The 59,900-nt window shown below is 37.1% G+C and overlaps 1 protein-coding gene across 4 annotated transcripts; it reads left to right on the top strand.

Annotated features, from left to right (window-relative positions):
• Window positions 1–297: 297 nt before the first annotated feature.
• Window positions 298–57,246, top strand: LOC130597500 (histone-arginine methyltransferase CARM1-like). 4 transcript variants are annotated; one of them, XM_057406075.1, is made up of 13 exons: window positions 298–650; window positions 17,452–17,577; window positions 29,876–29,982; window positions 30,171–30,275; window positions 34,963–35,073; window positions 42,360–42,537; window positions 44,832–44,922; window positions 48,199–48,280; window positions 50,197–50,282; window positions 51,692–51,781; window positions 53,319–53,456; window positions 55,284–55,373; window positions 57,029–57,246. In XM_057406075.1, exons 1-13 carry the CDS (start codon window positions 482–484, stop codon window positions 57,036–57,038), a joined length of 1,383 nt encoding a protein of 460 aa, XP_057262058.1. In that variant the 5' UTR covers window positions 298–481; the 3' UTR covers window positions 57,039–57,246. The 4 variants fall into 4 exon arrangements, with proteins under 4 accessions (XP_057262058.1, XP_057262060.1, XP_057262061.1 ...); XM_057406077.1 differs by having other exon boundaries at window positions 30,198–30,275; XM_057406078.1 differs by lacking the exon at window positions 30,171–30,275.
• The last annotated feature ends 2,654 nt before the right edge of the window (window positions 57,247–59,900 follow it).

A 59,900-nucleotide genomic window follows, 5' to 3' on the forward strand; every position in this document is an offset into this window, starting at 1 on the left:
AAGCAGCGCAAGGGAGGGAAAAGCCGAATTATCAGAGCTTTAGTGAGCCTTATCCTTTAACCACCACTGCTAACGCCCGGCCCCGATGCCAGGCGACCTCCGCGCACAGCCCTTCCCACCAGCGCTGCCCGGGGTCCGCACTTGGTGCCACCGCGCCATCCCGCTGCCTCCGTGCAGGGCACAGGGATGGGAGGAAGGGGGTGGGCGTGAGCACGGCGGGGGTGATGCACGGCCGCGGAGGAGGCGCCCGGGCAGCCGGGAGGTGTCGCTGCCCGCCGCCACGCTCGGTGCGGGGCTGAGCAGCTGTGGCGGTGGGGGGTGAGGTTGCCGTGCCGATGCCCTGGGAGGTGCTTGAGCCGTGGAAACGGGCTGTGGGTGAAACCTCCTCCGCGGGTCTCCTCCCGCGGCAGACGCCTTCCCCTGAGCTGGCAGGAGGAGGAGGCAGGCCCTGTCGGCAGAGCGAGGCGGCGGCGGTGTGATCATGGCCGCTCAGTCTTCGTCCACACAGCAGCTGCTGCGCTACAGCGTGAAGTTGATCTTCGCCGAGGAGGAGCTGTCGGCAGGGCTGACGCTCAACAGCCCCAGCCAGACAGCCCTGCAGCTGGAGGTGCAGCTGGGAGACGAGGACGCGGACGTGACCGTGACAGACGGTTAAGTACCGAGCCCTGCCGCGCCGCTGCCGGCCGCCCGCCTCGGCTGCATCCTCGCGGGGGGACAGCGGCTTCGCCACCAGGGCGGCTCTTCTTCCCCGCTGCGCGGAGCAGCGGCTGGCCCTGGAGGGAATGGCACTTCTTGCCTGGAGGGCTCGGGAGCGGGGAAGAGGCCCTGTGGCCCGCCGGGCTCTCAGAGCTGAGAGGTGCGGTGCGGAGCGCTGCCGCTGCCTTCCTTCGGCGCCGCGGCGCCCTCGCCGTTAACGGACGAGGTGCGACGCTGCCTCGTCTCCCCAGGTGTGGGTCGGCGGGGGGCAGCGGCAGCGCAGGCCCGTGCAGTTGGTTCACCTGTCGGAGCAGGTGTCTGTGCTTCGCGCTTTCCTCGGGCTCTGGGGCGGGGAACTTGGGATTGGAACAGTAATAAACTGGAAACCCTGAAGTAATTCCCTCCGACTTTGCTGCTGGTAGGTAGGCTGTGGTAAGGCGATGTCTGCATGCACGCACGCTGCCTCGGAAGTTAATTCTTGTTTTGTGCCTTTACAGGGCAGTAGCGGAGCTGACGCTTTAAAACAAACTTCTTGACTCTGGGTAGTCTGGGAAAAACCTGAAGTTGTTGTATGTATAGGAAGTAGTTAGAAATGCTCTCTTTGAGGTGGGTGAATATGACACCAATCCTGAGCGGGTCTGGACAGGCAATACCTGTTGTGGCTTTAATTTTTCTTACGTGGTCTCAGTAGCTTCTAGAAGGATTGGTGGAATAGATGAATTATGGTCGTGGGTTTTGGTCAGCAGTGTAAACAGATCAGTTCATATGCCAGTTGCTACTGGATTTTTGCTTGTGCTGTCAGTCATTTAACATGTCATCTAGGAAAGCATGAGTGACAAAAACTGACCACTAATCACAGTTAAGACATGATTCTGGCTTGCATCGTGTTAATTTGAAGACTAGCCTCTAGTTACTGTTCTCCTGGTGTTTCATTCATCCACACTCATTCTCGCATGCATGCAAATGAAAGACATGCTGGAAACAGTGAAATTCAAAGTTGCTAGATTTGTGGGGGGTTGGATATATTGTGTTTGGAGGTTGTTTGTTCATTAATATTATTACGATCGTCATTATCATCATCATCATCATTTGGAAGGGTTCACATGGGACACAGCTGAAAACTGAAAATACAGAGGGGAGATGTTTGAGGTTTTTTAATGCACAACAGTGCTGGATTATTGTTTATTAAAGGCTTGTTTGATAAGGTTTGGATGAAGGGGCATCAGTGCATTGTGGTTGCTAAGAGAGGGGAAATTTGCAAATCTGTTTTGAGGCGTGAGCTGTCTTTTTTCGTCTTTTTCCTTTCATACAAAGATGTTTGAGCTTACCCTATCAGACTCCATGCAGAACATGAATCCTAGTCATATCTGGGAGTTCAGTAACTTGTTGATTGAATACATTGTGTATTAGGTGAGAAAACCAGTCTGCAAACAGCTTGATGACATAGCCTATTATGAGACTGACAGTATAATGTAGCTTTTCTATTAATATCTGCTCATTAGAATGATCTTACTATTATTTATGTTGTCTCACATAGGATGGACAATTCTGCTGTGAAAATAAAAACTGTTTTCTTACAAATCTTGACCAGAAGTGATCATACTGTGGTGCCTTTTGTTGTTGGTAAGATACAGGTTATTTAAACAATAAAAGAAATCAGCATAATTTGAAGTGTTGACTTTTTTTTTTCCCTCCATACGTCACATTGAAGTGATGAAAATTACTTCCTTTTCAGTCTCTTTACCTGAATATGCCTTCTGAAGCTATGTATTTGGTATGTTTGGAAAAAGATAATTTGAGTGTAGTTACTGCAATTCTTTAAATGTTGAAGGGGGGGGTTGCTGTTTTTTCTGATGATTAAAAACACAGAAAAACAAACAAACCACCGAAACAAAATCCCCCATTTCTAGTTTAGGATACCATTGACCTTCTTCACCAGTAAGAGAATATTCATCAGGAAACATTTTTGTGGGAATGAAGCAGGCACTTCTTATGTCTATTTTAAAGTGACGAAACACCCCTGTCTCATCAGAAATTACTCTGGCTGCAGGTCTGTGATTAGACCGTCCAGACTGCATTTTTTCCCTTGTTACAGCATTCAGTTTATCTGTAGTTTTTATACTTCACCTATTAGTGCTGTATTTGCCTGAACGTGTTCTGTTACTGTCTGTAATGTAATAATGGCAATCGAATATAAAGCTAAGTAAGAATGTAGACTACATTGCATAGCATAGTGTACAGTATACTGCTGGTACTCAGAGTGATGTTAAAGGCAAATGTGTGAGTGGGTTCTGCTGTGGTTGAATGGCTGCTATAGCTCATGCTCCTTAGTAGCAGTGTCAGTAAGAATTCCACCAGCTCAAGCCTTAACATTTTCCTTTCATGTTGATACACATTGTCGCAATACAATGTATAAAATCAACGCAACCACTCTGTTCCTCAGGAAGGAACCTGGAGCAGTAGAATTTCTCCGTAAGTAGAAAAACTGGTTATGATCCAAAGAGATGCAGAGACTGACAAATAAATACAAGATGCTAAAACAAGAAGAATTAAGGATTATGCTGCATCAGGCAATGGATCCGTGTCAACTTTGGGACAGGAGAAAGCAAGAATCTCCACAGTGCAGTGTTAATATATAGAGTGGGAAGAAACAATGGACCTTCTAAAGTACAGGTGCCAAATGGAGCAGGTAAGTATACTTAGAAGTGAGGTGCAGTGAGGCCAGCGCTAAGCTGGAGCTACAGCCATTTGAGAGGAGTATCCATTAGGGAGACAGTGGTTTCTGGTGAGCTGTCAACTCAAGGAGAGCTACAGTTGAATGCCTCTTGTTGGGCAAAGGTATTACCAGTAAGATAAATGATACTGATTTTCTGTGATAGTTCTTCACTGCTGATTTGGAAATGAAGATGTAGTGTGCAAAGCTCTTCTTGAAAGGTAGCTGACTGCTGCTGAGAGAACTCTGACCTTGGGTCAAAATATATTTGAGGGTGCTGAACAGAAGAAGAAATCCTGGTGACTGGTATAGTGCATTGCTTTTGGAGGATGTGATATTAAAAATGTAATTTATGTCTGGTTTATGGAATGATCATAGGAGAACTGCAGAAATTCTGATATAAATAGTGAGGACTTCTTGGAAGAAAGCAGAAAGTTGATGTCCAGGAAGTATTCCCAGGAGACTAAGAAAATCTGGGGCTGCAACCTACTTCTGTCAAAGGGAGTTTAATAGAGCATATGGCAGAGTGTCTTAAGATGCAAATATTGTAGTGTGGTGGCTTCTCCAGGGCTGGGAGAACTTTTGGATTCCCTTTCCTGTGATAATTGGTATGTAAACAAGTGAGGCGTTAAATTGAGGCCAGTGAAGTTCTAACTGAAGGCTTCAAAGTTTGGCAGTATGGAGGTTTCTGGAGGTTTCTCCTAGCCACAGCAGCTCTACTTTCTCTACTTTACATTCTTGTTCAATTGCTCTGAGAGGCCATTAGCTGCTCCTTCTCTGAAGTATTTTTTCCCCACTTCAACTGATAGCTCTTCAGGCTATTACAAGAAGCTTCCTTGAACACTCTCAAAATTGTACCATGAAATTCTTGGACTTGAGTACTGATTTCAGTTCCTTTTGTTTGTGTATTATTGTACTTCTTTGTACCTTACAAATATCAAGGATATAAACACAGTCAGGATTCAAGCTTTCAAAAAATAAAGCGCATTTGACTCCCCCTTACCTAGAAGAAGCAGTTAACAGTAAGCTCAGGCATGGTGCTTTTAATATAAAACAAGGTTTAGAGCTATTCAACCTGAGGACATGAACCTGGCTGCTAGCAGATGCAGCATCTATGTATTTTAGCACTGAAGTGCAAATTCTGTAGGAGCACATATTAAACCAGCTTTTCACTCATTATCTTTTGCCTGTGGTTACTAGGAAAAAAAACAAGATCTCCTATATTTTTTTATGAAAGGATTATTGGCTGTACGTCTTCGGAGTGAGGGAGAGACAGAGCAGCTTTGTTGGGTTTTGTTTGTTTGTTTGTTTGTTTTCTGATTGAGCTGATATTTTGACATAATTCAACAGCAGCCTAGAAAAAGATGTAATATTTCTCTCTAGTTATATGCAGAATAGAATCAGCGATACCTAAGTAGGCTGCTTTGCAAACTGTCTTTTTATTAAGAGGACCTGGATAGAAGCTAGGTGAAACCGAGAGAGTAGAGCATCTTCAATTTGAAAAACGAGCAAGCAGTCTTTTTGGAAATTCTGATTATTTTTTACTCCTTACCCTTCATGTTCCAGTGTCTGCAATAAGCTTGCTAGTTGTAAATGACAGACAAATGGTGAGGCTGGCAGATTATTTTCTCTATCTGTTTATAGTAGAAATAAGATTAGGAGGTCTGCAATAAATTTGTGTTTGTTCTTTATACGGGTCAGGTGAAGTTGAAAAACTTGGGTATTACGTATACAGGAGATTTAGAGGGCAAATGCTATCCTTTTTAGATTGATGTTACAGTGTTTCCACTTATGCTTAATTACCTATTTATTTTTTAAAAATACTCTTTAATTATTGCTGGTCCAAAAGTGTGAGCATCTATAGACAGCTATGAATTTTGGAAGAACTGGTACAATAAATGAAAGCCCCAGGAAAGTCTCTTGTATTTTACAACATTTTTACATCATTAATTGTATTTGTTTAAGATCCTTTAGATCTTTCTTAAGAGCTGCCTTTTTGAATTCCAGCTTTTGAACTCGAGTAAAAGATACCCGATTTTTGAACTGATTTTATTAATAACATATATTTTTTGTTTAAAGATGTCACCTACTCTTTCTTCTTCAAGCTAGTTCTGTGCCCCTAGAAGCAGGTGGAAAATTCATATTGACTTCAAGTGTGTTGATCGTGTCCCAGATATGGCAGAACACAAGCTGCAGACAAGCTGAATGGCCGCTTGACTCTCACAGGATATGATAGCTGTTGAGATGCCCTGCTGCCTTTCGTCTTAATAAGTACTGGTATTATAGGCCATATATTTAGCTTTTTTAAAATGACCTAAAAGGGAAAGTATGCAGCACTGCTGGACTCAAGGAGAATGTGTTCTGTTTGTGCTCCAGAACAAGGATGCTGATTAAAACTTTACAGCTTGGAAAGTTCATCACTGCTGGCTCAGTTCCACCAGCTCAGTGATAACAAAACATTCATGGTAGTGAATTTCAGACACGATTGAGATGGACTGTATAGGAATCATTAACCACACTCTTTTACTTGCCCTTGCTTAGTTCCCCTCCCATGCAGTACTTTGTGACTGAATATATTGGATATTTTTTTCCTGTTCCATATTGAAACCAGTTTTATATCCTAAAATATAAGGAGAATAAAAAAATAAATCACTTGCTAGCTGAAATACAAAAGTATCAGGTTTGGATATGGTGGAATATGTATTAATAGTATGAATGTTCTAGTACAGTACATTCACATGCATTGAGCAGACAGTATTAGCATGAGCAGCCTCTGTGTGCTGGTAGAGGGCAGTCACTGCTAGTAGATCTGAACAGCAGAAATGACGTTATTTGCCGTTTGCTTTTCCAACGTGAAAGTATATATTTTCCTGTGGGGCAAAAATCGGTTGCAGGGGAAGTTTGAGCAGACACACAGTTGATATTTTATGCATATAATTTAGGTAACCTCTGAGATGCAGGTGACATGAAGGCTTTAGTTGTCCTTTCCCACTTGTACCTCTTTAGGGCAGCACAAAGGATTTCAGGGAGGAATAAACAAAGTGCTTAAAATTCCTTCTTCTTTTTTTTTATCTCATTCTCAGGGGAAATTGCGGGTCAGACAATTCTTGAAGCAGAATAGGTCATGTGAAGTAATAGTAATGTGGTTGAAGGCAGTATTATGATTAGAAACAGTAATATTGAAATTTTCTGTTAACCCTTTCAGATCTTAGTAGTAAGTATTCCAGTGGTTAGCTGAATGGAAAAATTCCTGAACTTGTTTCATAAGGGTCTTTTTTATTATATCTCAAATGCTAGTTTGCAGATGACGCAGGCTGAGTGGTGCAGTTGGTAAGCTTGAGGGGAGGACCACCATTCAGAGGGACCTCGACAGGTTGGAGAGGTGGGCCCATGCCAACCTCATAAGGTTTACAAGGCCAAGAGCAAGGTTTCTGTGGCTGTTGGGGGTGCGGGAGGTCAGGTGTACTGGGGTTGTGGCAGTGGAGGGATTGAGGGTACCCCTGAGGAGAAGGACTTGGGGGTACTGGTGGGTGAAGGCTTGGACATTACCCTGCAGTGTGCACTTGCAGCCCAGAAATCCAACCATATACTGGACTGCATCACAAGAAGTGTGGCAGCAGGTCAAGGGAGGTGGTCCGGCCTCTCTACTCTGCTCTCCTGAGACCCCTCCTGCAGCGCTGCATTCAGCTCTGGAGTCCTCAGTACAGTAAAGACATGGACCTGCTGGAGCAAGGCCTTGAGGGGAGACATGGTGGGGGCACAGAAGTGATCAGAGGGGTGGAACGCCTCTCCTGTAGGGGAAGGCTGAAAGAGTTGAGCTTGCTCAGCATGGAGAAGAGAAGGCTCCAGGGAGACCTTATTGTGGCCTTTTAGTACTTAAAGGGAGCAAATAAATAAGATGGAGAGAGGCTTTTTACCAGGGCTTATAGTGACAGGACAAGGGGTGATGGTTTTACTAAACTAGACACAAGGAAGATTTTATTTTATTTTTATCTACCGATAAGGGTGGTAAAACACTGACAGGTTACACAGGGAGGGGGTGGATGCACCATCCTGGAGACGTTCCAGGATATGTTAGGTAGGGCTCTGAGCTGAAGATGTCCCTGCTCATTACAGGAGGCTAGGCCTTGAAAGGTCCGTTCCAACTCAAACCATTTTATGATTGTATGATTTGCTTGGCCTTATCAGCCTCTCCCTGTGTTTGTCCTCTTAACCAGTTCCTTCTCTTGCACTAATTAGCTTGCAGTTTTAAGGTGCAGTTTGATGACCCTTACGCTATTACCGGTAATACATTTTTTTAGGAAGATTTTCAGACAGTTTTCTTTGGCTGGTCTGCAAAGGTTTAAAAACTTCTTGAGTAAATTTATAAAACGATTCTAGCTCTTTCTGAACTTAAACTCTGAATAAGGGCCTTTAAGAAGAGTGTAAAAATTCTCAAGCCTAAATATGAGCTCACAAAATGAAACTGCTGAAACTTTTCACAGCAATGAATTAAGAATCCTAAATGAACCAAGAAGATATTAAATGCCTTGCTGCATAACCATACTTTTGGATTTTGTTACTTCTGCTGCAACTTGAGCCAAACTAAATTATGAACATCTGTGTTTATGTCAAGAAGAGATAGTGTGGATGGAAACAGGTGTAATGAAAAACTATGCATGATTTTTTATTTTTGTGTGCTGCTTTTTAAAATTATTTTTCCTTTATTTTCTAGGTAGGCAACATACATCAATGAAAATACCTGTTTAAGCTTGGACTTAAGCTTGTACCTCTTTGCTTCTAAATATTTTGCAGTGCTGCCTAGACATTTTTAATAAAAACGGTTGTTCTTTAAGGAGTTCCCAACGCTCCTAGAGCAAGGAGATGAATGAGAGAAAAAAAGAAATAATTATCTTTGGTTTTTAGCTCCCAAAGTTAAGAAAGAAGACACTACCATGAAGTTTTTTATACCTAGGAGTCATCCAGTAAGTGCCGTAGTAAATATTTAGATTGAGTTTAAAATGTGTTTTTAATTGAAGGAGGAGTAAGTACTGCCCTCTGACATAGGCGTACTTTTCTTGGTTTGTTTTGGGGTAGAAAAGGGAGGTTAGGAGAGGGGAGGTTAGGTTTGTAGGGTCATGGGTCAATGCCAAATTACCTAAATTGCATGCACAGAGATGGTGAGTAGATAGATGCTAAGACAGTTTTATGTAAAGGCCACTGATACTAGTGGAAAGGTTCTTATTGACTTAAAGGAAGCCTGGATCAGCTGCTGCTAGTCCCTTTTTGTGCCCTTTCTCCAACCAAAGCCAGTTAAAGGGATCAGTGTATTGTACAGACAACAAAATGGCAACTGAAAACTGTGATCACTGAGATGATTTTCATAGCTGGCAGAAGTTGATTTCAGCAGCGCATTTAGCACGGTGGACTTCCACACCTGTCTCTTATATCCTAGAAGCCACCTCTCTTGCTCTGTGTACTACAGATGACTGAATTAGGTTTTTAATATATGGAAGGATTTCTATATAATAGTAGTCTCATAGAATAGTTAGGGCTGGAAAGGACCTTAAGATCACCTACTCTTACAGTACACGTGCACATATTTGTGTTAGCATAGCAAAAGTTCCATTGCTAGCTCTGTTGGTTTTATATTTTCCTGTTCTGTATTGAAACTTCTGTGATGAATTTTAATGTATTTAATCTTCAAGGGAAAATGAAGCTGTGTGTAAATACATTTTGATCTCAAGATAAATGAAACATAAATTATTTTTCCTTTAAATAATATTACATGCTATATAGAAATGAATCAAGGTCTCTGCATCTGAAAGTGTAACCTAAAATCTTGTATGTGTTTATGTATGGATGTATAACTGTGAGTCAGGCACAAATGCTTATCCAGCAAAAATGTGTACTAGCAAATTTGTCTCTGTGATTCATTGCCATTGACTTCAGTTGGCAGTGCTCCTGCAAGTAGCATGTGTGGCATTATGTCTGCATGTGTCTGTAAGCATGTTCTTTTTATCCAGAAAACAGATTGCAACTGTTTAATATCAGATATCTGGAAAACAAACCATCTGCACTGAGGTCCTGATGGCCTGATCTTTTCAGGACAGCTGCTTCTATGCCAGGTTCTTCTGGCAGCTAAAGAGCATACAATAGAGAGAGGTTTTCCATTCATTTCACACTGTCACAGGTATGGAATGTTCCAGATAAGCCCTGGACCCTACAGTGGCTTACAAAACTATAGCAGAAATGCTGTGTTAGAAACTTAGTTTTCCTAAAGGCAGGTCTGCTTTTTTTTTTTTTTTCCCCACAGTAGCATGATACAAAACGAGCACAGGCAGGGTGATAACACCTTCAAACATATGCAGGAAATATTTAAGGAAAAGACATTTATTTGGTTGTTTGGTTGGTTGGTTGGTTGTTTTTTGTCCAAATATAGAGTTTTTCAATCTTTACTACTAGTTACTATGTTCTGGTTTTAATATTTTGGCACTCTACCATGTGCAGTAGCTGTGCGTTTCTGAGTAGAAAGAAAGACTCTATTGTCTGGTTTAATGTTTGGCAAATAATATGTTAAAAACATTTGTGAAGCAAAAAAAGCATTCCTGAAGTGGGAAAATTACTTAAACTGTATCAGGCATAAATAAAATTACAGGCTATGGGGCTCACTACAGGGTGCTGTGGTAAGGCAGTAATGATTAGTGATGACTGAGGATTTGTCTGAGCCTTTTTTTAATTTCTTCCCTGCTTTGTCTCACCACTGCTTAAAAAGTTGAAATGCATCTGACTTGTTGATTAAAATGTAACAAACCTTATATACGTACTGGTCATTCACTACAATTTCTGATTTTCCCTATTTTAAGATTTTTACTTGTAAACAGAAGGCTAGTTTCTTTAGAGATCCACAGATAAAGGATTCTTATTTTACTGCTCTCCTTTTCTTTCTCTTTATTAAAAGATTAAGTTTTCAGGAAACACTTTATTTTTTAAACTTACATTTGATGGTGCTTTGCTTTAGCCACTAAATAGATATTGGAATTCAGTCTTTAATGTAGTCCTCAGCCCAAAACGAAAGAAACTTGTATCTCAGAATGATACAGATTAATAGCTGCTGCCATTTTTGCTATGCTGCAGTCAACAATTCTTTAAAAAAATACTTCTACTGATTATATTGTGCTTTTAATCGTTTTATTGTTTAATTATAAATTAAATAGAAATGGTAAAAAGCCATGTACCATCACAACTTTTCCTTGATAGTTTTATGATAACTTAATCTTTATAAGTCTTATTTACATCAAACTATAGTTGAAATGCAATGATGCTCTCAGAAATGTGTGGACATACAAAAGCAAAAATAAGGTAAAAGTAAATATATATTGCAATTAGAAAAGTAAAGGAGTTGCAAATTGAGAATACAAGTATGACCTTCTCTTTCTGCAAATTCAATAAGTTTATACCAGGCCCTTCCCCTCCAAGATTTTGGATAAAGAAGGAAATGCACTGACTCATTAAATGTCAAGCTGAGTAGACACCAGCAGTGTGAAATCAATTTATGACTAGCAGTATGAGGTATTATGAAATGCTATTCTTGATTTTCTTCCTTTAAGTTCTTTAAAAGTACAAGGGAGTAACTTTGTCATAATATTCTTTGTATCCTCTCTTACTTGAAAGACAAGTGCTTTATTGCTGCAGTGTCTAAACTGCAGTGATTTACCACAGTAGTATGAGATTAATAGTTGCTGATTTGAAGTTAGCGAAACTGTGTCTATTTATAGTAGAAACAAAACTCTTTGGTATTTGTAGAGATACTAGTGTATAGCTCAAGAAATAAATTTCTCAAAACACTTCTAATTTAATATCTATCTAGACAAAAATTACTTTTTTGTTTTGTTAAAAAAACGTGTCTGATTTCTCTAAAGGTTGCTGTAGTACTGTTGAAGTAGATCTCCTAGTCTGTGCCTCAAGTCACACTTTGATGGTGGTTATTTCAGACTAGTTACTTGAGTTCTGACTGCCGTATGAGCTACACCCTAGACAGTCAGGATATTGAGAGGGCCCTTGTCCTAAACTGTCACCATTGTGAATCCATGTTACAGAGGTTCTTTACACTTTCTGAATGCCCATTTTAGTCATGTATGGGGCTTTATATGATGCAGTTAATACTCAGTGGAGGTATCACTAAAGAGATTACAGGCAGAGGTGGGTGCTAGGATGAGGTGGCTTGCATATCAGAAAAATATTTTAGAGCCCTAAATAACAACTTCTTCTCCTCCTATTATAAACCAACTTACGCTTTTGAAACTTGGATGTGCATGTTACACCAGTCATTAGAGGACGTAACTTGTTTTAGTCTTTTGTTATTGCAACATTGCAACATGACAATCTCCTTGAGGTTGTCCAAATAAAAAGGAATACTCTTTAAATTGGCACTGATTGTTCTGTATCACAGTATTCTTTTTATACTGCTTGCAGTTGGTGACTCTTGATCTGCTTGTGATTACACGACTTATTTGTTAAGCTGCATGATTGCAGATAAAGGCAGAGCTCTGTTCTGAGGCTGACATGACCCTGAGAGGTGCATGGTGAAAACCACCTATGCCTTCAAAGATCAGGTTATGTATTAACTCTGTGTTGAGTGTAGATAACTTCCAGACTTGAGTCAGTGTCTTTGGAAGATGGCTTTTGCTTTGTGAGCATACCAGCTTATGTTAACTGTTACTGAGAGATATTTACATTGCACTTAGTTGTGGGGGGTAAAAGTTCTTTGCTGTGCTTGGTGTTTTAAAGGTGGTCATGAATCAACTGAAGGAATAGGCAGTAAGAATAGGCGACTGGTAAACAAGCATATTTGAAGACGACTATTGTTGGGGCTGTATTTCTTTCATTTTGTGTTTGCTTCATTGAGAAAAGACAAGATAATGTTGAAGGATGTGAATTGTTTTTTGGCATTAGCCGCCTGCATGCTGTAGGTGCTGATCAGTTTTCAAAATGGGATGCAAGTGTAGGAAACAAAAAAAACTTGAAAAGTTTAAAGGTGATAGCAGTAGATAACTGTGTCAGGTTATCCTTGCTCTAAAGCTGATTCGCAGTAATTAAATTAGTGTAAACATCTTCTTCCTCTGAATCACAAAGGCCAGGAAAATCTTAAAGGGAAAATCTTTAAGGGAAACAGGATGAGAACTGGCAGGGAAACAGGAGCAACTGTTAAATCTCTCATTCCCAGAAAGAGTTCGTATACTTAGGAAAAGTCATTCTGTGAGGCGAATGCCTTTTCTAGTGATTAAATGTTTTAGCAGTTTCAAGAAGTGCGTACCTGGGAAGTATTTAAAACATACTTTGATAGTGTTTAAATAATGTTAAAATGTTAACTATTTAATATTCAAATAACATTAAAATAATCTTAAAAAATGTTTAATAATGTTAGCGCACCTAACATTTTAATCAGAGAAAGAGCAGTGCAGAAGTAAATATTTAGTGCTCAGTTTGGTAGAAGGCATCTATGGATAGGTATAGGTATCTACAAGGTAGATTTATTTTCCAAGTAAACATTCACTGCTTAGACATATTTCCAGCAAGAAGATAAGGGGTTTTCATTAAACACTGCTCTATGAAAGTGAAATTTTGCAGAGTTTGTGCCTTTGTTTTAATCTAGGTTCAGCCCCTCTCCAGGTTCTAGGGCCCCATCACCTTCTGCCCCATTTCCAGCCTTTGACTTATTCCTTTTCAGACTCTCAATCACAGGGTTTTGTGCCAAGGAAAACTTTACCAAGATGTCTTTTGAAGAGGAACAAAGGAGGAAGATTTTGGTACTACTAAAAGGATTATTGCTAACTTTTTCTTTTTTTTTTTTTTGTCATTAATATGCTGAATAAGGAAACAATTTTAAATAAATTATGAGTTATTTTTCTGTCTAGAAATCATTCATCAAGCATTGATTTTAGAGTTATATTAAAATAATATATTTAATTAGATTGGCCTGCTACACTAACGATCAGGCTTGTTTGTGAAGTTGGTAGGAGATAATGCTACGAAATATACAGTTCCTCATGAAATTTGCATTTACGAATTCTTTCTTTTAATTGACTGTAATATGGAGTGGTTTTTTCTTCCCTTTTGCAGGAAATGGATCTCATCTGTTACCTAACAGAGCAGCTGTTTATTCTGAGCTTGAAAGAATCCAGGCCTCCATGTAGTAACACACCTTTGCTTAAATTACACATTACATTATGGAGGTTGCAGCCAATTCATATGCATAAAGCTGACAACAGCTTCATGCTGCTGTCATCAAAACAGTATCTTAGGACTTCCTGTCTGCTGTCACAGTAATGTTAAAGCTCCGAACAAGTGAAGTATTAAGGTGGTATAATGGTTAACTGGGTGAAATTCCAAAACTTAAATCTCAGAAGACTTTCTACTTTTCCCTTACTTGCTTTACGTGAAAGAGCAATTTTTTTAGACATTTTGAGTGTTGTCATTCTTGATATAGATATGACTGTGTATGTAAGAGGAATAAAGTGAGAGGAAAAGGCTAAGAGAAGTCAGATCTTGTAAGGCTGAGTGGAAGTGATGGGCTCTGTCCAGGGGAGTCCTTCTCATTTGTTGGAGCACTGTTTGGGATTTGAGAGAGTTCTGCTCATGTTGCCTTTAACACCATGCAAGTTTTGTGTGTCCTTTAGACATGTACTGTTCTGAAATGCTGTATTTTCTGCTGAAGCTTAACTTAAAGTTACTGTGCTCTTCTATAGATGGGAAATTAGCTGGTTTTTTTTCCAAAGGCTTTTTTTCTCCTGTTTACAAGAAGATTATAGACTCTTTTACAAATGTTTTTTTTTAATATAGTGAAATGAGAGCTAAGAGTATCCTGAATGTATTCTAATGAGAGAATGAACATTTTATTTCAGTGATGCGCAGACATTGGGGATGTGCTCCACCCAAAATGGATATGAAATTATTTTAAAAGTCAGGTTGAGAAAATGGAGGTTATCCCAGAGAATCTCTGGCATCTGCGAGTAGAAAAGCAGTGCTATGAGCAATGTCCTCATCCACCTCAGTACACTAACAACCTACTAGTCCTTTTTAAAGTCTCCTTGACTCCTGTAGTTGTTGACTTGCCAAACCTGTGCAGTGAGCTGTCATATTCAGTGAATGCAAAAGCAACAACAGAGTTTGAAATGTATTATTTTCTTTTTCCATTTTAACTGAGGGGGGAAAAAAGTATTTCCTTCACCTTTCTGAAACTTCTGCAGGGTATGACATTAGCTGCCACCTTTACTGCCTTGAGTCCTGATACCAAAATACAATCTGGTCCTTTCCTGTCTTTTGTTGTTCTGAAATATCAAAGCAGAATGCTGCCTGACTTTCAAGGTTAACGAACATCTGTACAAACCTGGACATGGCAAAGACAGTTCTACTGATGCTGTTGTGCTATATAGTTTATAGGCTGACAGGAGAAAAGATCCCAGCATCTGGCTACTTGCCCTCTGTTCCCTACAGGCCAGAAAATGGGTGAGGAATGTCCACAGGAGCTCCAATGAACATGTAGGCTCTTCCAACTTAGCAGGCAATTGATTTCACTATGCTTATGGCTTAACTATGATGTATTAATTGTAACTGGCAACTGATAAATGGCAGAAGACATAACAAGTGAGAGACTTTGGAACAAACTGTTCACCAAGTTGATTCCAAATGGCCCTTAGCTCAGTGTAAATGTGGGTTATAGGAATACTTAAGTGACATCTGGAAGTGAAAATTCCTAAGTACCGTATTCTACTTTCTTAACATGCACCTAAAACTGGAATAATTTTTTCCCTGATACTGCTATGAGTACTTCAAGATTAATCAATGGTTAAAGTACAGATGTGTTTTTGTAACTACTTTGAGATACACTTGCCTTTGAACTTTAGACCAATACCATTGTAGTCCACACCACAGTCACTTATTAGCCAGGATTGGACTCTCAGCATCTAGTTACACTCATGTTGCTGTATTTGAGAAAAATGTGAACATTTATCCCAAAATTTGATCTGGAAAAATAGTATTTTAAAAAATCTTTTGACAAAGTGTTTGCTCCATAGCTGCTGAATAACAGCTCACAGTAACAAAACCAAATAAACAAAAACCCACAGGTAGTTTTTAAGTGTAGGCCCAGTCTTTCAAATGAAAAAATAGTCTTTATAAGTTGTAATGAACTTATGAGTACATTTCAATGTCTCATGACACCTCCGAGAGGAATGGGTTGCCATAAGTTCACAGGAGCTCTACATTAAAGTACAGCTCAAGAAAGATACAGGCTTGTTAGAGTTGGTCCAGAGGAGGGCCACAAATATGGTCAGGGGATGAGGCATGTCTCCTTATGAAGACAGTCTGAGAGTTGCGTCTGTACAGCCTGGAGAAGAAAAGGCTCTGGGGAGACCTTACAGTGGGATTTCATCACTTAAAGGGGCCTTATGAGGAAGACAGAGAGAGGTGTTTTACTACGGCCTGTAGTGATAGGAAAGGAGGTATTGACTTTAAGCTGAAAGGGGATAGATTTAAATTAGATATTAGGAAGAAATTCTTTACTGTGAAGGTGGTGAGACACTGGCAGGTTGCACCAAAAAGCTGTGGCTGCCCCATCCCTGCAGTGTTCAAGGCCAGGTTGCATATGGCTTTGGCCAACCTGGTCTAGTGGAAGGTGTCCCTGCCTGTGGACACCCAAACCTTTTTATGCTTACGTGAACATCATATAGTGGCTTTTGTCTCTGTTCTGTTTCCTTTTCATCACAGCACGACTTCAGAAAACGTACTGAGTGCCTGTATGGTGTGTGTATTTATGTACCTTCTTAGTCTGGTCCTTCAAATGTTGCTAGCAGAATAACATAGCTCAGCAGTCTATAATTAGCTTTCAGCTAAGCTTTTAATAATAATCAACTTATTATGTCTCTTGCTTTTCAAGATGTGTATTTTTTTTCCCCTTCAATCTTGCTTTCCTTCAGTTGTTTTCTCTTGCATACTTTTCAGTATATTGCAGTGTATCACTTTTCTGTTTTACTGCCAATTTGTGAACTTTTACTTCTCTTTCTGTTTCTGTTTTGCCTTAAACCTTTTACTTTTCCTGGTGATGGTGGGTATTGTGTTTTATTTTAACATTTATCTCCAGAAGAATACAATGTGCATGGGAGAAGCATAATAGACACTTGTTGACAGCAAAGTGAAATAAAATGCATGAAAGAATGTTCTAGGGATGTTAAGTCCTGGAGCTTTGCTTCCTGAGTGATGAAGATATGTATAACACAAACCCCTGATAATTTAAAAGCTTTACCTATTGTACCTCATGTTCATAGCTGCCATTTTCATTAAGTTTCCTTTGAGACAGACCTGTTTCAGGTTTGTGAAAGTGATGATGTGCATCTTGGTGTGCTCACACAATTGCCACCTGACAGCTGTGAGGCTGGTAGTGATACAGTGTGTACTGCATCACCTAAGCCTCTGATACTGGATCCCCCTTCCAGGGGCCACAGGCTTGACCTCTGCTGCTCGTAGCTCTGAAGTACATATGTGTGCTTCATTGCCTGAAAAATTGCATTAGTTTTTCTCGCATCATAGGTTTATTGATAGCTGTAGTAAGTGATGCGGTACGTAATGTGTGTTTGCTAGAAAAAGTTGGTTCATTTCTCCTCATTTAGTCAAACTAATTGATCCCTGATTCTTCACCTTGCCATTTAATTTGACAAAGTAGGAAATCTAGAGGTTATAAGGACATCAGCACATAAGATAATAGAAGCAAAAGTAGTAGAAAAAGTGTTAATTTAAGACTTTTTTTTAGGATCTAGGTAAAAATTAATTTAGTCAGCTCTCTTTCTTTTGAGGACAGGACAACTTCAAGGAACTGTGGATGATAAGTGGGATGGAGGCTGTAGCTCTCTGTAAAATTGTCTTAAGGAACATGTTTAGTGTATTTTTGCCAAGTTCTGTACTTCGAATACATACTTATGTATATTGTTAATCAGAGGCATCTAGTTTTCTATATGGTTTTGGTTTTAACTGCTAAAAGTATTCTAAAGTATTTTTTTTTCCTTCAGCTGATGGAGTCTGTGTGTTTAAATGCCTGGTTAACAGAGAAACTGAATATTGTCGTGTGGGAAAACAGTCTTTGTTAATTACAGTGGGATACAACAGTGCCTTGATTCAGTTCAAATCGCAATCCGGTAAGTACATTTTGAATTTGAGCATCTTCTCCTTCCTGCTGTGCTACTGTATTGCTGAAGTTCACTTCAAAGTATGTTGTCTTCTACCTCTGTTTCATGTTGGCTATTTAAACATTACATATTGTTATGATAATTCCCTCTTCATTTGCCTCTCACCCACTTCATCTGCCTTTTGGGGAGTATGGACCATCCACATAGTGAACATAACATTTTTGCAAAACAACTGCAGATTAGTTTTCTGAAGAAAGCAAATGCAGATAATGCATTCATATAACTTGACTTCACAAACTGTAATAACTGGTAAATGTAATGCTTTGTGTGGGCAAACTGCCACTTGTTGTTCTCCATTTAGAAACATCTTGCAGATCTATTTGCCTGTATAGTTAACTGAGGTAGTTTAACATACACCTGCACTTGTTAGGATATATATTTTGTGGGTGAAAAAGAAACTCAACCTGGTTTTAGAAACATGACTATTGCAGTAGAATTTTAAGATCTGAATTTTTTACTTCCACCTGACTTGTGTTTTTGTAAATCCAACAGCTAAGACTATTTAATATGTGCTATCCTCATGTCCTCGTATCGACTTTTGGGAAAGCAGTCTTAGTTTTTATGCAAGGAAATTTGGAAGGCTGCCTATTTATTCTGAGTAGTGTGCAGCATGGCCACAACTAATTTTGAAATTGTGTAACTACAGTTAGCGTACAACTTCCCCTTTAGCAATAATCAGGAGTTCTTATATAGCAGCCTGTATCAGTAGGTTTGATTATTTCCAGGAGGACATTATTTGTATTATCATTATTTGTATTTTATATTGTGGGGAAAATGAAACATGGAGCAATTAGATTAGATTTTTGGCAGCTTTTTTAAAGATGCTGTTTCAATGGATTGAGATATGAGCAACTGGATGTAGACGGGTTTGTGTAATGAGTTGCTAGCCCTGTGTCATCTAGAAACAAAAATGAAATCATGAGTTTCAGGCAGAAAATGTAGTGTTTAACCTGATTTTTTTCAGTTGCGAGACAAATCTTGGTAGCCTTTGAAGTCCTACCTTGTTATAGTCTTTCATCTGCATCCATCAAGAAAAACTATTCACATTTTCAACCTCTTACTTTACTAAAACAATATAAATGTGAGACAAGAATGACTGCGAGTGTCTGTTGTTTCATTTTGTTGGGTTTTTTTTTTATCTATGTATCTGAGTGTTACAATTCAGGTTTGTGCTTCCATTAAGTTTTTTTCTCTTGAGACTGCAATACAACTGTTTTTACAGACACCCACATCATAAGTGAAGAAATAATTGAGATTAGGTAGTTTAGCAAGTTATTAGCTCACTGCTGAGATAATTAATAACCAACAATTAAGGACTCCGGCAAGCTTTTCAGTACTCTTTGGTCTGCAATCCCTACCATATATTGCCTGCCAAGGAAGGTTCTGATTCCAAAAGGCACTGATTGTTCGAGATCCCAAGGCAAAAGAAGTTTCTCTTAGTGCTCTTCCTCACATTTACAAACAAGTGTTTGGAAAAAAAAATCCATCTAAATTATGTGCAGTTTGGAATTTTTCCTGAGAGGAGTGCCTTGATGATTTAGTGGTAAGTTCATGCTTCTCTTCAGCTATATTCCTTGGTGATTTGTGCTTAGTTTATTTATGTAACTACATTTTGTGAAATAGATAAAAAAAATACAGCTAAGTCTCAATTTATTACTTCTGATTATTTGTTAAAATTACTAAATCGTGTGTTTTCTATATTTTTTCCATCTTTAAAGCTCAGGGGAAAATAAATTGAAATGACCTGTTAGTCCATGAAACAACTCATTGATAAAATGGCAGAAATATAATGGTTGGTCAAAGTCTCTTCAGATTACGTGGCAAACGAAATATGTTGGGGGCTCCATTAAGCTGGAAGATACTTAACAGCACCTAGTCTTGAGAACGTCGTATGTTTTTACAAAGAAATTAAGGCTATAGGAAGAAGTTAATCTTTTTGTTGTTTGCTGTATAGCTGTTACTCTCAAACTACGTTTGCAAATGTTTGTGTGTATAATAAAAAATAATGTTGTGATCAAAAAATGGACTGAAAATTAATTTTCCATCTCTTAAAAATGTTACGAAAATTCACTGTAAAAGTCTTGGGATTTTAAGTCCTCTGTCTTTTATGAAGGTAGAGGAAGATGAGGAGTGAGGAATGAGAGGGAAATTCATGCCCTGCTTATGCGCACACAGAGGATTGTTGTTCTGGTTCCAGCAATTTGACAGTCATAAATCATAGACTGTATATTTCATTTCCTGCTGAACATATGTTAAACATCTGAGTAGGATCGAGCAGGCAATAAAATGAAAGTTAGTAGCCTACAGACTTCTTTCAAAACCAAGTATCATTTATCTGTAACAGACCAACCAACCAGTCTGTAACTCATCTGTGGCAGACTTGGTATGTAGCTCTCTACTCTTCAGTGGAAATGGCCTGCTTAATTTAGCACGGATTTAGTTCATAAGCATAGGATGAATTGCTGTTTTGGTGTCACGATAGAATGGATGTTCCTTTCTTCTCCTTCAAACCTCAACCCTGGTCTTCAGCCACTTTCACAGTGTATCCAGGCACTGGACATGCCAATAGTTGGTGTCTGTAGATGCTGGTTTAGTAGCACAACTCACCTTGAAAGTTGTCTGCCATCTCTAATATCTGTGCCACTTGCACAGAAGCATAATATATGTGGGGAAAAAAGGTGCTATTTACAGTTTTCAGCATATAGTACTTGCAGATCTCCACATACAGAACTGGGCTAGAGACATATGAGTACATGTGTCTGTAGATACATATATGTGAAATACATTAAAAGCATATGTTTTATTTTATATGTGCAAACATACATGCTGTTACTGATATTTAATTTAAGCGAAGGAACATGGTATGTCTTACGGTGATCTTTTTCCCCCAAAATTATTAGTCCATGTAATTGCATATGGATCTAATGACCTATGATTCCATTAGCAAGTCATAGAGAACAGAAGGAACAAGCTTGTAGAACAGAGCAATCCGTGTTGGGGCCTTGGTATGCAAACTGTGCTGATTTGGGAATGAGGCAAGAACGAAGGGTGTGTTTACTTTGAACTATTTTTGTTAAATTTAATTCAGAAGGATTCCGGTTAGTGTGTACTGAGACCACTCAGTCATGAAAATCAAAGCACTGTAAGTGGGGACAACTGACAGATATGCCTCAAGACCCACAGATTGCAAGGAATCTGTTCATCAATTTAAGAATTTGTGTCAAATAATAAATTTTATGAAGTAAAGGACCAAATGACTCTGTGGTCGCTTGTTGGTTTATGCTTAAAGTAATTATTCTGTTTTTCAGAAAAACAAAAGGAAAGAAAATAGTTTGGTTACCTGAAACTTGTTTTATCTGAGTTAATTTAAAAACAGTTACATTCACAAATGTCTTGAATCTTACAGCTTGAAACTTGCAGAGGGTGATTGAGTAAACAATGAAGTGCAACTTGTTGAGAGAACTTACTCAATGCATTGACTGTAAATGACTTCACAATGATGGTGAAGTCCAGGATTTACTAGTCTTAAAAGAGTGGTAGGAGGGTCAACTATTTGGAATGACTTAATAAAAAGGTTTTGACTTCTAAGCCATGCAACGTGCACAGTTGTAATACCTAACTTCTCATCTCTGGGGTATGAACTTTGGTTCTGTGTTATACTTCAGTTTCTAAATTACTCCACTGTCACAAAATGCCTCTAGGCTTTGTATGTGCTTTCTCTGAGTTAATTTGTTTATGTGGCTGTCCCAAACACTGTGTAGGCTTTGGGATTATGAAGCAATCAGTTTGATTTGATCAAATTTCAATTCAACAAAACTAAGTGTCTGATAAAAGTTTTGAAGGTCATATTTGGAGCTGGGGACTGTAGTGTGCAAGAGCAAATACCCATTATGTGATTTTGGAGGCTGCTAGTCTAGTTGCAAATCTCAACAGAGAAGACTGCCTGAACATGCCTTCTGCTGTGTCTGTTAGTCTCACTGTTTAAATCTCTGGGTTTGCTGTTGTTTCAGTCTGTGGTTTTCAATGCCATTGTTTTTCTTGATCCAGTTAGAGGCAGACATTCACAAGTTTTGTGGTGTTTTGAGGACTCACTGAGTGAGTTCAAGGTGGTAGGATCTACAGGGTATGACCTAATCACTTATGGCACTATTTTGGGTACCTTTTGTTTCTCTGGGCTTTGCTTGAACAGTTCTTTGGGAATTACTTTAGGATTAGCATTTTAAAGTGTTGATTGATTCAGATTCCTGGGAGGACAAAATAAAGGAGATTTGAAAACGGTCAATTGCTTTTACTGTGTTTTTGAATGACTCATAACATTCTGTTATTTTCCTTGGAATTATTCTGGGCTGCTTTCTTGCTAATTAATATTAGTGTTTAGCTTTCCAGATAGGATCTGAATTTTTTTTTTCTTCTATAGGAATGTGATTTACCATAATTTTCCCACAATTTAAAAAAAAATACTATATGAAGGATTCTAAATTTCTAGATTTTTTACTCCTATCTGCTATATCTGAGTTTTGCTACATCTGCCTGCCTGTAAATTGCAAAATTACAGTACCAGTTTTGTGTTGAAGGTGGCAACATGATTGTATTGGTAGCTTGTCCAATCATTCAGTGTTTAAAAATCCATTTATTTCTATTGTTCTGGTAAGAGTGGAATAGATTGGGAGTGGGTAGGTGGATAATTGTTTAAAACAGGCAGTAGTTTATTCCAGTGAGACAGGGTATGTCTTAGAAAATGCTGGCAGTATTTTGAAATTTAATAGCCACTAATTCAGTGCTACCAGATAGTGCTTTCATGTGAGGCATGTCCGTGGCCACCGGTTCAGAAGAGACTTTCACTAAGCACTGCTGGACTTTTTACGTATCAAGACTTTCTGGCTATTTAAAACTAGAATTCTAGTTCTAGCATTCTGGCTATTTAAAACTAGAAGACATAAGTGAACCAGCTGCACCAGTGATATTCATCTCAATATTTGCATTTCATCCAATTATACTTAGTATAATAATATAATTATACATAGTATAATAATATAATATAGTATATTAAGTATACTAAGTATATTATCATAGTATAATATATATAGTATAATTATATATAATATTACATATTACTATGTTATTATATCATTATAGTATAGATATACTATAATATATAGTATATTATATATACTATATATGATATATATAGTAGAATATAATATATATACTTACAATATTTACATTTCACCCAATTATACTTAGTACAATTATACTGTACTAAGCCAAATCATCTTCCTTCCTTAAAGTGTAGTTGTTTCTGAGGAAGCTTGTTTACATAAAAATCAGTCATTCTTTCAAAGAAGAATAAAAGAAAGGATCTAATGTTTTTTAGCTTAATATTTCCCAAGGTATAATTTAACTTCTAAAGTTTTTGCAATATCACAACAATTTGTACATTAATGTAAATTTGATTACACCTTAAAGCCCCATTTTTCTCTCTGTTGTCTAATAAAACTGAAATGGCTGTTCTAAAGGATATTAAACATTTACACTTATAAACTTTAAAATAGCATTTTACAAATCATAGCTATTCTTTTAGTAATGTATTTAGTGTGAGATTGACACTGGAGGAAGCTTTCACATCTGCTAGTTTGCATTTCTTTAGAGTGTGGTTGCAACTTGAAATTAAAGATACTTTAATAATCTTCTTGATGATAACCATTTTAACAACTTGGCTCAATTTTTGTTTTATATAAATGTGAATCACGAAGGGGTGGAATGGTCTGTTTAAAGAAAAGCAATTTTAGTTAGGATATTTAGCTGGCAGATGATACAATATTTTGCTTTCTGCTTACTGAAGAAAACATTTATTACTGGTACTAAAAGTAGAAAAGGTTTTTGCTTTGGAAAAAGTATGACTTAAGAAACTTACCAATGTGATTTGGAACGTGTGGCATCCAGTTCCTGATGTGGAAAGAAACAAGGCCACCAGTCATGTTTCCCATAAAAATGACCTATTGACTGAGTCCCCTGTCTGCTGATGAAGTGCTTAATGGCCGAATTTCTAAGCATCTAGTTCTCCCATGCTGACACTTAAAACGATTCAACCACTATTGTGTCTGGGACAAAACTGTTCCCATTGCACAAATAGAGACTCTCAAAAAATTTGAAAGAAGGCTGCAGAAATTTACTTACAAAGTGACCTGGTCTGCAAATTCTGATTTAATATTTAGTAATGTACTCGACAAAGTGATCTATGGCTGATGCAAATATTAGGAAATTAGTTGTTAAAATTAACAGAATCCCATTAGTCCAATTTGTGGCAATGAAAAGCTCTATAATTGGTTCAAAGGTACAACAGAAATAGAAAAATATTTTGAATAAATATTGTCAAATTTGTATAAACCTAGGGATTTCTGGGAACTTTTTCTTTTGAGTCTAAGTGGTGAATGCGATTGGGATTCTATTAGGACACTTGTAGTAAATATCACTGTGAGTTTCTGAAGTGTAATACAGCTGAGAAGAAGCAAAAAGATTTTCTTCCTCATTTGGAAATAATGTTTCAGCCTCAGAGACCTGGGATAGTAATCTGGTTTGGTAAGTTTACTATATTTTTACCGCATGTTTCAGTTTTTTGCAAAGCAGGCATTTTATTATTTGGGTATTTTGCAACTCCGTTATTCTAAATGGAAGACTGTAACCCACTTGTTTACAGGAGACAGCTTGACCTATCCAATCATTTGATATGGTCTTCTGATAAGTTATAGACTTCCATTAATTTTTTCAAATGTGGTCAAAGTTACAACCATACACCTCTCATCAGTAACAGGCCAAATTTATTGCTTTATGTAAGTACTAGATTTTAGCAGTAGGCTGCAGCAGATATTGCAAAATAATGTGGGAATACTGCTTCTCCATGACTGTTATGCTAATCTCCTTAGATCAGAAAACATAACAGCTGTTGGTAAAATACATTTATTTAATGATTTATTCCTAGTAACATTATTTTGGATTGCTGCTGTGTGAAGTTTGTGGGGTTTTATTCCTCACCGAGTTTATTTTCCGTTTCATTCATTAATTATTTCACTTCATTCATTAATTCATTAATTCATTAATCTTTCCCCTGTTCTAGTATGTTGGTTTGGTTTGGGTTTTTTTTCCCTTTCTCCCTCAAGAGCCAGCCAGGTTTACCAGTGGAGCCTTTTATTTTTTTTGGTTCCTTCTCCACCCTCTTCCCCTTTGGAGTAGTAAGAGACACCATCTGTACTGAGCAGATGGATGAGGTGCACTATGTTAATAGCTTGTGTTTGTGTGTCTGTGTCTTCTGCTGCGAGGATAAGCATTTTGTAAAGAGAACTCATCGCAGCAGTTCTGCATATGCAGAGGGTAACCACTAAACTATTTACCAGGAACTGAGAATGAATGTGCATGCAGGAAGTGCCACAAGCACCTGGATCTTCTGCTCGTTTTTTGGGAAGGGACTAGTTTGAGACAGACACAAGACACAGGGCTTTTTGGGAGGATTCGCCTGTTATCTTTGATCAAAGGAATCAGTTTTAACTGGCCTTTATTCAGCTTTTACACAGTTGAGTTTTTAGGCTATCAATCAGTGCAGTAATATCTGCAGAATATCTCTGTCAAATTATCAGACTTTATAATTGATTAACATAGGTTTAATGTCCAACAGCAAATATAAGTTAGCTGACGTGCATAGCTAGTCAAAACTTTACAGCCAAATGCTTCAGTTTTTCAGCAAGTTACCATTTTCTGTCAAGGTAAAAGTTTTCAAATTAACTTATGTTTCCAGAATTTAAAAAAAAAAAAAAAAAAAGGGGGGGGGGGGAGGGGAGAATGAGAACTAAATAAAAATCCTAAGAAGCTTGGCTTTCAAAGAAAATGCCTGACGATTATATATTTTTATGTTCTTTGACATTATTTGCAAGTGAACTTTATTTCCTTAAAAAGCTCCTTCTGAAAGCACTTCAGCCCAGAAGAGTGGGAGTTTTCCTTACCCTCTCAAGGGCTAGGAAAAAAGGGGAAGCTAGCACTTTTCATCTGAAAGCAAGTTTGTTCTCTAACATAAATTTTGCTCCAAAGAAGCATTTCTTACATGCTAGTAAGAAGCACAGATTTCACTGCTGTGTTGTACTTAGTGCAGTGACTGCAGGTCTTTTAGATGCACCCAGCACTTGGGCAAGTTCTGCACCCTGTTCCATTCTGCTGGAAATAAACCAGTTTCTTCATTAGCTAACCCAAACTAGATTAGGCTGCACACTCATAGTCGTATTCTGCTGCAGAAAAAATATGGACTCAGTCAGAGATCAATATGATCAGACAAAAGCCATTTATTGCAAAGCCTTAACTCCTTATATACTATTTCTTACATGCACTTACAGTGATTTGGCATGTTATGATTGGATACATGTCTTGAAGACCCTTAGTGGCTAACATATAATTGATTAAGCACAGGTGTGAGAACTTGACCTCGAAAGCTAGCCAACAGTCCACAGTTCTCATTAACTCAGTGAATTCCAGCTTCTTCTTATCTTGCTTGCTTAAGCTTCCTCGGGCCTCTCATGGCCTTGCTGTATCTTTCGGGATTATTCAGAGTTCATGTACCAATTATCCATTCTCCCATGAGAACACTGTCTCTACAGTATTCAATCCAGTATTTTCCATTATTTTTAGAATAACATCCAGATGAGGCTTCTTGAAAAAGAAACGTCTGTGGTTTGAGGGGGAATTTTGAGTTGAGTGGAGGTTTGAGATACTGAAAAAGTATAGATGAAAAGGCAATAAATGTCTGCTTACATCTGTCCTCAAGAATATCAGGTAATACTTTTTGGGGTAGTTATTGGAGGTCTTACAGTGCATGGGAAAGAGTAAATGCACTGTAAGATTTGCTTACATTTTAAAGCCTCAATTCATTAATTTGCCACTCAGAACACAGCCATAACACTTGAAAAGTTTTCAAGTTGTTTTCAACCTGCTAGTGGAAAACTTTAGATTTATTTAAGTGATTGGGGTGGTGAGGTTTTGTTTTACAGTCGGAGAAGTTTGTAAGTTATTTTTCTAAAGACAGCCAAAACTGTTCAAGGATAGTCATGACATCTTCCCAAGAGAAAGTGTTTTGAGGGTGAAAGGAGATGGCTTCACAGCATAAAGAAGCAGGGTATCAAGGAGCACTTACACCTTTCCCTCCTTCCATGAACATTAATTTTGGATTTTACAGGATAGATTAATTTTTGCTTAAGTATAACCTCTGATAACCCAGAAAAATCTGTAAGCAAGAGAGACCTTTTCCTTTACAGATAAACCAACAGGCAGAACCCCTGGTAACAGAAGAAGTCTCTCATGACTGGTTAGAAGAATCTTGAAGGGGTGGCATTTGAAATGCTATACTTAGGTTACCAGGCAACAACCTTCATATACTTGAGTTTACTTTTGAATAGCTGATAGAAGATTTGGGGATCCTGAGATGAGAAAACAAGTCAGCATCAAAGCAAAAGATATATAGATTGCTAGAACCTTTATGTAGAATATAGGGCTGAGGATTAACAAAAATTACTATTTCTCTGTTCTTAAAAGAATGTTTTACTGACTTACAGTTCTGTATGGTTGAGTCCTGGTTGCAAAATAAATAGTTCCAAAGTATATGACCCAGCAATATTCTAGCCTGTTCATGAGCTAAACTGGTTTTGGTATAGATCCTTTTCTGGTCCCCTTACCTTAAACAAACAAGAACATCCAGTTTTCGTAAAAGCTGAGATTCATTCTGGATATATTTGTACATAAGACAGATTAAGTTCCCAAGTTGTTAAGAAGATCAAAATTAATTAATTATATTTCATTTTAAGGAATTTGATCAATATGCAGATAAAGCCATATTTCATAGCACAAGCAGGATGAGGTATTGGATAATAAGTTACTTACAGAAAATATAGAAAGCAAGCAGCTTAGTGTATTTGCTTGCAAAAGCAAATAGAGAGAAGACAGGCTATTGTAAATTGGTTTTGGATGTAAAAAATAGGCTTGCTTGGTATGGAAAATAGATGAGATAAATTCTTTTCTTTATTCTGGGACAGTCCACAAAACAAAGTAACCTGGTGTTCCTTGTCCATACTAAAGAAAACAAGAAAACAAATCTGTTTCTCTTCTCTGTAGTAGGGAGTCCTTACTTGTGAGAATTCCTTCAAGCTCTACCATGTCTTTCTTTTGAACTTATTTCTTGTGTCTGTGTCATGTGTGTTCACAATAATTCCATTCTTCTGTATTAGATGCTGAAGTTTTATTATTTGGCAATTTGCCCTGTCACAGAAGTGAACGTGTGTCTGAATTCTCAGACAATATTTGAAACAAGCAGCAATTGTTATGAATAATACCTAGGCAATTTGCATTCCCTAAGAGATTTTTCTTTTGAATTCTTTGACTGCATTCCACAGAAAAACAAAATCCCAAATTCACATCTGCAACAGTAATTTGTTCCTTACAACCTGATCCTTGGTTTGTAGCTATTTAACTGTAATTTCCTTCAAATAGTAAGTAGAAGTAACTAGAATATTTTTGGTGAATATTTGATTTATGTATGCTGAGGATAAACTAACATCCACTGAGCAGATGAGAAAAAGAAAAGAGGAGCAAATTTGTGCTGTAAGGGAAATTTTCATAGTATATTAATTCAGTCAGTACAGGATCAGACAAGGCTATAAGGATTTCTCAGTGGTGGAACCATTAAATTTTCGTGGATGAGTTGTAAACAACTGTTCTTTGTTGCTGTTGCTTTTTTTTTGCTAGAGTGATTTTTCACTTCCCACCAAACAGCAACTAATTGTATATTTCTGTTTTTATCCTCAAATACTTTTTTTCTCATAGTGTTAGCCCCAGATGAATGTGTAAAATGTGGAGAATTTAAAATTTTCTACTGAGGATCTTTCTCTCAAGACCCTACTCAAAAATACTTTTTTCACCATTAAATATAACTTGTCAGGAATCGTCCTTCTGTTGGGTTTTGTAAACATGAGTCCTTGTTTTCATTTCCAAACAGCCTGACATCGAGCTTGCCCTGATATCCAAAGCTAAGTGGAAAGTCACGTGCTATCTTTTACATCTCTTCCCTTTTGATATGCCAGCTTTCTGCATTAGAAAATGATCAGTACAACTGAATCTCTGCTTTTAGGATTTTGAAATTTTCTGAAATGATGAAGGAAATTCTCCTTGGTTATTGTATTAAGAAGTTTATAAATTGTTTCTGTTATCTTCAGATCCTTTGTTTTAAAGGCCATGGAAAGTATTGAGTTACTGAATTATCTCCAAATGATCAGAGCACCTAGCACGTGCACAGTTACATGCTTCAGGCAATTGTTATTTTTATTTGAAAATCTGTGAACAGCTTCAGGAGTTTCCTGACTCTGGTTTAGCAAATTATGAATGTGGCCTGATTTCTCTATCTTCTCCTGTCTTTTTATGAACAGAAGATGCAAGATTTCCATCCCTGATTTTATTGTTGTCATCTGTGTTTCCCCCCTGACAATTTCTCCTTACAGTGTTTTTTCTAGATACTTTCTCCATTTACTGGCATGTGCATTTCTTTCAGACATCAAGAAATTACTTTATGCTTGGAGGGATTGGTTTGATCTTAGAAGATGGAGACAAAAGTGCTTGTGTGAACTGGTTATTCAGGTTTTAGGTCCACATGATTTTTCCTGTTACTTAGTGTCAGAAGTGATGTTGTTCCCAGAAGCCAAAGGGCTGTAACTCTGAGCTTTTGAGCTAGTCTGCATCTAAAGGAAAATCCATGGTCCTTAGCCTGGCTTTTTAGGCCAATGGAATTTGAATACTATATTTTAGGTTGTAAACCTTCTCACTTAAATCCATGCATTCCAACAGTAACCTTAGGTGGTTCTCTGTGTGGAGCTTGGCTTAGTGTAGATTAACCTGAAATGGTAGATTGAGGCTCATGTTCAGCCGCTACTCTGTTAGGATTCATCAATGCAAATTTTTTTTATTTGCTGGAGTTAGCTAACCTGAATCCTTGACAGCACTGTTGCATGCATCCAGGTGCTTCTTTAAATCTTTCAGTGCTGGCCAGATCTTTGCAACAGCTCTTGCCTCTTTAACGAAATTGGAACTGTTTACTATGTACTTATGAAACAGAAGCCAAATGAAGCTTTCCTCAGTGTGACTGTGTGACTGTGCTTTTATCTTGTCACTGGATGTTTATCTTAATTTACTTGTCCTTGTGGTTTTTGCTATGTTTGTTTTCCAGAATACAGCACATTTTCAGATGCATTGAAGAAATGTCGTAACAAAAATAAGGAGGGCTCTGTGTTCAGTCAGCGAACAGATGAAGCATCTGCGCTTCAGTATTTTCAGGTAATGAAACTTTGGTGCCAGTTTGTGAAATCTGTTACTTTTGTTTGTTTGACCTCGGTCACCAGATCAGTTAGAACAATAGCTTAGGTTTATTCAGAGGGTGGTGAGGACCTTGGTAATTTAAGGCAAGGCTGGTAGAAGATGGACTTTATCTTTTGTTCTGTTTTTCCTCAACTTCTTACTTTTAGTTTTATGGCTATCTGTCTCAACAACAGAATATGATGCAGGATTTTGTGAGGACAGCAACGTACCACAGAGCTATCCTACAGAACGACGTAGATTTTGTAGACAAGGTAAGGTCTGTTGAGAGTCTTAAATGTTCAAGTATGCTGCTTAGGCTCTAAACATCAATTTGCCCTGTAGAGCAACACTGATCAGACTGTAGCATTTTCTCACCTAGGACTTTGTGCATGAATGTATTAATTCATGTGTGCTTTACATTATTAATGTTACTGTCAAGTGCATGGATGACAAAGCATGATGCTGATGGTACGTACTCAGGATGGACGTTGCCAAACATGAACTACAAATCCCTTTGCTGTCTTCTGTGACAATCAGGGAACCTACATATATGTCTTTCTTGACATTTTGGGCTATTATTCCCATTTGGCATCTTAGACCTCATATACAGAATTAGTTTCCTTGTCTTAACTGTTGACTGTGTGTTTGCTATTGTGCCACATAGTCTTTTGCAAATACCCACAAAGGTATTTGACTTTATGTCTCTTTCATGGAGGTGTACACTCAATGTTTCTGCACCCCACAATCATTACAAACTGAGACAGCACGTAAGTGTCTGCTGTGGCTGCACTTGTGCAAGACAAAGATTTGGATACAATGCAGAAACTTGTGACTTCAGGTGCCAGATTAATCTCTGAAATATGTATATAGATCTTGAGGACTACTGTAATAAATATAACGATTATTACTTTATCTAGTCCTTTGCCTCTCAGACTTTCCAAGCCAGATACTTCAGCAGAAGACAGAAGAAAACTTACATTGGGGGGACATAGAATAATCTGCTGCCCAGACACTGATTAAATTGCCTTTTGATTTCTTTTGTTTTATGCTCCTTGAAATGCAAAACATAGGGCTAATACAGTTTACAGTAGGTTTCTACTTTTTTTCTATTAGTTACATTAACTAGAGACTTTCTGACCCTCTCCAGCATCAGTCCCCATGTATATTTTTCTGTGATTCACACTTAATACAGCAACAAATTCCATAATACATGTTATGCAGAAAAGTATCTCCTTTAGTAAGATTTTTAATTTATCTGCTTTCTAACTCTGTCATTTTGATTTATGTTGTTGTGAGGCAAAGGAGGATTGAAGTTCTAATTTTCTTTATATTGTTCCTTCGTTGTGTCAATTTGTGTAGTCTCTTCTTAGATAGTCTTTCTTCTGAAGTCAGTGTTCTCAGTCCTCTTTGCCTTTTCCTATATAAAGCAATTGTACATGCCCTGTTAGCATTCCTGCCCCCTTTTTTTCAAAGTCACCATGAACTGTGCAGCACCTGTTTTGGAAGGATTGGTGGGAGTTATGCATGGCAGTGTAGACAGTGCCATAGAATTGATCTGTATTGCTGAATTCTGACTTCCTAGTTGTTCTTTAGTGTACTTTTCAGAAATCTTGACTTTCTTTTTTTTTTTTTTCCTGGGACTGCATCTATCCATTGAGCTTTGATCTTCACCGAACAATTGATAATGGTGCCTAGGCTACCGTTGTTGCTGATGATGATTCATTTAGAACTTGGATGGTATAAAAACAGCTCTTATTTTCCACAAAATGATATTAATAAGCACTGAGTTTAATTTATCTGTGAATTGCCCTATGGCCTGTCTTTGCTAGCTCTCTGCTCTTTAATCAGTGGATGTTATGTCATCTGCATATCTTGCTATGACACTGTTCACCTCTCAATAAAATACTAAAAACCAGCAAAAAACATTAGACTACATGTGACCTTTTGTAAGCAAATAGGCAATTTGTAAGCAGTAGTCTCTGCTTACTACAGACTTACGTTTTCTAGGTCTCAGTATGTCAGCTGTGACTATGTGAGCTCAGTTTATGATGTCTGGGTAGCAGACTGCAAATAAAAACAATGGAGAAAATTAAGCTGTAATTTTTTTTTTTTTTTTTTTACCTTTTTGTCATATTTTTGTCTTCTCTCCTTTTCCGCTTCCTTCTCTCATGTTTTTGTGTGCACTTAAAGGAGTGTCCCTTAAAAGGAGCCTCTGACTTCAGCTTACACCAGGGCAAATGGCTTTATTGTATCACAGAAAAAGAGTCTTTAGTAACTTATAAGCAAATGCCAGACAAAACATTTCCCCTTAAAGGTGTAGCCAATATTTATAGCCAAAATGAGGAGAGTTGTAAATGTGATTTTTTTTAAGATCGTTATGTTTTCCCTATTAAGTTTAGTAACAAATTCAAATGCAGCTGATAATTTTTATTTGCCATGCAACTTAAGTAAACTGTGCTTCTTAAAAAAATTAAACTACCTGCTTTTATATAAATGAAACAAACCTTTATAGAAATAAAACAAATAGGTTTTCAGTTCCTGTAATTTCTTTCAGGCCTGACACAGTCCTCCTCTCTTATTTAATCCAATGAGGCTAATAAACTAGTGATGTGCACAGGGCTCCTCGGGTTTTCTATAGGCATCAGAATCAAAACCCAAAGCATGTGGTACTGGATGATACCAGCTGGGTAAGTGGAGCTTATAGGGTCATTAATAAGTTATATTTGGTACTGGAATATGTAACCTGAGTATATGGTGAAAGAAACAGCAGAGAGAAAATCTTATTTGCCACTGTTTTCTTGCAAAATAGGAGGCTCCCACGTTATATTGCAAAAGGCAGATTTATCCTGTATGTAACATATCCATTCCATTTTTGACTCTGCACTAAGGAATTCAGGTTTTGCATACTCTTTGTCTCTGCAGGAAATCTTGCTGCTGTGCAGCAGTACAGCTTGCTTGCATTTGCTCTAGGTTTATTTATTTTCCCAGCTGTTGGAGGTGCCTTGGCTTCTCTACAGCATAGCTAATAGTAAGACTATTACAGGCTGGATGTTGTTGGCCACCCACTTAGAAAATGATATTTCTTTTTCCTGCTTCTGTTGAGAAATGGCGATTTTTCAAATAAATGTAGCAAAAAAAATTAACTATCTGTATTGTGGCAAAATTCTTTCCTATAAGAACCTGAAAAACCCATTGTGCTGAGACTTTATGAATTGGAAATACAGCATCTATCCTACACCCAGAAACTATGAGGCAGGCAGAGGTATTTAATGATGGCAGTGACATAAAAAGGTAAAAAGGATATAATTATTTTAATACCTGCATTATTGAAAGAAGTTTTATTCAATTGTTACTTCTCTTATTATTTTCTATCTATTTTGCATCCCCCCAGTAGATTCCCTTTTGCTGCCTCTTCCCTAAATTCTGTAGTGATTTATTATACAAACACTTTTGCCTATAGTGAAGGGGTATCTGGTGAGGAAGTATATTTTTTTCTTATTCTAGGCTTTGTATGCTTTGAAAAATATTCCTGCATGGGAAAAAGCAACAGGTTATCTGAGTTGTGCTGGAAAAAATTAGTGAGACTAGAATCATAGAATAGCTAGGATCGGAAAGGACCATAAGATCATCAAGTTCCAACCCCCCTGCCGTGAGCAGGGACACCTCACACTAAACCATGTCACCCAAGGCGCTGTCCAACCTGGCCTTGAATGCCGCCAGGGATGGAGCATTCACAACTTCCTTGGGCAACCCATTCCAGTGCCTCATCAACCTTACAGTAAAGAATTTCCTCCTTATATCCAATCTAAACTTCCCCTGTTTAAGTTTTAACCTGTTACCCCTTGTCCTATCACTACAGTCCCTAATGAAGAGTCCATCGCCAGCACCCCTATAGGCCCCCTTCAGATACTGGAAGGCTGCTATGAGGTCTCCACGCAGCCTTCTCTTCTCCAGGCTGAACAGCCCCAACTTTCTCAGCCTGTCTTCATACGGGAGGTGCTCCAGTCCCCTGATCATCCTTGTGGCCCTTCTCGAGACTTGCTCTCACAGTTCTAAGAGTAAATATAAAGGATTATATACCAGTAAGAATTGCTGTATCAATATGAAGAATACAGCCTCAGATTCATTAGATTCTGAATGAGTTCTCCTAATTTGTTTAAGCTTCAATAGGCATAAATAGTCAATCCAAGCTCTACTCCCAGTTTATCCTAAAATAGCTTACCTCTGGCAGACAGTATTTGAATTTATCACCAAGAGCCCTTTCAAAGAGTGAGAAAGCCAGACTAGGGGTAGGGGTAGGTAGTGGTATACTGAACTTCAATATTATTCTAAATCTGTGTTATATTTAAGCTTCTCTGCTCCTGACTCTTGAGACTGTATCAGGATTGTAGCATGGTTTCATGGTTGAAGTGCTTTGAAATCTTAGGAGGTTCCAGGTCCTTAAATCACCTAATGAGCTTGTGAATTTCACATCCGGGATCAAAATTTCATGAGAATTTCAGCCACAGGGCAGGAAAACTGTTGCTCCCAGTTTTCAGTCAAGCACAAACCCATAGGAGGAACCCGAATGCTGAGATGTTCTGTGAGATTTTTCTAAAAGCTAACCTTATTGTCATGTCTTCCCTCCCTCCCCAGTGTATTCAGACTACATTTTTGTTTCAAATTTTTCTCCTGAAGAAACTTTCTTACAAAAATCTATTTCCTCCAAACCATAACCATGACATAACCACAACACATGAAAACAATCCATGGTCTCTAAAATATGCTAAAATAATGATATGGCGCATTAAAACTCTTCATTCAAGCCTTTTCATGTTTTCAAGTGAAATTAGTAATATTTTTGCATAATGCCAGGCGTATTAAATACATGGTACAGCTATGAAAATCTGGTTACTTAGAAGAAGTATGAGGAAGTGACTTTTTGATTATATTTCTTTTGGTCTACCTTTTGTTTTCAAGGTGGTCCTAGATGTTGGCTGTGGATCAGGAATCCTTTCATTTTTTGCAGTGCAGGCTGGAGCTAGAAAAGTCTATGCAGTTGAAGCCAGTACAGTAGCAAAACATGCAGAGGTAAGTGTTTTTCATGTGAGCCAAGTCTTAGAATGGTGTAGTGTGAAAATGTGAAGAGGTCTAGAACTGTGCCTCAAAAAGGCTGAAGGCTTCAGTGTGATTTTTCTAAGTCAGGTCTCTAAAGGGTACTGCTTTTTGAAAGGTAATTTTTGAAGGTGTTCTAAATGCTCTAATATGCCAAATAAATAAACCATATGATTGTTGTTTCTGTGAAAAACAGTGAATGGTCATAACTGTGATTAAAATTTTTACTTTCAGAAGGGAAAACAAAGAAAAACATTAGTTGTTTCCATGGGTTACGTGCAAAAACATTTAGGTGTTTTTTTTCCTAAGACTTTTGGTTTGGACATCTGTGTGATCAATTGAGTTAGTTTCCTGCTAAGTTTGATCAATCAGATCTTTCAACCTTCTTACAGAACTGTGTTCTTAGTGTTTAAGAAGGATGTGTCCAAACAATGCAGTTATTTTTAAATGTTATTTTTCAGGCATTGTGTTTACTAAGCATTCTGATATGATTAAAATAAATTTAAGCACTCAGAGTGGTATTGGTAACTAAATGCCTTAGGATAAGTTCACTTCCTAAAAACTGTTAATCCTAAATATTAGCAACAGCAAAATTCTCCAAGTTTTTTCACACAGCCTGTGCTTATTTAGATGAAGTGTGAGCATTATTGTTATTCATTTTGTCAACACTGATCACTTCTAGCTGAGTTTTTAAATAGTTTTAATGTGAAAAGTGTGCAAAGTAGTGAAGTGGAGGATTTTTCATCCCACACCTAGAAAAAAATTGCAGCATCTCGATGTTAATTTTTCCTTTTGCTTTACTGATCTAAAATATAAGTGTTCATGGGCTATATTAGGAGTCCATATTTCCTCTAAATACACACAATGAATATGCAGTAATTTACTGAAAGTTTCTCCTTTATGTTGTGGTGCAGCAATCCAGCCTTCGTCTTGCTGATGCCTGGCAAACACCAATTGTCAACTGTATCATTGTGAAGGAAATGGGTTGCTGTTGGAAATTGAGATAAGCTGGTTTGGTCTTAAAAAAATGTGGATATTAGACATTTTTACTTCTCTCCAGGTAGAACTAGTTATTAATATATAAATTCTTTCATTCTAGCTTGAATACAGCACTCCATAATCTCTCCATGTACATTTTCATTAATTTTTGTACGGAGGAAAAGTGTTTCATACAATCATTTCCTACTTCCACCTTATTTGTGTTGCTGTTGACAAATGTTTACTTGATACATGTCTGTTACTTTTGGAATTGGCAAGGATGTACTAGCATATATGTACTGAAAGAACATTTCTATTTTCTTGCTATAATTTGTATCATTAGAAAGATTCTTTGTAATTAAAAGGATTCTTTCTTGATTGTTTGTCAATGTGTCAGATGTAACAAAAGCATTAAATGTTAATATATGAAAAGTATCTCGGAGGGAAAGGTGGAGGGTAGTTCTTACTTCACACAGGAATTTGTAAACAGGTATGATACGGTACAATATCTTTGTTTCGTGATAGAAGTTTTATTTATGAAAGCGTAAAAAAAAGAACAAAAGGAACTTACTTTTCCTAGTAGCCATATAATATCTGGTAGTGAGTATAATGTGTACGAGTATATGTGTAATGTTTCGATCACAGGTTTGAAACTGTGACTTTGGAAATCCAGTCAGAAGTAAGCAAAATCACTAGTTATGAAATGGCACATGCTGCACCTGCAGTGTATCAAATACTGAGTATTTTCTTCGGCAATGTAAATGTGAGTAATATATCCGGCAACTTACTGATAGAGAAATAGCATTAATCCACTGGGTTTAGAAATTGGATTGTTTTTTCTCCTGAGGTGGATGAAATGCTAAACAGCTTTAAAAAATGATTGATAAAGAGAACTAAAGAACCTTAAGCAGCTATAGATACTGGGGAATACTGGCTAAAATGTCAGTCTCAGTTTGATAGTTCACAAATTTTTGGTCATTTTCTTTCCTTCCACTTCCCCAAATAGGTCTCAGTTTTCATAAGAAATAGACTGATACAGTCATAATTTCTGTGAAAACTTGCTCACTCATGAATTGTATTGCAGATCAGCTGATCTAGTAACACATAACATGTTTTAAGAATTTCATTTTATTCAGTATAAAGATGGCTAGCCTTAGGTATACTATTTGTCATCTTATAATATTCCACAGTAGGATTTCACTGGTCTGGTTTATCAAGTACCTGGATTATGAGAAAACCATTACTTTCTATCCATTTATTCTCTCATTTTCGCATGGATTTATTATATTTCATCTGTTTCAGATACGTGTAGTAATATTGAATGTGAGATTAACAAATATTGTTCTTTTTTTTTCTTTTCTATTTTAATACAAAACACTTGAAAACAATGCAATGAACTACTGACTGAAGGGAAATTACATATATTAATGCTGTAATAATTCTACTGATAGATTTGTTGGGTTTACGGTAAATTCCTCTTTATAGTTGGAAGTTTATTTTGAAAGAACAAGATTAAAAATTTAGCACTACAATGCAGTTACCTGAAATCAGGTATCTATTTGACAGTGTTGAAAACTCTGCACTGCATAAATATGTGCAATGGTAGAGTATCTGAAAAGTGTGTTGGAAGGAAAATTCAGAACAGCTGCTGTGTTAGGAAACATCCTGGCTGTTGCTTTGCACTCATTTATTTCAGGTATTCACTGGAGAATATCTGATGTCTGCATCACTGTGTTCTCTTTAGTATTTGCGTGGCTTTTCTGTCTGGCATTCATGTACCCAAGTTTTACCTGCTGCCTTTTTATCTTTCTCAAAAACTTCAGCAGAGGAGAAAGAAACCCTGTGTACCTTTATCATGACTCTGCACCAGTTTTTCTTCTGTTCTGTGACTCCTTGTTTTGGAGATACAGCTGTTGGTAGCTGGCTCATGCCACATGCAGTACGTGGTAGAGGAAGAAATTTGAAACACATCTTGCCTAATAAACCAGTTTGTAATAGGGACCAAGTGCTCTCCAGTAGTAGGTGCATGACATGTGAGATGAAAGCAATCTCAGTCTGCCAATTTCACTACTGCAGTAAATCCTCTGGCCAGAAAATGTGAAGAGCAGAAGAAAGAAGGCTGAAAGTGGCTGGTGCTGGTAGCTATTTTGTCTAAACAGGAAACTTGATTCTAAGCAATCTATCTAGGACCAAGGGGAAACATTAACGTTAACAAACTGGAAAAAAATGTCTACGTGGAACACTTGGATAAACAGAAAGAAAGAGCTACTGTGCATGAGGAAAATCTGACTGTATTGTGGAGGTCAGCTAGTGATGGGATCATTAAAAGTAAAAATAATTACTTCTGGTGAAATCCTTCACTTTCTGTTGTGATATGGGACATAAATAGAGATTTGTTACATCTAAGCAATAGCCAAACAAGAAAATTAATTTAATTAAAGACAATTAATCTTGAGTGGAGTGTGTTACAGCTCCTGTGGGGGTGCTCATGTATGAGTGAATGCAGTTTGCCTGCAAGATACAGGAATTTAGAAAAGCGTTTGATGTGCACTTGGGGCAGTCTTGCAAAGATTCTGTCTCAAGCACCATAATATTTGCAGTTATTTGCTATGTGTTTAGGTGATACTTGTGGGCACCTTGCTAACTTCTGTGCAGTAAACAAATCTTCATCTGTTATTGTTTTCTATTACTTAGATTTAAAGACTTTAACCATATTTAGTTACGTGGTAAGTTGTCTGTCTCATCTCGTATGTCAGATGCTGTGTGGTGGGGTTTATATGGTATGGTGATTATGCACACTAAAAATGAGGGTAGATTCGTACAAGATATAAGGAAGAAATATTTTATAATGAGCCTACTTTCAGAGTCTTCTGAAATCTGGAAGAATAATGAGAGAATATGGCCGCTGAAAATAACACACTCCTTCCAGTCACTGAAAAAATTATAAGCTACTGGGTGGACTTCTTTTTTCTGTATTTTTTTTTTCTTTTTAGCTTTCACTAAAGCTGTGAAATATTGAAACTACTGCTTTTGTTCAAATACATTATGCTGACCATAACCAGGTGATTGCAGGAATTCATGAAATACTGTGTGGAGGTGAAAACGTTGCCAACACACCCACTCAGATATACCTCCTCTCCTTTTGCCACAGGTTTGCTATTGATTTCCAAAGGCACTGAGTCTAAAAGCTGTACTGCCATCACCCTTTGCTGTTTGTTCTTCATTTGCAAGAAATTTTTTTTAAAAAGGCACAAAAATTGCTAATATTAAGTTAGTAAAACCTGCAAGCTGTCAGATGAAGATATGGGTTGGTTTCAGTATAAAAGATGAAGAAATAGTTTGTTTAAGGCATACCTTTTAAATGGCATGGACAAAATACCTGCCTGAGCAGCAAAGTCATATTAGTGACAGTATAAATAATATGCTGTGTTTGAAACACTCAGTTTGTGAAGGTGCTGCAGAGGGTATATTAACTCAGTAATTCTGTCAAGAATAAGTTCAGTTCAAACAAGATGGAGGTTGCTGGGACAAAAGTTAGTTTATAGCTGTTAGCTTATAGCCTTCTTGAAGTGATTTATTTATGTATTTATTTGATTATTTTTAAATTTCAGGTTTGCACTAATATTGCCTGGAAGTAGAATTTAACAGTATTTTATGTGCACTTGGTATAACACACTTGTGTTATTAGTATTTCTGTTCTTCTGTAGAATCTAGAATCTTCCTCGTGTACGAAAGAGAGGTGTAGAAACTGTGGAAGACTAGCTCTCCAATATTTAATATCAATAAATTGATTATTGCTTTTCCTCATGTGATAATGAGCCACTAATCAGAATTCATTAATGCATGGTAAATTTCAGTTTCAGAAAAATGATCTCTGAGTTTAAAAATTAATTTAAAAAACATGAAAATCTGAAATTTTCAAAACTAGCTTTTCATTGCCACCAAACCAGCTAGATATGCAGTTAGCTAACTCAGCTGTAATAATAACAAAAAAAAAAAAATAGCTGCCACAAGACAAGCGATCTTCTCACTGAACTAAATCAGCATCCTAATGCATGTAAAATACTTGCTTCAACTGGCATTCATTGGCTTCCTCACAATCTTGGTACACAGTCTGAGATTTTGGCAGATGCAGAATTGCCTTGATTTTTCAGATCACTATCAGAGTTGTATTGCTAGGACACAAATTTTGTGTGAATCAGCACAGGTTTCTGTTCACTGAGACTCTGGCTAAAACCTGGCATTATTAAATTCCTTTTGAAAATGCAGTTTCTACCTCAGTTAAGATTCTGAGTGACAAAAGCACACGGAACTTTTACTTTCCCAAGTCATAGCTACACTCTAAAGGAGAGGATTAGTACTAACAGGGTTTTTTTTAGGTTTTATTTTTGCAGTATCTGAAGGTAGAAAAACAAATAAACATTGATAACTTTTTAAAGTTGCGTAATAATAATAATAACAATACAGAATAGCAATTTCCATCTGTCCCCATGCTATTATTTCCAGTAAAAATTTTCATAATATAATCATCTCCAGTGCATGAGATATTGTAATGATCTGCTGCCCTCTAGCAAACTGTGAGGTATCTGCCATAGCCTGTGAGAGTCTGAAATGACTTACGCTTCTCTCCTTTGTACGACCATGCTGCTGCAGAGGTGTTGTTTCAGTTAGTTATTTTTATATTTGGAGTTCACTTGTGAGCAAAACACTCATTTAATTTCCAAAATGAAACTTCATCATGTGTCTACTCACATAGCCTCTGGTCTAAAGAACTTTAAAATAAAATCTGTCAACCTGTTATTAGAAATGGATACAAACACTTGTCAGTGAAAGAAGCAGTGATGTTATTTATCTAATTGATGGCATACTAGTGTACAATGATCTTTGTTTTGGTTAGTAGTTTTATTACCGTATTAACATATAGTTTATATTAGCAAGTTATAGCTGGAAATCATTAACTGTAACAGTCATTCAAGCTTCGATGCAAATTATTCACACTGATGTTATACCTCCTATGTTAACTATAAGCAAAAGTGTTAAAATTCCACTAGTGAGTGTGGAGAAGATACTTAATAGCTAGCATTTAACTTCATTTGAAGGAAGCTAAGTAATTCAGATATTTAATATAGAACCATAAAATTCTTAGGACTTGATGAAGCGTGGACTTGATGGTCTCTTCTATATGTTGTTCTGAGTTGATTTTTTATTAATTTATTTAGCATATTCACGTATCAGTGGATTAGCTAATAACATTGGTCTGTCTCTGGTTAGAATGAATCATAAGTATCATTGCTGTCACCTAAGGCCCAGTCTGTTTTGGAAAAGTTTTGCTGAAGTAATTATATACACTTACATCAATGATACAATTATATCAATGCAAGTACAACTGTGAATGAGTTTTTTATTACTTACTGGACATCAATACAAATCTCCTACTGTGCTGTTGCAAAGGATTCTTCACTTTATAGACTCTCCCAGGAGACACCTCAGGTTAGTGTGAAATAATTGCTTCTTTATTAGTTTGTGCCAGAAGAACCCAGATTCTGCTGTTATTAAAAGCAAGAGGTGTAGATACTTCCCCATATGTCTGAGTACAGTGCAGCTAAATAGGATACTCATCTATGTGTACATATGTAGAGGCTTTGAAAAAGTTGTTCTTTTTCTTAGACATATCTTGCTGTATCAAACGTAAAATTTAAGGTCCATTTCTGCTATTCATTAAACATTTTTCCCCAAGTTTCACTATGCCCATGCAAGTGAATAAATCTCCAGTATCTCAGCTTTAAGTACTGGCACATTCAAATGCGTTCATGTGAATATAGTGTTATGCTCCATTTATGCTTAGAAAATACTGCAAACTTTTCAGCTCTTGAGTTTCTTCATCCTTTCATAGCTATGTAACTTATTCAAGAACAGTATTTCTAGAATTTAGAGACTTGTGAAGACCCTTTCTTTGTAATCTTTTGTATTGAATTAAAATACCCACCTTTTCCTGGTAGGCAGTTTTTTTCTTGTACATACTGTCATCTCTTGCAGGACAACAGTACTTGTACTATCACTTGCTGATTCCACACAATGTATTTCTTTGAGTTTGCTCCAGTGAGCTCCAGTCTTAGAAATTTTGGTGGTGTAGCAAGGAAAAATATTTCTATTTTATTCTGATTAACACACTGAGGTAGTTGGTTTATGCTATCAGGGGTTTAATGCTAGTTAAAAGACCTCTGATATAAATTCTGATGATCAAGAGAGTCAAAACTTGCTGTGTGCTTTTGTTTTCTCTCCAGCTGTTGGTGAGAAGCAACAACCTTTCTGACAAGATCGTAGTTCTGTCTGGAAAAATTGAGGAGATCTCTCTGCCTGAGAATGTTGATGTGGTAGTTTCTGAACCGATGGGTTATATGTTGTTCAATGAACGGATGTTGGAAACTTACCTCCATTCCAAAAAATGGTTGAAGACGCGTGGTGAGTGTGTCACCAAGTTATCCACTGCATAGAGAAAGAAAAATAAAAAGCTTCTAAAAAAAAAGTAAAAAGAATACTTGAATTGGAAGTCCAGGATTGTCTGATTTTATACCCTCAGTCTAGCTTTAACACCAATATCTACGAGGGCCAGGGGAATTAATAGAATGATGAAGGCACCATTGCTATTGTACTATGCTGTGACTTCTTGCTGTTTCACAGTGGAAAAAGCTTTGGAACATGCTGCTATTGCAGTACTGAGTTCTGCTTGTGCTTTAATCTTAACCTGCTGTTATGTACACTATGATAGCATTTCTGTTACGACATATCGCAATAGATAAAACGACACTAGCCTCAACTGCCAGACAGTGGAATCAAGCTGAGAGTGGAACGGTCGAATAGAATTTTGGTGTTTTGGGGAAAGTTCAAGTTATTTTGACATCCTTTCATTGGGCTTCTCCCAGATGCCCTATTCTAATATTTGGATGTTACCTTTTGAAAGACGTGAGAGATTCACAGTGTTCAGTGCTCTGTATTTCATCCCTCCAGTATTTGGAAGGGTTTTGAAGGTAATCTGTGAATTCCAGGGCCTCATGTGAAACTTCTTTGGGAGGCAAATCTGAGCATCCAATTGCTGAACGGTAAATCTACATGAACTGCTAAAAATGAAGTATCTCTTTAAATGGCTTATTTAAGAAACCTTTCTCGAGCAAAATTACTGCAAAATGGAATTTTTGAAGCATGGGCTGAATCTGTACCTAAATGCAGGGAGCTAATGAATTTGCTCACAAACCACATTTGGGTTGTATTTTTCAAGTCAGCCACTGATCTTAAGTCTCCCATTTAGAGCTCAGTTTCAGAGAAGAGCTTCTGAAAACTTATCAGGAAGCAGCTCATTTTTAGTTTTAAATGAGTGACTGCTTTTAAAGATATGTGTCTAGCTTTCTGATTGCTCACTTATAGGGATGAATCACCTTATGTGGTAATTATTAAATTTTATGATTGTCTAAGTAAGTGAGCTGAAATTATGACATTTTGAGTCAGTTTCTAATATTTAGTACCTGTTAGGTTTGGAAACTTTCTGTCGTAAATTCTCTGTGAACCTCCCCACAACCAGTTTTAAAAAAAAAACATATCTATTTTGTGAGTGGGTGTTGTTCTTTATTTAAATTTTTGTGGACTCTTCCTACATGATGTACTTACAAATGGAATACTTCTTCCTTTTCCTTCTGCTTCTTTACCTATCCTCCCCTTCAACTATGCACTGTATTCTATAACAGATTTTAAAAGGGTGAAGCAGTATGCTGAACTGTAGTTCAGATTGACCAGGCTTTATTTCCTGCTTCCATTGTCGCATGCACAATAGAATACAAAAGCTGTCATTTAAGCTGCTAGGCAGTCTTATGCACTGCCTACAGAAAATAATGGAAGGCAATTCCTCTAATGGTTTCCCAATCCATTAGAATGTAGTAGATCAGGATTTCATTCCCTGCTCTGTTATCAATTTGCCACTGTATGAAAATAAAATTTGGTTTCTCAGCTTCAGCATCTTTGAGGACAAAAAAAAAAAAAAAAAGAAAAGAAAAAGGGTGTAATATACATTTTTGTGTCTGTAAAATTTTCAGTGTTTACTCTGAAGGGCTGTGAGTTTCTCAGATAAAAGTCTTAAGAGTAAAGTGCATATAAATACTTCATTCCCTAAATGGCAGTTCTTCCAAATTGGACCAAAACCATATCCTGCAGTTTAATTCAAGTCTGACCTTTGATGCAAATCTTTCACACAGATGTTATACTTACTAGGCTAGCTATAAGCAAAGAAGGTGCTAAAACTCCACTGCAGAGTGTTGAGAAAGTATTTAATAGCTAGCATTTCACTTTTGAAGGAAGCTAAATAATTCAAATATTTGAAATAGGACCATAAAATTGCTAGGACTTTATCAAGTATTGTGGTTTCTTCTATACATTGTTCTAGATTAGGTTTTTTACCAACTGATTTAGCATACTCACATTTCAGTAACCCATATATTAGTAAAACTAAATGTTAAGGTATCTGAAGTGTACAAAAATTGCTGCTTCTGAACTAGTGGTTTCCTGCTAGTGAAGACATCCTTGTAGGATGTCTGTGGGAGTACACAATTATGGAATATCCTGAGTTGGAATGGGCTCCCAAGGATCAGCAACTCCAACTCCTTACTTCACACAGAGCAACCTTAACATTAAACCGTTTATTTAAAAGCATTGTCCAAACACTTCTTGAACACTTGGCTTACTACTTCATGTTGTCTTCTGTGTACTAGGAATGATGTTCCCAACATTCAGCGACATTCATCTGGCTCCTTTTTCTGATGAGCAGCTGTACATGGAACATTTCTCCAGAGCCAATTTTTGGTAATGACTATTTGTTTTTTCATTTGTATCAAAGATTCAGTAGAGGTTAAAAAATAAATCAGTTATTTGATTAAGCATAAACTGTCATCATTGAAAGAGAATGCTTTTATGTTTTCTGTGTTCACTGTTGCTCTGGCCTAAAGTCATACTGTTTATTGTGCAAGCCTGAAGGATCTCAAGGAGGGCTACAGCTGACTTGGTCTCATTTTGAAAGATGAATGTGAATCAGATGCTAGTGTTTCCTTTGCTATACCAAAGTGTATTATGCTACAGATGGTGATCATTGCCTGAAGTCCCAGGTGCATAAGCACAGGAAAAATTCTGTGGCAATCCTCTCAGAGAATAAGTATTAATTCCCAAGTCCTGAACAAATTCCAATTTGGTAGTTATATTCTGTCCACCAAATTTTTTCATGCAGCTTTAACTAGAAGTTTTACTCCTTTTGCTTTGGAGCATCCTACTGCTACTATCCACTGTTAAGCTGTTGCTGTGCTATATATAGGAGGAAAAAAGTTGCAGCGATATTCTAATGAGGAGAAATTGAGATGATTCCATTTCAGCAAACGACGCATTTATTTGTAAATTTCTTCAGTTCTTCATGTGATACATATCAGTTAATTTATAGATCATTATTTAAAGGTTTTGTATAAAAGGTACTGTGGAACTCCTGGGTTAACTATTTTAAATCTTCTGGAAGATTGTAACTGCAGTCTTTAAACTGTTCTTTCAGCTTGTGATGTGGTATTAATATGAACATTAACTGGTGTTCAACAACCTATTTGTTGCTTTCTTAGATTAAAGACAGTTTTCTTCCATGCCCAAGTGTCCTGGTCAGCAGGTTATGATATAACTGCTTATACTTAGAAGATTTCTTCTGGCTGTCTCTGAAGTAGAGCTATGACAAAATCTTACTATTGCTATAGTGATTAAAGGAGTGAGAGAAATTTGAGTAATTTACATGCTGAATCCTTTGCTGGCAATGTTAATTTACACAGCCAGTTTGTGGTTATTTGTCTCATTGTGCAGTTGAGCCAGCTATGAAATATTTGCATTGTATGTTTGCAATCACAAAAAAAAAAAAAAAAGCAACAGTACTTCTGCGTGTTAAGAAAATAATAAAAAAAAAAGGTAGAATTAAATTTTGATAAGTTTTTGTATCTCAACTGTCATTCTGGTCTTCCCCAAGATCCTGCTATTTTTGCTTAGATACATGACATGTCTCCTGAGCAGAGGCCTATAGTATCAGTCCTCCAATCAGTCCATGTAGTCATAGTTTTGTATGGATGCATGGCCAGGTCATTGATAGTACAAAATTAAATATCCTTGAGGTTACTAAGTGCTTTAAAGTCCAACAAATTAGTGCTTCTAATGTCTTCAACCAAATATGGGATCACGATGTTCTGAGTGAGAGTGCAAGTAGTTCTGCATTTGCATCACTATAGGGCATTCACATTCTTAATACTAAATGGTCTGAATACCCTAACAGATCCAGAGCTTTGAAAGTCCTGTTTCAGACAAACCACTTCCTCAGGGTTTTCTTGGAGTTTGCAGTAAACTGTCAGGAACTAATTGGTGACAGCCTGTGATGTCCTCAGCTTCAAATTCCAGGCCTCAAGAAATACCTTTTATTCATTATCCAGCTTTGTTACTTGGAACAGAGGATGTGTTTTGTGTGGAATAAATCCTTACCTATATATCTAAATCCTTATCATGTGTCTTAGAGATTAGATATGGTTTTGAATCCAGTTGGATGATGGTACTTGAGCAAAGGACTGAAAGAACTAACTAGATTTCCAATTTGAACTTTTACCTGGTAAAGGCACCATGCCTTTAAAAACCTTCAAAATTCAAAAAATCATTCTGTGTGTTCTAACATTAGATGCAGCAGTTAGTGTAGCCTGGTTACTATATAACCGAAAGGCTACTTGTTTCCCATACACTTAGAAATATTGCCTCGTTTCTATACAGTAATAGTAGTTGTGAGACTGTGTAAGTATTTTTTTTTTTCTCTTGATGCCTATTGATTGGCTTACTGTTGAGCTTCAGAGCTGCTTATTAGTCTGTATTTAACAGTTATCATTCCCAGAAGTGTGGTAATGTATAGTCTACCATAGAAGAGCAGACTGCTCTCTTTGTTGGTGGAACTCTTCAAAGATAGAAAGAGAAAGATACAAAGCATAAATACATGTAGCAAGTTGTTAAAAATAGTGTGCATTTTGCTTGTGTTTCTCTTCAGTGACAAATAAACAACTCAATTATACAGTACAGCGAACATATGGAAAAGGGTAAAAGATCACTTGCAAATATTGGTGTGATCTGATCTCCTCTGTTGTGCTTATTTGAGTTCTTTCCTTAAAGATACCTTTAAGGCATACAGTCATTTGGGCATCTTCCCTTTATGCAATTAGCACAGAACTAGTAATGCAGAATTTACCAGCATTAAAGAGATATTGCCAGATTGGTTTAGACTAACTCATCCACTTTTTCTAAAGTTATGATTGTTAGAGTATCATACAACTCCTAAACTATGAGGACAAGCGTTTAAAGTTTTCCTTTTTAAATGCTTCTGAAGACATAGAATTCTTGATCGTGGTTTTGTATCTATATGACATTTCCATCACAATGAATTGAGTTTCCTTATGTTTTCTCTTTCCATCTCCTTTTGTTTATGTTGTCTGGAAATAAAGATACCTATTAGGCTTTTCAATTAGTTGAAGAGGGTTATACACTGGAGGAAGATTATTGAAAGCATGTATATTTTCATTTCAAATTTCTTACTGGAAATAGTCTGAATATACATTAAATTCACATTTTCATAAATTAATAAGATAAAAATACTATTTTTTTCCCCGCTCTGTTAGTATAGGATTTATTTTCCTCAATAAAAAGGAACAGACCTGTAATGTGGGTGTCCTTATCATTATTTTGATTTATACAAGGTCTACTCCTGTTTCTGCAATAGCTCAATATTACAGAAATAGCTTAAATGCCTTAGCCCTGATCCCTATTCTCTGCTTGCTGTGTGGATTCTTTCAGAAGCATACTGTGAAATGTCTCCGTATATCCATTTGATGCGATCATGTTACCTCAGTGCTGTATAGGATGTCTGTATGGAAGGTAAGCTAAGGAGGGCTGCAATTTGGCCTCTTGGCAGACAGGAAAAAGGAAAAGAGGATTCACCAAACTTCACCTGCCATTTGCATTTACTCTGCTGGCTCTGGTTGGAACCCAGAGAAAACATTTTTCCCTAAACATTGCATGTGTTACTGTTTCTAGGTACCAAGAATGCTTTTATGGGGTCAATCTGTCTAGTCTGCGCACTGCAGCTGTGGATGAATATTTCCGACAACCTATTGTGGTAGGTTTGTATGTCTGGGGGTTATTTTTTTGTGGTTTGGCTTCTCCCTATCTTGTCCCCTCCACTAAATCCTACAGATACAATAGCCTCCTTGTTTGACAGAGCTCTGTGGCTCTGAGTTGAGTTGAGAGCCAGGAGCATGCAAGTGTGAACAGAGGTGCTGTGAAAGGTTAAATACTGTATGTAATATTCCTGGTTTTGCTGTAGTAACAAATATCTAGAGTTTTGCACATATTGGAAAGTTACAGCATGTGAACAATTCTCTTCCTAACATGCAACTAACTTTCCTCAGTCTTCCCAGTCTCTTAAGCAAGTGACTTGACCTTGATTTTTCCCTTCCCATCTCTGATCCACAAATTAAAGGAAAAGGGAATGCAGCCAAGCAAACAGGTTTCAGTATTATGAAACAACCCTTTTTTTAGATATGTAAATATCCACACTTTATTGGGCATTTACATATTTAATATGCAAATATTTAATGTTTAATATTAAGTATTGAATTAATTATGTAAATATTAACTGCTTAATGTTTACGTATTAAAAATGCAAATCTCTACATATTTAATGGTGCTAGATTAAATCTCTATGGATCTAGCACCTGCCCTTCTTTTTAGTAAAAGTCTAGGTGGTAGCTAAGTAGAAAGAATGAGGAACAAACCCTTCTCACCTCTCTTGGGAAAAACCTTTAAAACCCACCCCTGCCCCAGTCTAATGCTTCAGTGTAGGTGCAATGAAAACGTTCACCCTCAGAAATTTAACTACAACATACCTACCTAGCATATCTAGGCTAGCATTAGGCTAACTAGTTTAAGTAGTGATAGAAGTGTAGCTGCTACCACATGAATACCCTAAAACCTGTCCAGAAATCTGGAAAGACTGTTAGACTACTGATGTGACCTTTTGCATTTGACTGCTTCTGCTACTCAAAATGGATAAGAGAAAACTGACTTGTTTTCACAATGTTTTCTAACTTGTCTTCACAAATTCAAGCTGTATCTTTGACTATAGCATGGTCATTCTCAGTGCTGGCTCTCTGACTGTCAGTCAAACTAAGACAAGAATGAAGTAATATGTAGGCCTGTGGCACATAATTGCACCCTGTATGAAATACATATTTGGCTTTTATTTCTCAGCTGAGATTCTTCCTACCCTGAATACCAGAAATGCAGTGCCCAATAAAAGCCACATTTTTAAACAAATCACGTATCTCCTGGCTTACTCTGTAGGTAGGTTTTAGTTCTTAGATGGGTTCACTGGGGGAGATGTGGTAGAAGCCTTTATGTTAAGTATGCTTTACTTAGGAAAGAGCTTGTGAAGAGTGATAGATTAGGATTAGTACATGTGATCAAAGAAAGAAAAATCAAGGGAAAAGTTTTCGTTTGCTGAGTGACTCCTAACCTTATTCTAGAGGACAATCTGTATTAAGCAAATTTGCTTCCTACTCTTAATAATTTAATTTTCAAGTATTTCCATGCTTAGTTCAGCTAAGTTCTTAGTTCAGTTTACTCAACTGCGCTGTGCAGAAAGCATATTAAAATGTTTGTAACTTAAAAAAATAGTATAATAAACCCACCTATTTTTTAACAAGTGATCAATTTCTGAAAGAATTTTATTGTTTCTAGGTTGAATAAAAGAGTCTTTGGTAAGTATGTGAGCTATCAGATACATTAAATCCTGACAATGTTGCAAAATCTAACAGTGTTCTAGGGGATGCTAAAAAATGGAAACATTTCAAATGAATTCATTGTGGTGAAGGTTGATTTTTATTTTCTCCCCCCACAACTCCCTACCTCCCCCTACCCAACCCCCACCCCCCCCCCTTCTTTTTTTTTTTTTTAAACAGAAGACAAGTTTATATGTTGACAAGACAGAATGGTAACATTTGCAACTTTGTTGTTTTTTTTTAACCCACATAGGATACTTTTGACACCAGAATTCTGATGGCCCAGACAGTGAAGTACACTGTTAACTTCCTGGAAGCTGCTGAGGAAGATTTACACAGGTCAGCAGATGCCAGAAGTTCACTGTCAATCTTTGTCTTTGTAACTGGCTGTTGGTCGTTGGTACTCAGAGGAGGCTCTGACAGTGGACATGGTGGAGTGAAGGTGGCATGCCAGAATGATAAGTACACCACTTGTGTTGGACCAGCTCATTCATTTGCATGATTTTGTATAGGATTAGCAGAGAAGCCTGTTGGTGAGCCTGTAAAACACCAGGACTTGGTTCACAAAATTTTCCTTCTGAAAGGGATAAAATGGGCTCTGGAGAAGAGTGTTTACATCTCAGCATGTTATGTTGGGGCACATTTAAACATAGTTATAAGGCAATTTTTGTCTTTCTGTGTAGGCATCCTAAAAGAGCTTGTCAGATGGTGTCATCATAAGCTGCCTTGCTGAACTCTTGCGTATTTTTTTTTTTTTTTTTAAAAAGGCCAACATTTTCCAATCTAACAGGAATCAGCTGTACCTCTTCACTTCCCTCCAGAGCTCCTTCAAATCCTTAGTCGGCAAATCCTATGTGTAAAGAAGCCTGAACTCCTTGTGTCCCAGAATGACAGCAGAGAAGCCTCCCTCTCAGTACATCTGTGAAATAAAACATCCCGTATGGGAAAATTTGAGGGAGTACTTCAAGTCCTTGCAAGACACTGTCATAAGGGGGAAATATCACAGGCGATCTTTGAAATTCTGAACCCTTGTTTCCAACATGACTTAGAATTAATTGTATAAATGACACAGTCTAGTGAGAGAAGAATTGCTCTAATATGATGGAAACAACTGAAGAATTGCTTTCCAGTTTCATCTGCCTAGTGCTGACTTCCTTCAGCGAGTCTCAGAACTAACATGTTGTTACCTGAATGTTAATTTTATTATATATTTCAACAAGATTGGATGAGATTTGGGTTCAACTACATAGCCAGTAATAGTTCTTTTGGAAGTGAAAATATGCCAGCTCTTGCTCAAGCAGCTTAATTTTTCCTTCTTGTTCCAGTAGTAGCCAGGTCTCTCAAATTTCTAATGGAACATTTTCCTTTCAAATTAGTATTTAAACTAAATCTAAGTCCTTCACTGGGAATGGGAAATTTTCCACTGGAAGGACTGAACTGCTATATTTGTAGCAGACTGAACTGCTGCCATAAATGATGCATTAACGCTTGTGTAGTAGCATATTTGATTCTACTACTGAATAAGGCACACAAAAAATTAACACCTGAGTCAGTGTTAATTAATTGAGTGTTGGTTAATTCTATTGATGCAGAGAAAAAGAACACATCCTTTTAAATTCACAGAAAATTGAGACATAAACTGATGAATGAGAATAGAAATACATAAATTAGTACAAGGTAAGTTTCTGGTAGAATTTCCAGTACTTTTTGGAAATTACTTTGGCACCATATTGTTTTTTCTCCTGCAGAGTGGAAATCCCTTTTGTTTTCCAAATGACGCACTCTGGATTAATCCACGGCCTGGCATTCTGGTTTGATGTGGCATTTGTAGGATCATTGTAAGTACTCTTTCCTTCTTCCTATGAAATACTAACTACGAGGGGGGGGGGGATATCATGTCTTTCATACAAAGTGTTCCAGAATTAGACCTTCATCTAGTTATACTCTTGTTTGTAATTCCTTCATATTAAGAAATGTAATAACCTAGTGCTAACAGTATGACAAGATACGCTTCCCATGTTGATTAGGGTACACATAATCTGTGGTAGACCACATCCAGGAATTTTTGAGGGTTAAATATACTATTCCACACAGTACTGATTCTTTCCAATATTATATACTTTTTTGTTTTACATTTCAAGTATAGCAGCAACATTTGAACATAAGCTGGATTTTCTCAATTGGGCTGGTCTTGTCTGCGGGCAAAAAGGAGAGCAGGTTGTATGTTCCAAGCAACAAAATAGAAGCAGAGAAAATTTTACCAGGCTTGGATGGGTGATTTTTGCACTGCAGCACCAGGCATTTATTTCAAAATGGGGACATTCATCTGGTGTAGTGAATGGGTGATAATTAGATAAACTTCTTCAGGTATTCAATACATAGATCTCAGCTATCTGTATTTAGCACTTAGATAAGATTTGTTGATTTCACAGTTAAATTGGTCTAGTTTTAGATGAGGTGATTTTTTCAGTATATTGTAAAATGCACTTCTATTTATTTGTGTTGATAAATGCCTTTTATTAATCTTTGAAATGAGGATTGTCAAGAATTCAGAATCATATATCCATTAAAAGAAAATGGATATATCTGCATTTCTATTTACTTTAACAGCTGTTAGTAAAATTTTTAATCTTAAAAAAGGAACCAAAAGCTCCACATCAGTTATAAGAGTAGACAAAATTGCAGACTTGTAGGAACTGACTGAAATCCTCCACGGAGAAGGCTTCCATATTGGAATAGGCAATTGCTTAATCAGCAGCTCTTTAGTGTTCCTACAGCTGTGGAAGTTCTTTGTCTTAGTTCTTGAAATCTCAGTGGATTGATCTCATGGCATTACCCGTGTTATCCCTTTCTCTGCACCTATGCCCTCATTCAATATATTATTGAAATATATTTTGTAAGTGAAACTAGGTATAGGACCTTCTTGGAGAGTGTTGTTTTAAGGATTGTTTTAAGGATGAAACTTCCACTGTGAAGAATCACATTGCTACATTCAGGACAAATCTTAATTTCCTGTAATTTGTTGAAATTGTCTGTTGTAGTAAGAGGGGAGAGAAATTAATATTCTCTATACTGGTAGTGCGGAAAGAAAAGAAAACAGGAGTATGAAGTACCTTTTTTTTGAATCTCCATAACTGGCTTAGGCATGAAAATCTGGTGGTGACAGGCACAGTATAGATAAAGGAAGAAAATGAGGCATAACATATTGATTTCCCACCATAGGGTAGGGTCACTTTGCCACTTTACTTGAAGGCTGTTTCAAATTTATTATAAGCAGTTGAGGCCTCACATATATAAAGGTCTTACAACTTAAAGTTGTTTCCAAAAGGAGAAGACAGGAGAGAAAATCTAGACAGTTTTTCTTGTTTGTTTCAGGGTAACTGTTTGGTTGTCCACTGCACCAACAGAACCTCTCACTCATTGGTATCAAGTACGTTGCCTTCTTCAGACACCCCTCTTTGTTAAAGAGGGGGAATCTCTCTCAGGGAAAGTCTTACTTGTTGCCAATAAGCGGTAAGTGTAAAAGCTTCACAAGCAGATTTTGTAGTGTGGCTGTTCTTCTTAGAGGTACCAAAATATACCAGTTAATTTTGTGTGTGCTTGTACCCACATTTGCTATTTCTGGTACCATAACCAATTTACATGGTATCACTAATAGGTGATAGGTATCACCTAGGCGCTCTTTACCCTGTGAGACTCTGCTCACCAAAAGGTCTCAATTTTCCACAAGAGTTACCTGTGAGGTACTTTTCTCACATACCTTCTCCTTAACCATGTGTCATGTCCTGCCTTCCCTCACAATGACACTTGCAGATTTGGTCAGCTTTCTACTCTGCTATCTTTCACACACAACAGTTTTCCCAGGTCACATCCAGATGTCTTCTGTACCTTGACCTGGTAGTGGCCAGACATTTACCATGGCCTTGGTCTGGTCATGTCTTGCTAACTAGCCTGGTGGTTTTCCTGAAGCCCCAGGGTTCCTTGTCTCTCAGCAAGACAAGGAGACAGGGAGAAGTGGGGCTGATCCCAAATCCATTACATTTTTAATACTTAAAAAAAAAACCCAACCCATTTTTATCCTTATGGATGAGCTGTCATGTTTAAGAGTAGTGCTTTCCATATGTTGTTGTCCTTTCACTGAGGCTAATGAAGATGGCTGCTTTTGGAAGGGTGTATTTTCTCCTCAGACATCTCTGATGAACCTCCTGTTAGTCAAATGTTTGGTAACTCCACTCCTAATTTTTGTTTAAAAATTAATTCTTAAATGATTGGGTCACAGAAGTTGCATCCTGGTTTGCTTATGGGTATGTGTAGTTTTAACAGAAAACAAAGCCTCCTCTGTGTAGGAAGGGGATTTTTTTGGGGGGGGTGGGGAAACATGCTGATTCCAGTGACACCAAAGCTGTCAGTAATACTTCCAGGGCTCTTTATCACACCAGCAAAGGATGCTTGATTTTGGCACTTGTGAGACTTCCAGACCTTCTCCTCAGAAACTCCTCTAAATAATACAGATCTTGATATGTCTCTTTCACGCATAAAATGTATTCATATTTTAATATATAAAAAAACCACTGTATGCTACTAAGTGATCCCATAGCTACTGCTTAAGTATGTTAAGCATAATGCACATTATGATATACCTATGTCAATACATGATACATAATACTTATTATGTAAGTGGAGAATGGCTCGGAACAACCAACCTAGTGACCTTCCTAGACTGAGAATAAGTACTTTAACCATGTGTTAGCACTGAACTAACAGATCTTGCCACAAAACTAATCTGCTTTCAGGATCTACATAACAACTCTGTGTAACTCCACAGTTGGTGTTCCATGCTGGAGGACCAGCTCTGGTCACCTTCAGTGTACTGGTATGCTCTCAGGTGCTCAGTTGGTTCTCTTTACTTTTCTGTGTAAACTCAGTTTCTTGCAAAAAGTTGGGTGAAAAATATCCTTCCTGGTGAAATCCAGGATTATGAATAGTGAACCTCATGCCATTTGGCCAGTTAGATATTTTTTATCATGAAAAACTCTGTTTGTACTAGCTAATGTGGAAATTTATAGTGTTTCTGTCAGAAAAGGAGAAAATTGAATACTATCAGTGAAAAATTATGTTGCCCAGATGCAAACTTTTAAAATCATTTAAGCATCTTGCAAATTTTACTTCTTTTGAGATGGTTAAATAATCATACAATTGCACTGATCCCACTGTAAATAAATTTTCTTTGCTTCTTATACTAGGTGATTATTATTCAAACAGTAACTACACTGCTATTTTTCACATGTTACAGTTGTTTTAATTCCATTACCTCTTTTTTATACTTCTCTTTCTATGCAGACAAAGTTATGATATTCACATTGTGGCTATGGTGGACGAGACAGGAATTAAATCTTCTAACATTCTTGATTTAAAAAATCCAGTTTTTAGGTAAGAAATGCTTCTGACTAAAGAATGCCCTTGTAGAGCAGTAAGATCTTGTATGACAGGAAGCAAAGCACACCTACTGGGGAAGAACAAGTTTCTGACCTCTTACAGTTTATGTTGTTTCTACAGGTATGAGGGCATCCTTGCTGTGTATTAGCAGTACTTACTTATGTAAGCCAAAATTCTATTTAGGCTAGGTGCAAAATAGCAAAATAAAAAAAGCTTTATTTAAGAACTGTAATGACTCAGTGCTTTGTCAAAATAGTAGACATATACTTACGTGAATGAATGTATACTGAAAATATTTTGCTGTTTCCTGTTGTGTGATGCGCATCATTATAATTTGAGGAACCAGTAATATGCCAAGATTTATTCTGCTAAGTACGTAAATATTGGCATTACTATTTCACATGAAGAACCTGTCCTTTCTGTATTAAACATGAGAGGAGGTAAAAAAAATCTACATGCTGCAATCCTTTCTAACAGGATGCCGCCATTAGGAATTGCTACAGCACCTTATTTTGGAGAAAAGTAGTCAATTACAGACCAAAACAAGAAGGAGGAAGGAGCCATCAATTCTTCCAAAAGAAAAAAAGAATCAAAAAAAATCCCCACAAACCCAAAACATTTTTGAGAAAAATGGGCTGTGTTTTTTTCTTATTCTTATGCTGAATTTGGGCCTAAAAATAGCTAAACTCAGCTGGTGGAATTAATTTTTCCAGAGGGTACTCATGGAAAATACTTCCCTCATTCATTACGTGTTTCCCATTTCCTACTGTTTTGACTCAGACCTATATGAAAATTTCACAGTAATCCTATAAAAACAAATCCATTGTTTCTGATGAAAGTTAGTTAATTTTCATCTGTACATCGAATCTGCAGCGCATCAGTCATTTTGGCTTTAGAGTGGGGCCCTTTTGATTAAGTTCATAAAAATGCCTTTTAATAGAGACTGCTTATGGAAAACTTGCAATAACTATAAATAAAATCATGCACTGGAAAAGATCAATTTCTTCAGATTTGACCTGTGACATGGACAGAGTCTAGCTTGCTTATGTTCATGGTTTGGCTAATACTTGTTTCAAATATAAATGCTTCTTGTGAGGACGGTTAACAGTTAGTTTACTCTTCTAAAATCTCCACACTTACTCTCAACACCCATCGCATGAGTGTGACTTTTCAAAGATGATAAAAGTCTACTCATTTATAAGCAAAAGAAGCTTTTGTTAAGTGTTTTTAACTTCTATAAATGTAGAAATCACCTTCAGAATCCTATTGCTCATTTGTAAGAAAGCAGGTGGGGGAAATGGTCAAATTGTGTATTACATATAAAAGTACTCTAAGTTATATGAAGGATTATTGTATTTTGAAAATTGATTATTGTATTTTGAAAATTGAATAAATCCAGTAACAGAACAAAGCACTGATTTAACTTTATTCCAATGAGACTTATCTAACATACATTGGCTGAGTGTTCTATTTATAATACTTTCAATTTCATTAAAGTCCTTATTAAATATCAAAAGCTGTCACTAGTTTTTCTCCAGAGTAAAATAAAAGCTATATTAGAATCTATTAAGTTCGCTTAGTTCAGCTAGTGCTGTAAGCTATCAAAGAACTGTATATTTTAACTGTTTTATTCTTTCATCTATTTTTAGGTTTGCCTAGAATATATACATATCTCATATATATAAGATACAGCATCTGAAAACAGAAGTGAGATTCTCGCCAAGCTGATTAACCAATGAGACCGAAGTCAGTTCAGGTCTTAGGAGGCCTACTGGTACTTCTGTAAAAACAATTTGTAGCTGTACCCATATGTAACTGTGTATGTGAGTCACATGAGAAGGGGATATGTGGTTCCATCCTTGCTTTTTTTTTTTTTTTTAAAAGGCTAAATTGTAATTTAGCCTGTGTTCACATGTAGAGGTGAATTGCAGCAGACTCAACTTCAGAAAGTTCATTTGGTATAGAACAAGAACTGTATCTCTGTGTTTGCTTATATTTCTGTTTAACAGTAAGATCACAGTGGTTCACTGCTGTTTGCTTTGCCTAATTTTTTTTTTAATAGTATTCTTACTTATTGAACAAAGCCTACCTCGTGTTTGTATATGTAACACATCAAAAGATCTTTGAGCAGTATGTAGGGCCTGTGCTTTAAACACTCAGCACTTAAGTCCAGATTTCAATGTTTGGTGTAATCCTCTAGCTCACCAGGGCAGTCTGTTAAGTACTTCAATTTCCCCTCAATGGACTCATTAATTTGGTTCATTTTGAGAGGTAAGCCTAAAGTCATCTTACATGCTTTGTAACTGTTCTGAAATTTCTCTATGCCTATAGAAATGTAACAGGACATACCTGTGAATTACTCCTAGCATAGTGAGATACAGAACTGTATGATAGGATATGTGTGACTTTCACTTTTTCTGTAGCTCTGTGAGAAGCTATAGGAAAACGTAGTTTTGGCTTGTGTACCTAACAAATGATGAAGACTGTAGAGTAACAGTAGACTTTAATGTGATCTCCCTCCAGACAATATTATCCATAAAAAGCACATACTGACTTTTATAGAATATGTTTCTATTATTCAAAGTATATGCCTTAGGTTGAATTAATAAGCTGGAGTCAAATCAGAAATTTATACATCATTTTACTACCAAAAACATACCTACAGTGATACCTCTAGCAAGATACAACCAGCCTTCAGCCTTCCATGCACTGTTGGAAGCTTCGTTTGAATGAAAAGCCTCAGGAAAACTGACCCTTCTCCCAGAAACTTACATGCCGCATTAGGTCAAAAGACCAGCAAAGGACATCTGCTGGGAGTAATTAAGAAACAGCTGTAGTTTCAGAGGTAATGCTCCAAGCCAACAGCCATTTGCAGCTATTTAAATGTAGTTTATCAGATTATGGAAAGTAGTCCCTAAAACTGTGAAACTTGTAAAAGTAACCTGAACTTCATGGCCTCAGCCATGAAGCCACTGAAGTTAGTGCCAGAAAATTGTTGCCTTGTTATTTCCAGTAGCATTTAATACAGCAGGTGAGAGACTTCTAGTATAAAAATGTAGTTTGCACAATAAAATACTGTTTTGTTACACAAATATAAATATATATTAAAAAATAGTATTTAATGTGGGTTGCTGTCTCAGAATTATAACAGAACTTATCATTCTAACCGGCACAATCAGTGCAACAAGATTTCTGATGCCATGTCTGATGGTTGAGTATGTATCCTATTTAGTCTGTTCATGGTTTTATGCTTATATGGAAGAAAGAAACAAATCCAGGAATGTCCAAATCTAAACACCAGGCATCGGTAGTTCATGGTTTTCTACAGTTTGGCAGATTTTCTGCAGCAATTATGAAAGGAGTGTATGGAATTTGAATCTGAATTCAGCTTACAGATTTGTAATGTCTCCTGCTGACCTACAAGTCAGTCTGGATCTCACATTTCAGTCTCAAATCACTTCTAAAAGTGGTTTGAGACTAAAATGTGTCCATGCAACAAAGACTTTTTTTAGGGAAAACAGGGAAAAACCTTACATTGCACATTTCATGTGGCAACTTCAGTTTGTTTTTTTTAAGGAAAAGAGTAAATAAAGGGGAGGAAAAACAAAAGCAGCAGACAGCAGGTCAGGTTTTGTATCTTCATTTAATTCCAGAGCAAAAGGTGTATGTATCTAATAACTGCACCTTCAATACGTATAGAAAAGATCTATTCCCTACTCACTAACAAGAACAAAGAATTTTTCAAAGTGATTGCTACTTTGAAGTGATTTGAATGATCCAGTACTGGTATTTATATTTCTCTTTACATCAGGACTTCACTTGATGCCAGATTGCACGCTAAAACTGAAGACTGACATTGGGTACTGTAACATTTGCTGTTTGAAGTAAGGTTCTGTGACTGTCTCAATTTCCTTATCGCTTAACATGTTCTTTTGTCCTGCTTTGAAGTGTTGGTGATTTTGAAGTGTACAGGAGTCTAGTTTCAAGGACTACAGTGTACTTTTTTCACCATATAGGACTTTCTGGATATAAACGTGAGAATGTGTATGTGAAGTATTTTTGAAACCACATGTTAATGAAAATACTTTATTGCAACAAATGCTGGTGGTTTGTTTTAGTTTTTTATAGACAACATTAACGAGTGCTAGAGAATGTAGGGAAACTGAAGAACTGTGGGGATGCTGAGCAAAGAGTGATAATGTATTTTCACAGTGTAAGACTCTTGAACAGATTTGACCACATTATGAAATACGTAATTTCCTCATTTATAATTGAAGAGGCTGTATTAATCCTGTCAAAAATGACATACTGTCTTGCATCCCATAGACTCAAAAAGCACAATAGGCTTTGGCCTTGTAGACGGAATGTGGAAAAACAGAACCTAAAAAAAGAGTTGAAAAAAATAAGACTGAGAAAAATAAGATCAATGAACCCCTAACCAGAAAGACTACCCCTTAAGTTCGCTAAAACCTGACAAAACCTAAACAGTCATCAAAAGATGTTTCTCATGAGAAAACCGTG

This window comes from Pezoporus wallicus, unplaced genomic scaffold (genome assembly GCF_028554395.1).
Source record: "Pezoporus wallicus isolate ANWC-B61680 ecotype Strahan unplaced genomic scaffold, APGP_CSIRO_Pwel_v1 contig_7506, whole genome shotgun sequence".
Classification (NCBI taxonomy): Eukaryota; Metazoa; Chordata; class Aves; order Psittaciformes; family Psittacidae; genus Pezoporus; species Pezoporus wallicus.

What these genes read in the sequence shown, in the direction of transcription:
- LOC130597500 (XM_057406075.1), top strand. Translation starts at nt 482, where the DNA reads ATGGCCGCTCAGTCTTCGTCCACACAGCAGCTGCTGCGCTACAGCGTG. An exon ending in CTGCGCTTCAGTATTTTCAG is followed by an intron (nt 29,983 to 30,170) that starts GTAATGAAACTT and finishes TCTTACTTTTAG; the next exon opens with TTTTATGGCTATCTGTCTCA. An exon ending in ATTTCCGACAACCTATTGTG is followed by an intron (nt 48,281 to 50,196) that starts GTAGGTTTGTAT and finishes TAACCCACATAG; the next exon opens with GATACTTTTGACACCAGAAT.